This window comes from Maylandia zebra, linkage group LG13 (assembly GCF_041146795.1).
Source record: "Maylandia zebra isolate NMK-2024a linkage group LG13, Mzebra_GT3a, whole genome shotgun sequence".
Classification (NCBI taxonomy): Eukaryota; Metazoa; Chordata; class Actinopteri; order Cichliformes; family Cichlidae; genus Maylandia; species Maylandia zebra.
The window spans coordinates 21,188,451-21,259,049 of NC_135179.1; the positions used below are offsets into that span (position 1 = coordinate 21,188,451).

At 40.6% G+C, this 70,599-nt stretch overlaps 5 protein-coding genes across 11 annotated transcripts in view; 2 read left to right on the forward strand and 3 right to left on the reverse strand.

Annotated features, from left to right (window-relative positions):
* Positions 1-4,477: 4,477 nt before the first annotated feature.
* Positions 4,478-12,892, reverse strand: kcnk1b (potassium channel, subfamily K, member 1b). The gene is made up of 3 exons (XM_004556000.5): positions 12,174-12,892; positions 9,241-9,636; positions 4,478-7,218 (listed from the first exon to the last, which is right to left on the reverse strand). Exons 1-3 carry the CDS (start codon positions 12,526-12,528, stop codon positions 6,962-6,964), a joined length of 1,008 nt encoding a protein of 335 aa, XP_004556057.2. The 5' UTR covers positions 12,529-12,892; the 3' UTR covers positions 4,478-6,961.
* A 516-nt stretch (positions 12,893-13,408) lies between these two features.
* LOC143421699 (uncharacterized) lies at positions 13,409-15,859 on the forward strand. The gene is made up of 2 exons (XM_076891334.1): positions 13,409-14,623; positions 14,935-15,859. The coding sequence occupies exons 1-2, from the start codon at positions 14,232-14,234 to the stop codon at positions 14,972-14,974; spliced, it is 432 nt and encodes a 143-aa protein (XP_076747449.1). The 5' UTR covers positions 13,409-14,231; the 3' UTR covers positions 14,975-15,859.
* A 3,098-nt stretch (positions 15,860-18,957) lies between these two features.
* map3k4 (mitogen-activated protein kinase kinase kinase 4) lies at positions 18,958-41,285 on the forward strand. Of its 3 annotated transcripts, none has more exons than XM_004556001.6 (27): positions 18,958-19,219; positions 25,095-25,285; positions 25,392-26,797; positions 28,491-28,751; positions 28,918-29,070; positions 29,151-29,308; positions 29,446-29,562; positions 29,656-29,755; positions 29,922-30,005; positions 30,104-30,373; positions 30,473-30,622; positions 30,984-31,145; positions 32,491-32,624; positions 33,139-33,217; positions 33,308-33,386; positions 35,173-35,269; positions 35,567-35,689; positions 36,975-37,075; positions 37,168-37,248; positions 37,368-37,559; positions 37,647-37,717; positions 37,822-37,938; positions 38,017-38,176; positions 38,267-38,389; positions 38,768-38,874; positions 40,099-40,278; positions 40,370-41,285. In XM_004556001.6, the coding sequence occupies exons 1-27, from the start codon at positions 19,188-19,190 to the stop codon at positions 40,388-40,390; spliced, it is 4,749 nt and encodes a 1,582-aa protein (XP_004556058.3). In that variant the 5' UTR covers positions 18,958-19,187; the 3' UTR covers positions 40,391-41,285. The 3 variants fall into 3 exon arrangements, with proteins under 3 accessions (XP_004556058.3, XP_004556059.3, XP_076747868.1); XM_076891753.1 differs by lacking the exon at positions 18,958-19,219 and adding an exon at positions 19,471-19,492; XM_004556002.6 differs by lacking the exon at positions 35,567-35,689 and having other exon boundaries at positions 18,959-19,219.
* A 5,724-nt stretch (positions 41,286-47,009) lies between these two features.
* Positions 47,010-52,443, reverse strand: agpat4 (1-acylglycerol-3-phosphate O-acyltransferase 4 (lysophosphatidic acid acyltransferase, delta)). 3 transcript variants are annotated; one of them, XM_012920370.4, is made up of 10 exons: positions 52,121-52,443; positions 50,561-50,741; positions 50,149-50,318; positions 49,902-50,063; positions 49,631-49,784; positions 49,392-49,494; positions 49,238-49,313; positions 48,168-48,366; positions 48,041-48,062; positions 47,010-47,480 (listed from the first exon to the last, which is right to left on the reverse strand). In XM_012920370.4, exons 2-10 carry the CDS (start codon positions 50,736-50,738, stop codon positions 47,444-47,446), a joined length of 1,101 nt encoding a protein of 366 aa, XP_012775824.2. In that variant the 5' UTR covers positions 50,739-50,741; positions 52,121-52,443; the 3' UTR covers positions 47,010-47,443. The 3 variants fall into 3 exon arrangements, with proteins under 3 accessions (XP_012775824.2, XP_012775825.2, XP_004556061.2); XM_012920371.5 differs by having other exon boundaries at positions 48,041-48,059; positions 52,121-52,442; XM_004556004.6 differs by lacking the exon at positions 48,041-48,062 and having other exon boundaries at positions 52,121-52,436.
* Positions 52,444-69,354: 16,911 nt separating this feature from the next.
* Positions 69,355-70,599, reverse strand: part of thbs2a (thrombospondin 2a) — a 19,743-nt gene continuing 18,498 nt past the window's right edge. For all 3 annotated transcript variants that reach the window (XM_004556007.6, XM_012920431.5, XM_004556008.5), the window contains one exon: positions 69,355-70,599. This exon is cut by the window's right edge and continues 357 nt beyond it. The gene's annotated coding sequence lies outside the window, so the exon portion shown is untranslated.

Here is a 70,599-nt window from a genome sequence, read left to right on the forward strand (position 1 = left end):
AATTAGTCAGCTTTCTTTCTTCATCTTCTTATTTTTTGATGGCAGTTGTGTTGTTAAATGCATCATTTTGTAACTTTTGTCATCTAATTAATGTCCACAGCATCTTCTCTACATCAAATCTCAGCACACAAATCCCCGCTCTCTAATGACAACTGGCAGCCTTAAATATGTTCAGCTGTCACAGACTAACCCATTCTTCCACTCTCAGGTAAATTCTTAAATCCCAACCTTCCACCACAGTATACAATATATCAATTAGAATAAATAAATACATAAATATTCTAAATATTTCACACATTAATTTTACACCAAACCCAATATTATAAAAACCCAGAAACCCCGAGCACAAAAAGATTCACCACACTCTCTTCACCAATGGTCTCTCCCGGAACCTTTAAATGGTGTCTGGACCCCCGGGGAAACATCTTACGAACACTTATTTGCACCACTTTTATTCCTAGATTTCACACACACATTTGCATTAGTTTTCCTTACTGGTAAACCTTAATCACAATCTCAATCACCATTCTTCTCTCCTGACAGACAACCACCACATTCCTTGATGAGAAGCAGCTGTGCAGGATCTGAAATAAGGCTAACAACTGATTTTAAAATTCCCAATAAATAGGCAATAAATATTTAAACTTCTTGTGTGCAAATCCATGCTTAAAGTGCAATGCTAAATAAAGTGCTTGATAAGGTGTGTTTAATAAAGTGAAAGGTGTGCTTTAAAGTGCTATACAGATAATATAATATAAATAAATGTAGTAAGGGAGTCCTCCTCCTTACAGGGATATAAAGTAGGAAAACACAGAATAGGAGCCCTCTGCTGTTGCTTCCCCAAAAGATTCTTTGTATTCCCTGGGTATTCATATCTATTTAATCCGACTGCCAGTATATGTCATGGGGTTTTTTTTCATCTCCTATGAAAACCAGAGCAGATTACAAATAATTTCTCCCAGTGCCTGCACGAATCTTGATGTGAGCTCAGTCTTGATGTCCTCCAAAAATCACACTCCACAGAGATAGTTTTTCACTGCAGAATAGCTGTGAGAGAACAAACGCCTGTGGCTACATCATCCAATTAGCATCTTTCGTCTCTTCTCTCCTCCCTTCTGGTACTGTCAGTCTGCCTCCCCTCTTATTCATTCAACACATAGTTAACTGGAGCAATCTGCAAATGTCTTTACATATACACAGTAACTGCAACCTGAAAGACATTGCTTGGTGTGATTTTAATCAGTGGTATCAATCTTGAGTACCTTTTAAGTATAAATAACACCCACTGTATGTCAGTAAAATGAACATGTTGTGTTTGCTGTAGCAAATGAGAGCAGTTGCAGACTTAGCAGTGGGGAATAGTTGTGCTTGAGGCCTCTCGCGTTCACATTGTCCCAGTGTGTGTGTGTTTGTGTGCCTGAGCGTGTGTTTCAGGATATAAATAGAGTTGCTCCACCATCAGAAAGCGGTGCTATAGGGTAGATGCCAGTCGTCGCCTCAAACTAGCCCAACCCACCCCTGTCCTGCCTGACCCCTGAGTGCCGGCACTGTGAGCATATGAGGGCCAAAATTGTTCTAAAAGCAAACAAGATGAAATGTCAAGCAGTATGCAATATATGACTGGGTGCTACTACAACAAGTTTTACTTTTAAGTTATGTGAGAACGAGTGTTTAATTTAAGCTGGAATATATCAGTCTTAAATGACGTGCAATTAACACCAGATGAGGACTGTTTAGAAACAAACTTTACATGATAGGTAATACTGTCAGGATGAGACTTCATATCTGGTTGTTTGGATCTGGATCCCTCAGACAGCTTCCCATATGCTCATAAATCATGTTAAAAACAAAAAGGTCAAATGGCAATGTTAATGACAAGAAACTGCTGGTAAATTTCAGTCAAGTGTGTAGAGATGAACCTTCAGGGGATGCTTCTGTTCTGCCCCGTTACATTCTTGACTGACAGCCCGGCTGCGTCTTCTGATAATCATACGTATGTCAAAAGACGCAGCCAGCGTGGGTACAAATTAATAGCAATAAAAACCACACAAAAAAAACTGAAACAATGGATGAAGCATCTTAACTGGTAATAGGCAAATACAGAGGGGAAAGTGGAGCTTTAGCCAAAGATGGAAGCTATTTGGTCGGAGTATCTGGAGTCTGGAGTGACTCCAATCTCATTTTGCTGTAAGCACAGATGTTACTTGTGCATGCACAATGCTTCATTTTCAGTGAGGGGGCAATCTCGCTACTTTTTATTCAGCACTGTTTTCTCTGTGTTGGCAGTTAAATGTCATCCATAATTTACAGGCATTATTTAACAGCGGAGATGGAGAATTTGATTAAAATGAAGATGGACGGACGGACGGACGGATAGATAGATAGATAGATAGATAGATAGATAGATAGATAAGACACAGCTATTCCAGTTACAGTTTGAAGACAGATAATTGCACTCTCACAATTGGCTTCGAATAAATACTTGCTTCGAGCGTGTATTATATATTCATGGAGTTAATAACATGGATGTCAGCTCATTGGCTGCTGCAGTGAGAGGTGCCTGCATGTCAAAGTTGGTTACACTTCTCTTTGACATGAAGCTGTTTAATAAAACAGAAGCACTGCACAATTAAATTGACTTTCCTTAGATATGTGCCACCTGCAGCTAGGAAAAAAAACAGCAACAACAGCAATATAATATGTAGGTAGGATCGATTGTGAGGCTGGAGGGCATCACAAAATCACGGACAAACCAAGATGCAAAACAAATATTTCAAGAGTTTTGCTGTTTGCTTTATATATTTCATTGTATCTGATATTGTCTGGTCCTAAAGCCTCTATATGTTATGCAAATTCAAATCCTTTGCATGATATTGTGGGAAGATTTTGATTGCAATCTTGCATATTTCAACAGCTACTAATGTCCTTTCTCTCATAAAGTTTCCCAGGAGCCTAACTATTGTTTGTTTGCTGAAATGAGAAATAGTTTCAGATTAATCACTTCTTTCGGATCCTGCAGAGCCTCGTGTTCACCTCCAGCTTGAATGACTGGCAGAAACAAAGTGTGATGAACACCCATATCCATTTTTAAGGTCATAGTGGTGCATTCAAGCATATATATATATATTTAAAAAGCCTAGAAAAGACCCTGTGGTTATTTGTTCTGCTTTTACTTTCCAATTCCTCCTACACAAAACCAGCAGAGACTGACTGCAAATTTCCCCTTCATATAATCATGTGTTTCTACAAGAGAACACAGGTGTCGGGGCACATTTCCTATGAGCTAACACTTAATTTTCCTGTGTTCAAATTTTATAGCATTTTGCATGAAATGCCTCTCATGGTCCTGGGTCTTTGAACAAGTGTTTTTGAGTTTATTACAACTTTTGTTTATTTATATATTTTCTATTTGAGTTTGCTTGGTGGTTATATTTACAACTTTATTTATTTGCTTAGGGAATTTACTCGTAAGTTCTTACATCCTCTTTGCATAACAGTTTAATTGTTCCCGCAGTGCTTTTTGTTCCATCCACTTGTGTCACTTCCCCTATATTAAGTTCGCTTACATGTTTGTTTCCCTGTTTAGTTATCACTTCCATTCTCACTTCAGTCACTTGTGGCAGTTTTTTATTTCTAGGATCTTACGTTTAGTTTTACCTTCTCTCCTGTGTCGTTGTCTTTGATTACTATCACCTACATCTCGTTACCCAGCTGTGTTCACTTACCCCCTTAATTGCTGTCTTGTGTAAAGGGAGGTCAGTGTCCCCTTTAGTCTTTGTCACATCGTGTTCTCCCAGCTATCCAATCGCCTCTGCTTATCCATTTCAGGGTTGCGGGTAGGTGGCTGTAACCTATCCTGGCCGCCGTAGGCTGAGAGTTGCCAGCCTGTTTTGGGGCTAACACAAAGAGACAACCACTGATACTTGCATTCACACCAACATCCAATGTAGAATCACCACTTAAGCTAATCCCAATAACTGCAGCGGCATCCCGAGAGAACTCACACTGACATGGGGAGACAATAAACTAGAAAGGCTCCAGCCAGATGGTGTATTTGAACCAAGGACCTTCTTGCTGTGAGAAAACAGTACTAACCACTGTTCTCAACCAGCTGCTTTGTACTTTAGATTCAGTTAGCTTGCCCAACTTTGTGTTGGATTTTGTTATTAACTTTGTTGGCTTTGGAAATTGCAATTGCAAAAATAAAGGTTAGTGTTTTGTTACATTTTTTTTTTTGCACTTTTTAAAAACACAACTTTAAAGTGTTGTGTTGCATTTTTGTTGTGTTTAATTGTGCTTAGTGCCAACATGGACAGTTTCCAATTTCGTTGTACTATTGTACTAAGTATGACTGTGAAATGACAGCAAAGAGTTATCTTATCTTATGTTATCTTATCTCACTTGTGTCATCCTAATAGCCAGCATTTTGGGTCTGTGCTTTGCAATTCATGACACAAAACAAAACAAAGAAATCCAATTAATTAATAACAAACACTTTATTTAAGACACACTTTTACAGTTTATTTGTTTCTTATTCCTATGCTGAAATGAAGTTCATGTAAAACCTTGATACACAATGGTATTCATGACAATCGTAGTCTTGCAACACTAAAGTACTTAACAAGAAATGTAAATCTATAGCATCCACCACTGAAGAGATATGTACAAAAAACTCATGAATACAAATACTCCAAACATGCCATTTCTCAGCATGAATAAATAACGTCAGTGTACTTCCATTTGTAATCCTTCATACGATGTTTATTCCCGAATCAAAGCTAGAACTACCTCACCTGATAGCCTTTGCCTTTGATATAACATGTAGGATCAAAGCCTTAGCATCAATTAGCTTAATCTGTCTACAAAGCAATTTAAACATCTTACAGTAAAAATAAGGCGAGTAACCCCCAAGTTTCAAGTTCTCCTTCTTCTCCTGAAGAAATCTGAACAAGATCAGTGTTTCACAGTTCACATGAAGGACCAGACTGGCATAAAAATAGAAAGAGAGAAAACCACTGATCTACAGAACACACTGTTGCAGATCAGTGAACCAACTCGAGTGGTAATCTTTCAGGTCATGACACCTGTATGCACTGTTCCAAACAAATGAAACTGAATTTAAAGTCAGCAGAGGAGTCAGTTTTTCTGCACTCTCACAGGGCTTTAAATGTCATGTAGCAAAAAAAAAAGGCATTAAAAAAACATTACATTCAAAACCTGATGAAAAGCTGTAACCTGATGCGAAAGACGAGGTCAGAACTTTATCTCCATAAAACAGATTGTACCGGTGTCACCGTTCAGAGAACGAGGTTTTTCATTACAGCAGCATGCGTCACTGTTTGAGCGGTCGTCTGTTTGCACCAAACAGATTAGAGGACGGATGATGACCATGAAACTACTGTATCTGACATAACACTTTCCCTCAGTCCTAAAACTCGTTCATTTAAAGTCACTTAATTCGATTTAAATCTGAGACAATGGATAAAAACTGGGATTTAGCTGCGCTCCTACTCTGGAGTTCATAATTTCCTCTTTTCCTATTGCACCGTGTATAGAAATGAATTGCTTGAATTAATTACCGAGAATATTTTGTAAACCTTCCCCACTTAATATTCAAAAACGTACACTTCTTTATTCAAACTTTGTACATACGCTAAAAAATGTGCTGTTCAACACTGTTCTTTTCTAGCTTAGAGCAACTCTCAAGTTTTACGAAGTATCCATGAACAAAAAAAAAGTCTTTCCAATAAAAAAATTTTAAAAAATCTAAGGTTTTCAGGAATTCTTGTACTCGGGTCCTTGTGCAAACTGAGCTCTCTTTGTTGAAGGTAAAATGCCACGGGTCAGCCCTCTGCAGTTCTCTGTTCGAACCGGGCTAACGTCACATCCCTTTTCAGACACTTTAGCACATGTTAAGCCATTCAGATGAATCAATAAATTATAGTGCTTGACACAGTAACAACTCCCAAACAGAGCTGCAGCATGAGAAAATCCACAAATGTTTTTCCCGATGTAATATGACAATGTGGAGTGCGACCGGAATATTTAACACCTCTATGAAGATGACCCAAGCAGACTTAAAAAGAGAAACAACATGCTTGTAAAGTGTTTCTAATTGGAAGTCCGCTGTGGGGGAAAAAAAGCCTGTTTTTTTAAAAAGCTTTCTCAAAACGATCATGTTCTCAGGATGTATTCTGATGTCAACCTCATAAATCCATCGTGAAAAACATAATATGCAACGAAAACAGGAACCTGAAACTCAGCAGGAGCCAATTCAACAGCGAGGAGCGCCACAAACTGTGCCGAGCAATAATCTAATTTGACTTTTAAAAAAAACAACTTTTAAATAAAAATCTGATGACACGTTTCAAGTAAACAGCTTAAAATAATTAGTTTCCTTTTAGATGTATCAACATCACTTTGAAGCATCTTCACGGCGTGGAATAATTGGAGGTGTCACATTTACATTTTCAAACATTAACCTGATTATGTACATTCCACATATCTGTCAAGCATCTCTATTTACAAGATGCACACATGTTTATGTACTATTTTAAGACAGACAACAGAGATTTGTCCTGCATTTTAGCTAAATTCAAAAAAGCCTAACTTTGAAAGTATTCCTAAATATGCAATAAATAATGCAGCTTTCAATGGTGCCGAGCGTCTGTAGGACAGAAATACAGCAGAAGGTTTTTTTTCTCTTTTATCACTGCCTCTGTATTTATAGCCACTGTTACAATATTCATTTTCTGCCTTATTAATATACATAATTTTAATCTCTGCTGCGTAACACTATTGTCAGTATTGTGGTTCACTAAAGGAAAACGTTTGCTTGATCTCTCTTTTTTTCTTTTACGACTAAAATTTGCAGGGCTGAGTGTTAAACAAAGCCTACAGCTAAGATCTACTCATTCTCTCTGTCTCACTTCTACATTTTTAATCCCTTAATAAGTGAATTTTACTGGATCATAGGATCGTCGTTGGGAGAGGCCAGAGTCGGGACGCTAACAAACATCTGGGATTTGTCCTGGCTCTGGGTTGTGCCGCTGTTGGACACCGTAGTGAAGGAGAGTTGATCGTGTTCCAAAATGGCGAGGCGGTCGACCGGCTTCTCCTTCTTCAGGTAGAACATTTTCCTGAGCTGCTTCAGTTGTTGCAGCTCACAGAAGGTCTCCAGCACCACTAGCATGACTATGAGGCCCAAGATCAGGTAGACTGATGAGACAAAAAAAATAAGGATTAGGAGGCATATGAGTAATGATCTGCAGTGCTTAGTGTAATTAACACCATATTAAAAGCATTTTCTTTAATCCTGATGTGAAATCACTTCCCCTGGATTTAAATAGAGGTTTAAAGCCTGACTTAATCTCATACCTGCAGCATATTTATCATTTATAATGCAGCATATTTTTTCAGCATGGTAGCTGCAGATGATGTTTTGCTACTTGATACAAACCCAGTGGATTTACTCATAAACACTGTTGTTTTATGGATCAACACAAGAGGGCAGTGCAAACCATCCATGTTAACAAAAACATGGAGCATGCTTTAGAATGAAACAAAGAGAAAATGGAAAGGATAGTGTAACACTGATAGTTGGTGGTTTTTTCCATATCAAAACAGAGCCTGGCATTTGTAGGAAATGCTATTCTTTACTGTTTTTATCAGTTTAAATGCACACATACAGAATGCACTGAATAGTGCAAATCCCGAGTGCAACTCACAGAAGGAGTGGCTGCTTAACCCCAAAGGCAAGACTGAAGAGATTTTAGCAAATGAGGTAGTTTGTTCAGTATATACTAAACAAAACGCCTGCTGTTTTTTAGTTGTTCTACTTACATCACAATGGTAACACAGTTATGGTCATATCACTTCCGATGCATGTAATTCTTCACAGAGGAAGTTGTACGAATGTGTCTGGAGCCATTCATGCAAACAGACACGTTCTGTTCCTGCCTCGTCTCCTCCTACAGACTGGCACATTGTGCCTACAAATTGACGTCTATTTCTCTCTCTCTCTGGCTCTCTGACCACACACCCACATCACAAATGCTGGAGACAGTCGAGTGGAATAACATTTGACTCCCTGATGAGACTATGGGTTTAAACTGAGTTTCACTTTTTTGCACTCTTAACTTTAACGGTGCTGCTAAGAATATGCTGCACAAGACAACCAGAAAATGCAGGCAAGACCTTCCTGCTGTCTCCAGTAGGTTATCGTCCAGATTTAAAACTGCTCTAACCTTGTTTATTAGAATAACTAATATGGCTTTAAACACATAAAAAACATGCATATAACTGGCAATTTTAACTGAAGGTTTTAAGAAATTGAATGTGCAGACTCAAGTAGAAGGCAGTGATTACTTCTACTTTACTGTAGAAAAAGCTATATCCTAGACACCACGTGTATATGGCCCTTCTTTGATGATGACATAAAACCTACCTGCCTGTAATTCTGATGCATCCACTCACAACACGGCGCATGGTGTAATTTTCACAAACAGGTCAAAGATAGACCCAGCTAACTGTGTCACAAAGAGGCAGATCAAAGTTGGCCATATTAAAACCCGCTAAAAGTGATTTTTCTCACATCGGAAAAATAACAGCATTCGTTCTGACACATTTGCAATTTAAATGAAGTGAAGCCTGTGAGCTAATTTGGGCAGGCAACTGGCTCACCCACACATAACACTGCTCTGCTTTCATCGTACCAAACACGCCCTCCTGATCTGCTGGTCTATTTAAACAGCATAAGTTCCTGTCTCACCCTCTGACGTGTTAGTCCTGTTGCTGCCCTGCATTATCTGCTGTTTTATCCCTTACACCACCCTCAATTTAATCCATCCGTGATAATGAGCTCAAACTCTGGCCGTATTCTACAGCTGTTATTTCCAAATGAGAGTTGAACAAATAAAGACAATCTCTTTAGCATATGTTACACATTCTGACACTATGTGTGACTTGTTGAGGCTCTTTCCTCACTTTATAGCTTAATTAGGAAGCGAGTGCTGTTTTTAAGTGCAAACAAAGCAGGTCCTAGTTTATGAAGGATGTTGTAATTTTGAGAATCAGAGGCACTAAGAACGATACCGTAATCCAAAAATGTATTTTCTTAATAGTGATTAGACCAAAATAATAGATCTACAGAATAATTTAGTTATATAATATCACTAAAAAACCTCTGATAAGAATCAAAGTGGACAGTTAGCTACTAACACTCTCAAAAGCGACACTCACCAGTGATGCCCACTTTGTAGAGCTCCCTGAACTTCTGATTGGCAGCCTCTCCGGGCACGTAGTCTCCGAGGCCAATGGTGCTGAGCGAAATGAAGCAGAAGTAGAAGGACTCTAGGAAGTTCCAGTTTTCTTCCAGCACCGAGAAGATGGCAGCAGGGATAAGGAAGAAGCAAGAGACGGCCAACATGGCGAGCACAGTGGCATGAACAATGGCCACCAGTGGCTTGGACAGGCCCCAGTGTGTGTGGATGTACGTGATCGGCCTCCGTGTGCTAAATACCATGATCCGTTGCACCACAGCAGTGAGGAATAGAAGGGTGAAGGGGATGCCGATCATGGAGTAAATAATGCAGAAGGCCTTCCCGCCGTCTGAGAGTGGTGCTGTGTGCCCATATCCTGCAGAGGAAAAACATTAAGACCATCAAAAGCTGCAGAATAATGTAGGATTGCAACGCTTCTGTAATCACTGCTATAAATCATAGTCTGTTGTTCTTTCTCCTGCCACGTCAGGTGTGACTGCAGGAAAGAACCACGCAAATATTTACCATGAAAGGCGATCTGTAAATGCACTGTAAGATTGTAGCTTGTTTGCATTTCATGGGAAGAGAGCTCAATTTAACTAACAGCAACATCCTGCATCACAGTTACTGAGTAAAACAAACATTTGGAGGATATAAAAGTTACGACTTCTTTTTTTAGTATTTTGTGGCACGCAACAAGTTTCCTTTATTTTTTTAATGCAGTTTGTCTTGGACTTCAATCTAAATTTAAGATAACTGAACTTTTTTTTTTTAAATTTCATTTAAAAAAGTATATATATGAGCTAATTTTGACTTTTACAGCAGCAACAGATCTCAAAAGTCTGAAAAGTGAGTAGTATTTTATTCCAACTAATTACATTATTTGGCAACAGGTAGGTAACATGCTTGGGTATAAAAAGAGCATCTTATAGCGGCACAGTTTCTCAGAAGTAAAGATGCAAGAAACTGCATCTGTAATCTGTGGAACAATCTTAGAATAATGTTCCTAAACGTAAGACTGTGACGACTGTAAACATCTCATTATCTACACAGTACATAGTGTCATCAAAAGAGTCTGAAGAAGTCTCTGTGTGCAAGAGACAAGGCTACAAATCAGTAGCAGACTTCTATAATCTTCAAGCACTCAGGTGAAACTGCAATAAAAACAGGAATGATTTTGTTGTCACAATCACTGAATCTGCTCAGGAACACTTCCAGAAATCATTGTCTGCGAGCACAGTTTTCAGGTTAAAGTAGGTCCTGTCTGAGCCAAATCTCATTTTGTAAGTTCGTAACAAACGTAACAAAAAAATGTTATGTTTAAAAACAAAAACAAAAGAAAAAACATGGATACTGGATCCTCTGGATTACAGAGGAGAGGGACCATCTGGCTTGCGATCAGTTCAAAAACCTGCATCTCTGATGGTATGGGGGTGCGAACCCGTGACTATGGAACTGACATTGTGCACATCTGGGAAAGCACCACAAATGCCAAAAAAGTATGTCTCTGCAGCTGGTCTCCTCCAGATGTTTAGACTTCTATTAAAAGAAGAGGGGAGGCTAAACAGTGGAAAACATGGAACCTTTGCGACTTTTTGCAGACATGTTGCTGCAACCAAATTCAAAATGAGCAAACATTTTTCCTAAAATGATGCATTTTTAAACATTTTATTTTTTCTGTGTTTTATTGTGAATTGAGATTTGCAAATTCCAGTTCCAGCATTTATATTTTAATTGCACTTTATATTAGTATGCATACAGTCATTCCTACACCTTCTCTGCAGCCATGTTTCTGTCTGCTTAAGCTTTATCAGTATCTGTGGTCTAGTTTAAGTCATGCTGAACAACTTTGTGCTCACTTTTCTAAACTTGCATTGGTGTGAAAACATACCAGACCTAAAAAAGAGGCTGAAAACACAGGACTACCGCCTCACAACATGCAAGTGATAAAACTGTTTCCTTGTGACAAAAATCCCAAATAGTTCACCTCCACTTGTTAGTTAGCAGCTACAGTGTAACTACATCACTTCAGAATAAGACCTGCCCTAGGTAATACCATAATTGTCACTGCACATCTATTGAGTAATGTGTTTTTGTAAGGTAACAAAGGCAACAGAAAATATCCAACAATAACAGGGAGTGTCTGAGACTGAATGGTAAAATGACACGCAGGCAAAAACGCAGACCTCAGTCAGGTCCTGTTTACAGTCATCAGTTCTGTTGAGACTTAAAACAAGATAATGCGATCATTTTTCCCCATTTAGGAAGCAACTGGGGCACAGGGTCCCTTTACTACCGTGTATGTTGTAACCTCACTGCTGCCAATCTGTCAGGCTAAAGTTCTTCCTGTGCGCTGACTGATCAGCAAGGCAGGCGTGCCCTTTGTGAAGTTATCCGGGAAAAGAAATACATAACTTCTAACTTAACAAAGCTATTTCTTACACCTTGGAAAAAGTGACAGAAAACCACGTGTGTGATGCACTTGCCTAAAGCAGAATATGTGTGGCTGTCTGGGAGGGTTAAGGCCTGCTTCTCCAGCTATAGCTGTTAGAAGAAGATATTTAAATTTCTATCGCTAGCTGTAAATATATATATATATTAATAATAATAATGGATTGGATTTATATGGTGTGTGTGTGTGTGTGTGTGTGTGTGTGTGTGTGTGTGTGTGTGTGTGTGTGTGTGTGTGTGTGTGTGTGTGTGTTGCAGCAAGGGTTGCTCTTTTAGAGTGGGTTAATGTGTGTAAACGGGGTTTCCGGTGTCAACATAAACGCAAAACACAAAGATTATATATTTCAAAATATAAAGTCCCGTTTGTACTAAGACCCGTTTGTGTGGCCTTGTCAGGCGCCTTTTCTGCGCTATTCTGCGCCATGCTCGGCTGCAGCATCACCCGGCCTGCCCAGGACCTACCTGTGGTGGACAGCACCGTGCTGGCGAAAAACAGCGCTGAGGTGAAGTCCCAGTTCCAGTTGGCCGATGCGTTATTCAGGATGGATACCCCGTAATTGCTCGCCTCCAGCGCCTTCCTAAGAAACTGCTCCAGCCGCTCCTCGGAGAGGCAGTCATTTTCCTGGAGGAACTGCTTCTTAATGGTCCTCAGATCCTGCCGCAGGAGGTCTTCGTAGGGCAGCTCGACCGATGAGAAAACAACTGCGCCGAATATGAGATAGAGGAGGTAGCCCACCACCAGGGAGACGAAATACCACGTCGATTTGTGAGTCTGTATCAAACGCACACAGGAATTGCTGGCTAAAGACTGGAGCATTTTTAAGAGGTGTATCACACCGGTGTGATACTAAGCTACGTTTGTCTACGGTGTTAATTTGACCGTCTAACGTCCTAAATTGACAGCATATATCCTACACGCAGGGATGTAATAGAGACAAAGAGCAAAACGAGGAACCGCTTTCCCCTGACTGAAACCTGCCACTTGGTGCTTTCAAGTGCAGTCGGTAATCTCGACGTAATATCTTTACAAAAAGAGTGTTTATACTACAAACGCGTATCGAGTTGGTACGCTGTCGTCACTGGAGATCCTTTGGATAGATAAACCCCCCCAAAAGGCACATTTCTAAGAGGCTGACTCCTAATCTAAGTGTTTAGCTTTTACTCAGTGGGGGAAAATCCGAGCTTCAAGCGCTTCTGAAGGCATCAAATGATGTGGCGACGACAAAGGGCGTGTGACGCAAGAACTTCCCCTTTCTCCCCCCGCAGGTAGCCGAGCCTGTCTTTCGATTTCTAGTCAAAACAATCGAGAGACGTCAGAAAAGACCACAGATGGCTGTCATGTTGGGTAGATGAAGAAACGCCCCAGTGTACCCACAGGGGGGCCTGGGGTTAACTGAGGCGTGGAGACTCAGGTCCCAAATGGCTAAATTATTATTGGCCCAGTTCTGTGACAGCCAACACTTACTTCTGTCCTACATACAGAATGACAGAATGACGGCCCATTGCTGGTCCACTCCTGGCTGCCAGATCTCAATCACATGAACTGAGGTTTGTGGTGACACAATACCTAAAATATCAAAGTTAAAGCTAATGCAGGTAGAATGGGTGTTACATCATTGTTATTAAAAATGAAACAAGAATATTTTGGAAGACATAACAACTAAATATGTCAGATAGAAGTGATATATCCAATATGTTCCATTGTAAATATATATATATATATCACCATCAGACAACATACAGTCGAAATACGCAAGGGCGACTACATCACAGTTGTACTTACTGAAGAGTGTTCTTTGCATTGATGACATAGAAAGGAAAAATACTGAGTCAAAGGTGTGGTATGGTTTACAACGATGCATCAACAGTCATTATGCATGGATTACCCCTGTCAAACTTCTGCTTTTGTTTCTTTAAAGTTACCTGCCCTTCGAAAATATGTTTTGCGTTACTCGAAGTGTTTTCCTGTCACACAGCATTTTTTTTTTAAAGTTTTTCAAGTGTTTAAAAGTTTTTGCGGGATTGCTTGTACAATACACCGAATAAAATCAGATTATATAAAACTCTTCACTTTGTTTCCAACGCCTGAGCAATGAGTAGCTAAATCTTTAATTGCTTCTCTTTTTCCACAGAACAGGGGAGATCCTGGTCACGTAACTGAGACCGATGGGAGAGGAATGACAATAAATTATTTATTAAAAGACTATGCAATTAACCTAGGTTAACACAAATTCAAATAAGAGCGCCACCTATCCAAATAAGACCGGTAGAGCACCCAGATTCCATTTAATTTAACGTTTTCCATTGTAACAATGGAAAAAAATTACTAAATTTACATGTACTTAAATTGCATGAAATCATTATTTTGGGCATAAATAGTTAGTTTTGAGTGTATAAATACTGAGAACTGTGCACCCAGTTAAAAATTGGCATTTCTGATAGTCACTCAATGTTATTCCTGCATGAGGGCTCAGATTTTGCATCATACACACTTTGTAACAAGTGCAGGAATTACATTATATGATAGTGGACACGAGGAAGAAGAGGAGGCCTCATCAGCCGCTGTTAATCCAGGGCCTTGAAGTGGAGAGGGTGATCAGCTTTAGGTACCTGGGTGTCTACATCTCTGAGGACCTCACCTGGTCACTGAACACCACACAGCTGATCAAGAAGGCTCAGCAGCGGCTGTATTTCCTAGGGAGGCTGAGGAAATTTGGTATGTCGGCCAAGATCCTCAGCAGGTTCTACAGCTGCATTGTGGAGAGCACCCTGACCAGCTGCATCACTGCATGGTACGGCAGCACTACTGCTATGAACCGCAAACACCTGCAGAGAGTGATAACAACTGCGGAGAAGATCATCAAGACTCCACTGCCCTCTCTGCAGAGCATCTACCATCGCAGAGTCCAGAGGTGAGCTGCCTCCATCCTCAAAGACCCCACACACCCCCAACACGGACTGTTCACACTTCTGCCCTCGGGGCGGAGGTTCAGAAGTGTGAAATCCACAACATCCAGACTCACTAACTCCTTCTTCCCCACTGCCATCAGACTCTTGAACAGCTGACCTTTTTTTGAACAGTAATAATAAAAATCTTTTGCACATCAAGTCATCCTGCAAATTAAGCCAGCATATTAAGCTAAAGCTCTTTTGCACACATCTCTGTTTCACATCTCCATATTTTGTCTGCTTTTCTGTCTTCATTCTGCAACATCGGCTGCAGACTACAGCTACAGGTACCTTGGTGTTCATCTGAACAATAGACTGGACTGGACTCATAACTCAGACGCCCTCTACAGGAAAGGGCAGAGCAGGCTGTACCTGCTGCGGAGACTCAGGTCGTTTGGAGTGGAGGGCCCACTCCTGAAGAAATTCTATGACTCTGTTGTGGCTTCTGCTATCTTTTATGGCGTGGTCTGCTGGGGTGGCAGCATCTCTGCTGGGGACAGGAAGAGACTGAACAGGGTGATCCGAAGGGCCAGCTCTGTTCTAGGATGCCCTCTGGACCCAGTGGAGGTGGTGAGTGACAGGAGAACGGCGGCTAAGCTGTCATCCCTGATGGACAACATCTCCCACCCCATGCAGCAGACTGTGACAGCACTGAGCAGCTCCTTCAGTGGGAGACTGCGGCACCCACGGTGTGGGACGGAGAGATTTCGCAGGTCTTTCCTCCCCACTGCTGTCAGACTCCATAATAAAGACTTTAACTGATCAAGCACACACATCCATACATATGCAATAATACTAAGTGCAATAATCCTTTCTGTCATCATTGTATTTTTACTCAGTTGTATATAGTATTTGTATTCTATTTTTATCTTATTGTATATTTATTTTTATTTTATTCTACTGTATATAGTATTTTATTTTATTCTATTCTGTACAGTTGTGTACTGTATTTATTCTTATTGTATTCTAATTTTTGCCTCATAACTTTTGCACTGTCCACTTCCTGCTGTGACAAAACAAATTTCCCACGTGTGGGACTAATAAAGGTTATCTTATCTTATCTTTATTTATTTGTACTATTTGTATTTATATGTTCTATTTCTATTGTGTATGTTAATCGGCATCTGTGGATGGACAGCAAAGAAAGAATTTCATTGCACAGAGAAATGCCTTTTTGCTTGTGACACATGACAATAAACACTTTGAATCTTGAATACAGTTGCATACATCCAATCTCCTAATAAAGCATTAATTTAAAAGATGAATTTATATCTTGAGGCTCCATGTTGTGTTTGCAAAATAAAAATATTTAACTACAATCTGAAATACAGCAGGGTGTTGATGCCTTGAGTTAGCAATATGTAGATAACATAATTATATCAGCTAGAAAGTAAACCGAGTGACAACCTTTGTACTCAGTTTGAGCACTCAAACCACTTTCTATTTGCAAGTCTCATTCACACAATCCTTTTCCTTTACATCTAAGCACTTTTTCTTACATTCACACACAAACTCACTCTTTGATGGATGCAGTGGGGGTAACTTGGGGTTCAGTATCTTACCTGAGGATATATGGACTAGAGATCAAACCATCAGTCTGATTGGTAGACAACCTGCTCTACTACCTGAGCCACAGGCGCCTGATGAAGGATATTGAAGATGCTGCTGGGTTTGATATGAAACAGTAATAACTCTATTAGATGACATACCAGGTAATACTGGAACAGCAGAGCGAACAGTGGGCTACCAAGGTACACGGCTGCAAAAACTGAACGCAGAGAGCACAAATCTATTGTCACTGAGAGGCGAGGCATACCAGCAAGAGACCTGCAGGTGGCAGGCAAGAGTCAACAATTAGAAGGGCTTTCTTCAGTTCTATACAACCAAAACTGTTGCTGTCATTAGATTAAAACTGAGAAAGTAAAAATAATGACAGATCATTAGATCTTCTGCAAAATTAGCATTTTTTTTTTAAATTTTTGTCTAACATATGGATCTCATTACATGAAATGTTTTCTTTAACCATATCAGCACCAACAGCTTCTGGGTGTTTTTGTTTGTTTGGGTGGGTTTTTTTTGTTCCTGTTACACTTTTGCTCACAGAAGGTTTTTGTTTTTTTTGGTTTGTTTGTTTTTTTCTTACACCCCTAGAGACAGTTTACTTTACAAAAACTTCCTTAATCTTAACCTAACCTATTTTTACATGCAACATTTACTGGGAGTTTTTGTCACAAAATTAAAGATACTTAGTGTACATGAATGTACCGTTTTTTAGATGTTACCTTTATTTCTTCAAAAAAAACAAGACGATTGATATGTGTAATCCTAATCATTTCAGGTACACACAGTCTCTTGTTCAACCTACTCCTTTACAGTATAATTGCTAACTGGGAGAATATGATGGGATTGTCCTGGATCACATTTTCTGCTAAAATTCTGCAGTTGCCGGTAATTATTTTAATTTAATTTAATTCCAGGATATTCTGTCTTATTTTAAAGGTAAAGAAAAAAAAAACCATTGTGGATAAAAGCTTAAGGAAACTGTCCTCATAAATATTGTGTTTACAGTTCAGTTGCTCAGGTCAGATGATTTATTTTCCTGCATCAGCAAATCCGTGACACCATGAGTAAGGCCAGTTCCTAATTTCACAAGGAACAGATGATCTCATGTTCTCATGCAAGTCAAAAGTAATAAGTTGCAAAAAAAAGCAGGATATCACTTTAAGTAATATAAAAAAGTTAGATATATTAAACACTCCAGTACAAAGACCAGAGAAAAAAGTAGAACTGAGCTGACTTTACTTTCATTTATTTTTTTTTACATATAAAGAAAACTTTTATACAAAGACTATAGATTAAGATCTACATAATAATCCTATGCAAAAATAAACACTACATTTTATTTAAGTTGGTCAGCAAGGAAGTTTTCTATCAATGTGAATAAGAACATAACGATGTGCTCAGTGGATTCTAATTTTGACAACTCCAGGTTTCTAACTCGTGTTTTAATGTATTCTGACAGCAGACGTTTTTGTGTGTCAGCAGTTCACACTGAAGTGATTTCCTACTAAACTTCCAGCTAATAAAGCTGTGGTAACAATCCGGGATAAGCCTTATAACTTTATCATATGCTCTTGTACTCTCACAGATGGACAAGTACTGATGCAGACGGAGTTTGGGTTTGAGATTGGTTGGAATGATTTTTCTTAATTACATTATCTATAGCCATGCATGTTCTCTTGATGAGGCAAGAGATTCATCTTCTTATCTCAAGAAAACACAGATAAGAAGGTGATTAATCAAAGGAAAACAACTTTTGTTTTCATTACACAACATGATTATGGAGACCTTGGTAGCCACGAAGATGGCCTAGTCCCCTTATCTGGTTACAGATGAAGTTAATAATCACTGAAGAAGGAGACTAACACTTCATTCATGAAACTGTGCCCATTTTCTTCTTTAATGAGGACTAATCTGATTGTTATCTTGCCTTAAAACGTGTTTCCCTGTGCCATTCCTTAATTCAAAAGGCACTTGATTTGACTTGTGCTTATTCTTATTCCTACTTTTAAAAATATCAATGTTAAAAAATTAAAAGTTTTTACAGAGCAAAAGTGAAGCGTCTCCACATGAACACACACACACACACACACACACACACACACACACACACACACACACACACACACACACACACACACACACACACACACACACACACACAGAAGTAATCACTGCAGTCTTCTCTGGAAAATGGGAGGGCTGTTTATCTCAGCAGTAATGTCAGCAGTTCACTTTCCTGCTTAAAGAGAAAGAACCTATGGTACTGATCCAGTCATTCTCAGTGTTGTGATTCATACATTAGTACATTACATTTTATACATTCTACAAAGGATAAAGAAAGGAAGCCATGTATTTTTATATTGTCTTTATTTAGGTAAATTCTCGCATTAGTCCACAAATTACATATGAATGTTCACCAGATTTTACACAGGATCCATGACAATGAAGATGAAATTTATTAATAATAATTCATTTATTTATTTTTTTCTCTATCCTGTCGCAAACACACCCACTCGTGAACTTTTAATTAAAAATAACCAAACGCAACCACAGTCTTTTCACGCAATGAACACTTTTTTTCACAGCTCTGTATAACAAGTGGTTTCGAGTGTAATTCATCATATCAGTCAAGTGGTGACAATGTGATGACTGTTGTAAGTGCGACAACTGCGATTGCTCTCTGAGGATAAAAACGAGCACTCCGACCCTGCACTGATGGCCGAAGATGATCCCTCCGAGTTGCCGTAGCGCTGCAAGGCTGTGGCACTCCTCCTTCAATGAACGGTGGAAAGATGGCGACAGCATACGCACAAGCGAGAGTCGACTGTACCGGCGGATAAAAAGTGCTGTAAAGAGACAAAATCCACCTCCTTTGCAGAGATTTAGCGGTGCAAAGTGTGTTTGATATAGCTAAGACATGGTATAGCCCATGCACAGCTTGAAATAAGGAGCCACCGCTTTGTTATGGAGCCGCCGGATCGGAACAAGCCCAGCAGGTAAGCGATTTCGTTGAACAGACACTTTATCGCCAGGATTTCGCAGTTGCCGAATAGTGAGCTAGCCATGACACTGCAGTCGGAGCGCTTGCGCATCCAGCAGAAATCGACTTCCTGTCAAATAGTGATACCCGTGCAGTTAATGCATTTGCAGAACACTAGTTGTAAACTTTTTGGAGAAACACTTTCCGGGGGAGCTTGCTGCATATAATTTATTCCCAAGCAGTGCTCGGTTGGCCGTGAGAGAGCCAAAAATGCTCACCAAATACTGAGGTAGCGTTATTAACAATTACCAACCGCTATAACAGTGCAACAGTCCCAGCTAGCTAACATCCACATTAGCCGCCGCTAGTCAGTTTATTGTTCAGGCGCAAGTTTGTTGACAGAAACTGAGGAGGCTGAAACTGCGTTAGTTTTGCACTGCAGGGCTCTAAATGGGGACTTGAATATATATTTTTTTATTATTTTGTCTCGCCGAGCTGTGCATTTCCCTTCCAGTAACAGAAAAGCAAAAACTTCGCTACTGTAGCTAGCATGTTGCTTCACTGTTATTGTTAACTCCGTGGGTACATTCGGCGCCGGTGCTGGACGTTGAATCTGCGCTTTCAGACTTGGTGCATTTCATGTTGGCTCACTATTACTGCAGGAATAAGAGTGTGGTTGATAACATGTCGCAAACGTGCCGCGCTGCGGATGTTTGGGCGTACTGTATGCACTCAAGTGCAAAGTTAGTGCGCGATATATTTTGTGCAATCGCGCAGAAGACCGCGTTTTAACCAGAGTCTCAGGAGATTTCGATATGGGCGCATCTGGTAATCGAAATGCCGCAGTGTTTGCCCCTGACCGCTGGCGACAGACCCTCAGGAATCTGCTGTTGTGTCTTCCCCTCTCCTCCTCCTCCTCCTCCTCCTTCTCTCATGCAGTTTTTTGGGAGGGGGCTGGGGGGGCAGAGCGAGAAGCATTTTTCATGTTGGATCAGCTCTTGTCATCTGCCATAATCACATTTTTTGAGTAAATAGCCAGTCTTTTCCTTTTTGGTGGCTATTTCGGTAATGATTGCGTAGCAGCCACTTGTTATTACCTTGCGCTTTTGTGGTCACTCAGTCGAAGTGGATACACAAACAGCTCGCGTGATTGTGCAACATTGGCCCTGAGTTAGTATATTGCTGTCCGACATGACTGCATGAAGAAAATTGATGAGCCAGTGGCCACATTATTGCTGAGAGTATGTTGGTTATGTTGATGTTACTTACATGCTTATTAGACCACGTTTAGTTTGTGCACCAGCAGATGAAAAGGTAACCGTTGCTCTATGGGAGCTCACGCAAACGCTCAGCGGTGTTTTACTAGTTAACAAATGTTTTAAGTGAGTCTAAATCTGTCTCTCCTGCAGGGGTTGCTTTCCTGCTGTTTCTATAGTAATGGGACTACTATGAACTGCCAGCAAAACTTGTAAACAGCAGAGTTTACATGTTCCAGGCTGCAAGGTTTGCACAGAAGCGACATTAGTTCAGCGTCTAGCGTGCTCCATGATGCATGGCTCTGCATATACATTTAAACTGCAGACTGAAAAGACAACAACAAATAAGTTTGCTTTTAGTCTTCTCGGCTATCTACCTCTTTGAGCTTATATAAGATTGTTTCGCACCAACAGCTATTTTAAGAAACATCAGTTATGTGCTCGCTCTGCAGTTGAAGGCTATCCCTATCTTTGCAAGTACAGAGGTCCTTTGTCAATAATGTCTCGTTCTCAAAGTCAGTCTGAAGACACTGTGGCTCACAAGCATTCCAGAGATTTCAGGATGTGGTGTGCTATGTGCAGTAGATAGCTGCCTGGAGCCCCGTAGGCGCACATTGGGCAGAACTCATTAATGCTTCGCTTTTGCCAGGAGCACAGGCTGTAGAATACAGATGGATCATCCTCTAGCATTTCCTATCTGCATCCTGTCTTTGCCCACACCTGCTTTAGAGAAAGAAACTAACACTCTCACAGGCTGCCACTCTCATCTGTCATTTCCTTTTAAACAATAGCACTTTTGTAACTGCTGAACTGTGGCAACTGATGTTGCTAATGCAGGAGAGCGACCGTGTAATAAAAATGATTAAGCACCGCTGAATACCATGTTTGTCTATTTTGAATACATGCTTTATAATGTGCACAGCTGCAGAACAGGGTGCAAGTTTGAAACTAAAAGAGGTGTTGCTTATTTCTCTCTGCAGTTTCAGATTACGTTTCAAAGGTGGAGCAGACTGCTGCTTTCACCGCATTTATAATGCATGCGTCATAAGGTGAAAAACATGTCATTACACCATTTAGCATTTAACTCGCGCTCCAGCCGACAGTGTGCAAACAGCGTCTGCTTTAGCTGCCGCTGGTGCAGTCTTTTCTTAGACCAAGACTGTTCCCTGTGGTGAGCAAAGTACAAGTCCAGATATTAATCAAAGCAGTGTTTTAGAAATAAGTTCACTTTTTTTTCTGGAGCTATGAATCAGAGTGCGTTTAGTGACAAAATCAAACTTCTTAGCTGTGCATTAACAGTGTGCTTTGCATAGTTAGTGCATGCAGGAGAAGTTGGGAGGTCACGCTGTTCCAGCAAAGGGTGTGGTGAAGTACATCTTGTTCATTGTTTCTGAATTCTGTCAGCTTACGATGCAAAAACTGATTGCTGCTTCAGCTCTGCCAGTTTATCAGGCGTTAACAGCACGTCAGGAATGCTTAATGTTGCACACACGTGTGCTGCATTTCCACGGAGCCCACCAATTGCTTTTTAATCTTACGCGCTCAGCAGTGAACGATGGTTTGAAATTAGTACCCCGCAGATGCATGCTTTTTACAGTGGGGGGGGGGGGGGGGGGGGGTAATTCAAAACTGTATTTAGCCTACCAGTTAGGCATCAGTTATGGCAGCATGACCTAATTAAAGCAAAGTGTGCTCTTACAAAAACCCGACCACCTTCTCCTCCTTTTCCTTTCTGTGGAAAAAAAACAAAAACAAAAGTCCCCTTTAGTTTGGGCATTGTGAGCAAGTGTGCTCACTAACCAGCTGTGTGGTATTCAGCCGTGGGCCTCACGGGCCACGTGTCAGCGTTATACAATAGAGAGCCCCTTGCTGGTACAATAGTGTGGATGGTTTGTGTCAAAGGTCAGCCCCCCCGCGACTCTGGCAGCCCTTGGTATCTCTGCTTCAGTCGCTATACAGAAAAGACTCTCGATTTTTGTGCCGTTTATTATTCACTTAGTGTTCTGCCTGGGGCTTTAGCATTCCACTGGCCTTTATGGGAGCCCCAATGAGCCATCAGATGAGCCATTGAGAGCAGCCAGACACCATCTGCAGTGATTATTCACTATCAGCAGCCAGGCAGGGACAGCTTGAAGACCACAGTGCTGCTATGGTTAACTGCAGGACACACATGCTGGTAACTTTGTGCAGCCTGTAAGTAGGTTAAGAAATTCACAAGACAAATTTGCGTATCCCTTCCTGCAACGGCACAGCCTGTGCTCGAAGCGTGTCATGGCAACCTAACAAACAACCGGCCCCAGTGGCGTCATTGGTTCCGCTCTCATTCCTGAATGATTGAATCACAATGTTCTGCGTAGAGGAGTACGTTTTTAAAACTTGGTCTCATTCCCTCGCTCACATGTATGTACTATTTCTGTCCTTTTTCTCACATGGACACACACACACATCCAGGCTTTCGAATGTTTATAAATGCGCACACAATGTGATCACTTGTGACACACGCACGCACGCACATGCCGTAGGAGTTTTTGAAGCATAACAGGTTTTTAAATGCGTTCTCGTACTAATGCAGGAGTACGGTGTGTATTTCAGCGTTCAGCAGTTTTTGTAAATCTGCTTTCTTCTTGCAGCTTCCTGATACCTGTCTCAATTATCGCATAACAAAAACCAAACTCATTTGTCTGTTGTTGTGATTAATGCCTTTATTGTAAGGAACACAGTTGCCTACTGTGCATGCACACTGGAAAGTACTGCACGGCGTTTTGTCCGTCTCTTGCAGAACAAGTTCCCTCACAGTACACTCATAGAGTACATTCATAATGAAGTCAGTGTGCTTTCATTTAAGGGTTGATCTGCGATTTGTTCTGTGACTGTTCTGGGTAAACTGGTTGTGCTGTCACGGAGATTAAGATAAGATAAGATAACCTTTATTAGTCCCACACGTGGGAAATAATAATAATAATGATAATAATGGATACTTTATTGATCCCCATGGGGAAATTACTTGTTTTTCTCTGCATTTGACCCATTCACTCAGTGAAGCAGTGGGCAGCCCACTAAGCAGGCGCCCGGGGAGCAGTGTGTAGGGACGGTACCTTGCTCAGGGGTACCTCAGGGTAGCCGTTAAGTGGATTCGAACCGCCGACCTTCCGATCATGGGGCGACCACTGAGCTATCCCTGCCCCCAAATTTGTTGGTTGTTAGAGGTATTGACAAAAAATGTCAAATATTTTAAAACAAAAGGGCTTATTTCCAGTGAAGTTACGAGAACATATCTAAAGCATTCAAGTCGGTAGGTCCAACAAGTTAACATCTGAGTTTATAGGCTGTTTCACAAGATGGGAGCTTCTAAGTGCTTAAATAATTCGAGACATTTTCCATGAACAGAAACTTGCTGTTCACTTTGCAGTGACCCTGAGAATGACGGTTGTTTTGTGAGAACAGGTATTCGTGATTGCAGCTAATCTTGCACATGCAGCATTTTCAGCAGGTGTTCTGACCTGTGTCTGCCTGCATGTAGCTCCACAGCTGCTCCCACACACTCTCTCTCTCTGCATGTGTATGTGTGGAGAGTCACATAGGCATTCTGCCGGGGGGGGGGCAGATGGGTGAAAGAACTGCAGCCCCGTCCACTCACACTCCCCAGGTGACAGCGACACACCCATCCCCCGGTTTGAAGCTGCCAGCACACAGGCTAACAGGCACGTGTAGGGGAATGCCTTTGAGTCAGATGATCAGCAGAGGCACACATGGTGACTTGCATAAATATAATAGATGTCACCCGTTTTCATTTGCCTCCCCTTCTTCCCCATTGTTTTATTTTGGCTGGGTCAGCCCTTGTAACCTTTCTCTCTAATCCTATTAAAAAAAACCTCTCAGAAAGGCCTTAGGGCACAGAGCTTTGACATTGTAATCTGGAAAGGCGTGGTGCTCTTCCACATTACTACCCCTCCCCTTTTCCCCTTTTTTCCCACAAGGAAGTGTTTCGAGTGTTTGTAATCTTTCCTTTCTGCAGAATTAGCTGCTACAGCCTTTCAGAATTCTGGTAAGCGCCTGTGGTATCCAATATTTATTGTTTCCTCAAGATTTACTGGAATCTCCTGGGGGTGTTATGCTGTTTTGCATAAGAACCATATTTGCATGCAACTGTGCAGTATGACTTAGACAGATTTAATGATGGGTTACTATAACTCCCTTTTTGGTCAAGCTATATGTTTACCAAGACACACACAAACAGTTTGATATCCTGCACCTGGATGCCTGTGGTCATGCACAGACTATTGCAGCCAGAGAGATTCCCCCCTCCAGGGCAGACAAGTCGTCACACTGCTGTGGGTAGCAGCAGACGTTCAGTCTAGCTGCAGTTTAGCAGCCTGTCTCCTGTGGCATTCAGGATTTGCTGCACAGTCTGTTATTGGTGCAAACAGACGAGCACTATTTGACCTTGTGCACACATTTCTTAGGTCGTGCTTGTGATATGAATGAAATGGTTTCATAATGCCAAGTCGTTGTGTCTCCAAATCTAGTTTCTGTTCCAGGTAACAGTTCTTATGCATATAGGCCAGTCTAATTTAAATATGCAGATCTTGCTCAGACCAATGGGTTGTCTTTTCTGTTGTCATTCATGCCTGACAGGCAGGCCAAGCCAGTGGAAGATGCATCCCTACGGAGCCAAGAAGTGGCTGAATCCTGTGACTCTCCCAGTGAGGAAGAGGAAGCTCTGTATGGGACATCACCTCCATATAACGCCCGTCAGGTGAAACACATGTCTAGCAAACACCTGAGGAACAGTCAGGGGAGGAGCGCTGGGGGGTCTCCAAACAAATGTAAGTTAGTAAATCGATTTTACAGATAAATGTGTACTTAGAAACCCCACATTACATGCAGGTTTTACACACAGTGTTCTGACTGGAAGTCTGTTTCTTTTCCCAGCTGACGCCAGCTCATCTGCCCTGAAGGACAGTCCCAAGGCAGTGGAGACATCTAAGGAGCACAGCTACAAACAGGGCAAGAAGCTGAGGTCTGCACAGCGCTCCACAGAGAGAGACCACAAGAAGACATTTGAAGGCTCATTTATGCTGGATCCCCTCTCAAAGCCCCTCATGGAAACCAGAAAACATTACTTGAGTTTAGGCTGCAGTCGCAGTCTTCCTGTGTCTATGCCCCATATGTCCCGCACCCACCGGCAGACCTCAAGGACAGATTGTCCTGCTGATCGCCTCAAATTCTTTGAAACTCTGCGGCTGCTGCTCAAGCTCACATCTATGTCCTCCAAGAGGAAAGAGAAGGAGCAGAGAGGCCTGGAGAACATGCCTTACTTGGGTCACAATAATGAGGTTATTTGGCTGGAGCTGCAGGCATGGCACGCACGGCGTTCCACCGGTGACCAAGACCTTTTCCTTTTCACTGCCCGCCAAGCTATCCCTGACATCATTAACGAGGTTCTGCACTTTAAAGTCAACTATGACAGCCTGATAGGGGCTCAGTGTTCAGAGTCTCAAGCAATTCAGGGGGACTATCAGAGAGTCCCTGATCTAGTTTGTGAAGAGAAGAGGGAGCTTACTGTAGCAGAGAGCAACCACTGTGGAGTAGATCCCTGGGGCTTTAGGGCCTGCCCCTCATCAACAATGAATGCAGCAGAGCCTCTTGGCTCTGGCGCTGATTGCAGGGAGCATCTTCAACGTCAGCGGCTGGCATTTGAGCAGGTCAAGCGAGTTATGGAACTGCTGGAGTCTGTGGAAGCTTTGTACCCCTCTTTGCAGGCCTTACAAAGGGACTACGAAAAGTATGCAGCACGAGACTTTCAAGGCAGGGTGCAGGCGCTCTGTCTGTGGCTCAATATCACCCAGGACCTAAACCAGAAGCTGCGCGTTATGGCCACAGTGTTGGGCATCCATGACTTATCCCGTATCGGGTGGCCCGTCTTTGAGATCCCTTCACCTCGCTGTTCTCGCGGAAACGAAGATGAAGAGAATGACGACGACGACGAGAACGACTCGATAACCACTTTTACCACAGAAAGTGACGTCGAGGACAGATATGGCGAGGACAATGGAGAAGCGAGTCCTGTCACAGAGGGAGAGTTGTCTCCCACCCTGACTCCTAAATTTGCCCGTTTGTTGTCCGAAGATGAATTTCTTCCAAATGCTACTTCAGGAAATGCAGAAGCATCCGTGGGAGGAGGGGTGTTCTGCCCAACATCCATCTACAGACCATTTGTGGATAAAGCTCTAAAACAGATGGGACTACGTAAACTGATCCTCAGACTGCACAAACTGATGGATCGCTCTCTTCAGAGGTCCAGAGCAGCACTGCTCCGCCACACTCTTGCACTAGAGGTGAGGCTGTTATTCTAAGAAATCTGGTAATAAAAAGGAGTCACATTAGTAAAGCTACATCTGGGTGTGTCATATATCCAGGCCCTGCTGGTTAATGACTTAGTTACTTTTCTATAAATCAATTAACAGCCATATGATGTTTTGTTTTGTTTTTTTTTTGTTTTTTTACAGATCGAGCTTTTTCTTGTTTACAAAATATTTATAAACAAAATAAAAATAGAACCAAGTTATAGAAATGATTAAACAAATTAAAGCCAAATTAATTTTACCACAAGCTCTGCAACAGAATTATTTGAAGTGTGATCGTCATTGTATGTTAAATATAATTGGTTAATTAAGCTGCTGTGACTGTTTTGGTCATTTGAATCTTTAATATAAAAGAAGAAAAGATTAAAAAGATATAAAAGATTTATCAGTATTATTCTACTGATAGATACTGATACATTGATTTCTAAAATTGGATTGGTAGTTTAAGTTGTCATTGAGAACAGTAATGGCTTGTAAGCACCAAATACTCAAAAGGGGTTCACAAGTCGGCCCAGGTAAAACCCCCTGCTCACGCCAAGTCATAAACAATTGGGCTGACTTGTCTTATCTGCATTACCTGGCACGTCGTTAGCATATGTATAGAGTTTTAAGTAGGGGGGTTATGTTTGCGCTGCCCTTAAGGAATGTAGTCTGTGAGATGTGGTTAGCTGCACATCTGCTTGCCAACTTTTTTTCAGATGCTGATGAAAGGCTAATTATTTCCTTTGTTTAATTTATTTAAAGTAAAATACTTTGAGGTTCTGCCAATTAATATAATGGTATATATTACGCATTGTTTGCATGCTGTGGATTGTAACAGACTGTTTCCCAAACATCTGTTCAATCGTAATTTATTGTAAACAGTGAAACAAGATAATCAAATGCATTTTTCAGTAACAACATTCTTTGTAGAAAAAAAGGAAACACTAGGAAATGAAAATTTTGTTTTTAATCAATTATTTACAAGAATTAATTTCAAGGAATCAAAGTTTAATTCATTGCACTCTAGAGCTGAATTGCAACGTGACAACTGAGTGGCCTCATAATTCATGCAAAAATGTATTTGTTATTAAGTATGTGTGGTTTTTCTAAGCGGATCTATACCCAGAAAGTTGATTCTGTTCAGTGGGTGAAATATTTTGTCATTCAGCTGAGAAACAGTGAAGTTTCTCCCACTAAAAATGTAACATTCAGATAAACAGAATCAACTTTCTGGGATTTCCTTGCGAGGATGATTAAGCATGCATCAAGACAAATGGGTACGTAGTATAGAGCTTTGCACTAGCAAAAGATCCCTGATTTGACCCCACGCGGAGAAACAATTCCTTTTAGGGTTTCCATCAGTGAGAAAAAAATCAAACATGCAGAGCTGCCTGCTGTTGCAACCCATTGTGAATAACAGAGCAGACAAAAGTAGAATTCAGTGTGTGTGTGTTTTTTTCCCCAGTTAAAGCAATGATACAGTAAATTAGTTCTAAACAGCTGAATAGCATTTTTGTCCACAGAAGCAGTGTAGCAACTTGTTATATTGTTTGTATGTTAATATAATTTAATTAGTCACTTGAGGAAACCTCATTTCGAGAAGTTCTTACAGGTAGAAGCTTACAAGAAGTCCCCTTCCTCCGAGACTTTCTTAATTAAGTTCACACTCCTCTTCCACTTGTAGTTTGCAGACTTTCCAGACCCAATGCTGTACAGCGATTACCTGCCTGAGCTGTCACGACACGGTCAGTTCAGCGGTCCTGCTGACCCTGAGCTCGGAGCGGACCAGGTGTCCTGGGCAGATCTGCTGGACATGGATCTTCCATCCTTCCGGCCAGCGTTCCTCGTACTGTGTAGAGTCCTCCTCAACGTCATTCATGAATGCCTTAAACTGCGACTTGAACAGAGGCCCGCTGGAGAGCCCTCGCTGCTCAGTATCAAACAGGCAAGCAGCTGTCCAAGTCCTTGCTTTTTTCTCCTCAGTTTTAGTTTATAACTTCTCAACAGTCCTGTGATGCCTGCAAACATGCAGTTTAAACTTTTGGTGAACAATTAGCCTTAACATTTGTTGTACACAAGTGTTCTTACATGCGTTTGCTTGTGCTCTGCAGTTGGTGCGCGAGTGTAAAGAGGTCCTTAAAGGAGGTCTTCTGATGAAGCAGTATTATCAGTTCATGCTGCATGGTGTGGTGACTGACGCTCAGGGCTTGCAAATAAACGCCAATATTGATGAATTTGAAGAAGATCTTCACAAGATGTTGGTGGTAAGTTTCCCAGCCATTTTCCCGCCTCTATTTTCAAACTGTAGTTGGTGATTATTCACCGTGTACTGCTTTTTGTGCAGGTTTACTTTGACTACATGCACAGCTGGATCCAGATGTTGCAGCAGCTGCCTCAGGCCTCTCATAGCTTGAAGAACCTGTTGGAAGAGGAGTGGCACTTCACCAAGGTCATCACTCCTTACATCCGTGGAGGAGAGGCCCAGTCTGGGAAGCTTTTTTGGTGAGTGAACCCGCAGTCGGTCAGAAATGTGCCATTTTTAAAACCGAGTGACCGCATTCTTGTTTTAGTCACGGCGCCTGCTTGCAGAAGTTTATTAATCATTTATATAAAACTGAGCAGTGTTCCGCTCTCTGCAGTGACATTGCTGGGATGCTGCTCAAATCCACTGGAGAGTTCCTTGATGCTGGTCTGAAAAAGAGTGATAATGAATTCTGGGAAAGTGCGGATGACAGCACCGCCTCAGATGAGATCAGGTGAGGATGATTTCAAGATTTCATCAAGTTTTTATTGATGTTTTTGTCCCACTGCATTTTGATTTTAAACTCTGAAGCTTTTAATTTTTGCAGGCGGTCCGTTGTTGAGACTAGTCGATCTCTTAAAGAGCTGTTCCACGAGGCCAGGGAGCGAGCATCTAAGGCCCTGGGCTTTGCCAAAATGCTTCGTAAGGTGAGAAACTGACATAGGAAAGACTATTCACTTCCTTGACTTAAAAAGAAAAAAAGAAGATGCAACAGTACTGGCTTTGCAGTTTGTCTGTCACCCTGTTTTCTCTGTTTGCCGAAGCACCGGGATTGTGTTTTGACACGTAGTTTGTGTGCACCCTTCTCTGCAGGACTTGGAGGTTGCTGCAGATTTCACTATCACTAACGGTGTTACTTGTCTCCTCGAGGCACTGAAGAAAAGAAACTATGTCAAGGTGTTTATTTTGTTTTGCTTTTATTATATTTTATTTTGCCAGTTTCTGATCTTCCTTCTGCCCTGGGGTTATTTATGTAACTGTTTAACCCCCCCCAGGTTCAGATTCCGGGCTTGGAAGAGCTTCAGGTTTTTGTCCCCTGTGGCTTGATGAATCAGCGACCCGTCATCCTGCAGCTTCTTAATGCTGCAGCTGGCAAAGACTGTTCTAAAGAGCCAGATGAAATCGCTGAGGACGAGGCCTACCTGCTCATGAGCAAACACAAAGCTGGGGATTCCACCACTGATTCTGACTGGGCTCAGTGGGATGGACAGCTTCTCAAGCTGGTCCCACAGATGGAAACTGTTGACACTTTAAGGGCCATGAAGGTTTGTGGCATTTCTAAATTCAGTCTGTGTGCAAGTGTGTGCGTCTGCCTGTTTGTACCTGACGTTTATGTGTCTCACAATGGTTCGATATGCTTTCAGGTAGAGAACATGCTGTTGATAGTGATGCAGTCAGCTCACCTGGTGGTTCAGAGAAAGGTTTTTCAGCAGTCCATGGAGGATGTGCTTACTCCTAACCGAGAGCAAACATCGAGTCAGCCCCTCATCGCAGGCGCTCTGGAAGAGCTCAAGGTGCTTATATAACCACATGCTTGACATCTAACCCCTGGTTTATTCTGTGTTGTTGTGCAGACAGGTGCATGTCGGTGTCCTACTTTCAAATCAGTTTTTATAGCAACTGCTATCAGCTACCCTGAATTTCTGCCCTATTAACATTAGATAAAAAGAAGAAACAGAATCATTTTCAGGTCATATTTTAGAAGTGCTTCCTAAATGGAAGCCACTAAACTTTCAGCAACTTTATCTGTTACTTTCAAAATAAAAATCTCACGTGGCTGCACTTGATAATAAATACATGCATTAATAATAATTTTTATGAAAAAGGTTTTAAACATGTCTCTTTCTTTTCTCGTGTTTCTCTCTCCTTTCACAGAATGAGGCACTGCAGCTATGCATTAAGATAAGGGATGCCATTGACTGCGTAGATAACATGTTTACCACAGAGTTTAAGGCCGAGATCGACGAGTCCGAGTCAGCCACTCTGAATCATTACTACAGGGAGGCGATGACACAAGGCTACAACTTTGCCTTCGAGGTAAAAGACTGGAAAAGTGTGGGCAGATGCTGTGTCTCAATTCCTGTTGCTGCACGCTTGCTATTTTAAGTACATAAATGCACTCAAACTGAGAAGTACAGCTACATACAGTACTGTGCAAAGGCTTTGAGCAGAAGCAGTGATTTATTGAAACATACATGGAAATCCAGCATGTAAGGTAGGGCTGGTATTAAGTTTAACATCCAGGCATCCATGAAAACAGAAGTTATTAAATTTAACGGAGTTAGAAGTTAACAGGAAGTTAGCTCGCTAGTTTACACCTAAACATTTCATACCATGTTCTGACTGAGATTTTTGAAACGAATTAAAGCGTACAGCTCTGCTACCACTTCTGACATAAATGAAGACAGAAAACTAAACAGCAGTGGCGTTTGAGGGGTTACTGAAGTTGGACTACCTGGTATATAATGTTGGGCTACATGATTGCTAGCGACACAGCTATGTTAGCACAACATTAGCACAGTGAAGCTGGAGGATGAACGCCAACTTTTCTTCCACTCGATAAAAGTTAACGTGAGGGATTCTGGTAGTCAGGGACAAATGCAATCGCATAGCAGGATGCTATACACGGGCCAAACTTCAGTCAGGAGAACAACTGAGATTTTTCATCCACAATACAAGGTTAGTTATTAATATACTGCAACAACATGGGAACAGAACAGCTGCGAGAGAATTCAACATTATTGAATCAATGTTATGGAAGTGGAGGAAGCACAGTTCTTGGCTTTCCCCATATTTCAAAAGTGCTTCATCTCTTTGCTATGACTGTCGCCCGGCATAATTTGCAGATGATAATGGTTGTAGCCGCTGCAATGCTTTCGACCAAAACAGGTGCAGCTTGATGACATCATCAACATGCGCTATCGCGATAGAGCGGTATAGTCAAAATCCCTAACGTTGGCCAAATTTATATCGTTTCTATCGTATATCGTTTATATCGCCCACCCCTAATGTAAGGCATAGGAATAGTTTTTCAGGCTTTTTGAAGGGCATTCTTTGGATGTTGGCTGCCTTTGTTCCATTCTCAATCAACTTGACTGTACTTTGATAATCTTTCAGTTTTTTATGACTTATTTTATAAATATAACAAAACAAATTTCCTCTGAAAACGGTCAGGCATAAAGACTGGACTGAAAATGGATGAAAAAATGAGCCAGGGCCCAAAGAAAAACTTTGAAAGACCTTCAAAAAGCCAGGAGAACCACTGTAATGTAACTGTAATGTAGTCTGGCTCCCTAGAAGCAAAATACAAAGAAATGAAGGAATGACTCAGGACTTTTGCACAGTTGTTTAGCATCTTATCAGTCTCTTTTTTTGCTTCCAGTATCACAAGGAGGTGGTGCGTCTGATGTCAGGAGAGTTCAGACAGAGGATCGGGGACCGTTACATAGCTTTTGCCCGCAAATGGATGACCTATGTCCTGACCAAATGTGAGAGTGGCAGGGGCACCAAACCCAGGTAAGATGTTCCTATCAGCTGAACACTTATTGTTCACTGTGCTCCTTCCTGAGTATCTGCTCTGCTTGGTAGTCTTCTGGTTTGCAATATGCTACTCAGGGATGCTTTTTGTAGCTAAAGCCAGGCCTACTGGTTGAGTATTAAGCTATAAGATTTTTATTCTGCTGCTGCCATATTTATTCACTGTGGAAAACTCACAATGTTCATTAAAGATGAGCTCTTTGTCAAGAGCTTTTCCTTTGAGCCATGACTCGTTACTATGGCAACCTTGCACTCTTAATGCAGTGAAGAATTTGACAGAAGCATGACATTTTGGATAGTGTCTAATAATAGTGTGAGAAATACTCAAACAAAAACAGTCCCGGTTAACTCTGGGTATGAGTCAGTTGTCATATTAGTGCTTCCTGTCTTAAATGCTTAAAAAAACCAAACCACCCCCCCATAAATCATTAACTAAACATTCTGTTGTGGTTTGTTTTTGCATGCACGGATTAACAATGTTTCGCTTCCACAGGTGGGCGACTCAGGGTTTTGACTTTCTTCAAGCTATTGAGCCTGCCTTTATATCAGAATTACCAGAGGATGACTTCCTGGTAAGTATAGTTTCCTACGACATAAACAATAGGCATGCTTGGAATACAATATTTTTATACTAACTGAAAATTTATGTTGTGTTTCTTCAGAACTTACAAGCCTTGATGAATGAATGTATTGGACATGTGATTGGAAAACCCCATAGCCCTGTTACTGGCCTGTACTTTGGTAAGAAGCTTTTCCACGATAGCATCTTCCATATCAGGATTGATTTCAGGTTATACGCTGCAAGTTTACAATCTGGATGCCATGGAGAGGACACTGCTACACAAAGCAGACACAGCAGCAATGACATTACAGTTCAGTTCACATAGAATATTAAAAAAGTGTGTGTGTGTCTTGAAGTTGACTTTAACTTCTTTAACCTCCTAAGTCCTGAACTCTTCCACTACATGCATTTTTAATTTCTCTTTGATATTTGAGCATATTGGGACCCGATGAATGTAAAAACAAAGAATTACCAGATTTCTTTTTTTCTTGTACCTAATTTTTGTTTTTAGGAAAAATAAGAGCCACATATGAGGATATTCATTTAAAATTTTGATAGAACAGTAGCTGCATAATGTCCTCGTAAGTGGATATCAGGCCCTTGTAGAGCAAAATTGAGTATTTTGGTCTAAATAACCCAAAATGTGATGTCCACATATGTGGGCGCCAGGTCCTAGGAGATTAAAGTAAATGAGTAAAAATATGAAAATCTGAGGAGTCCTGTTATGACATTACTTGTTACATAATGCACGTTAAGTGTTTATGGAAAAATAATTCTACCACCAAATAATGTTTTTATGGAAAAGGTGTTATGTTATTGGAAAATTAGATATGAAGTTGGCAAACTAGTACCAGAATAAAGCAAAATGTTGCTACATCTATGTCTTTGATGGAGTAAAGTAGTTCAGCACAGTGGTATATGATTATAGACCATCAATTAAAGTTGGGATGTTGTGTAAAATGTAAAGAAAACCTCTCATAAACCCAGATTTTATTTACAATCAAGCGTAGAAAAAAAGCTAATTTGATGAAATTGATTAACTGACTTTGATGACAGCAACATGAATCAAAAAAGTGGGGACAGGCATAACATCCCCTCTTCCTGTACAAATGCTCCATAAATGTCTGAACTCAGGAGACCGGTTTCTGTACTTTTGGGAGAGACGTGTTGTCCCATTCTTGTCTGATATTGTCCTGTCTGGATTCTAGCTGCTCCTGGGTCTTATTTGTCATATTTTTTGTTTCATGCTGTGCCAAATGCTTTATGCTGGAGAAAGGTCCGGGCAGCAGGGAGGCCAGTTCAGCACCTAGATTCTTCTTTTAGAAAGCTACGCTGTTGTAATACCTCCAGTATGCGGTTGCTTCAATTCATTTAAAAAGATTTCTGGCCCAAAGAAGACGACAGCATCTCCAGATCACACGTCGATGTTCACGTCTTCATGTTTGCATGTTAGAGCTTTAACCTGCTTTTGTGACTCCTACAGTAAACTGTGTTCACAGCCAGACAGGATCATGTCTGTTTTTGGGCCTCAGGGCCCAAAGTTTACCGGTATCCAGTTGATTTTCAGCTTTGCTCTTTGTGTCCTTCGAATCCTTTGATGATATTATGAACTGCAGATAATGAGATATTCAAAGTTTACATTAAATTACATCATCAGTTAAATTACTTCCAATACATTAACTTAGATTTTTGCTCTGTAATTTGTAGACAGTCTTTTGCAGATTGGTGAACCTCTTTCTGTGTTTTATTGAGGATAAAATATGGCTTTATGAGATTAGTAAATCATTGCAATTTAATACAGTGTTCCAACTTTTTTCGCACTGGAGTCATAAAAACATGACTTAGATATCTTGTTACTGCTAACTAATTTCTCATTCCCATGATTTAAACCCAGTGATGATCTGTTTTTTGGGGGGAGGGTTTGGACAATTGAATAAATTTAGCATTTGTTGTTTTTCTTTTCAGGTCCCAGAAATAGTCCTCGTCCTGTAAAGTTGGTGGGTCGTTGCCATAGTGATCCACCAAACCCCCCTCTGATCATCCCTAACGCTGAAGGGTTCAGGTGGGTGACTGCAGTTTTAAGTTTTTCAACACTTTTTCTTTTAATGTTTAAACTCTGTCCTGCATGGCTTTGCTTTTTTACCTTCTAATGTTTTTTCTGGCTAGTTAAGCTTGTGAAACATTTGAGCTTCTTTGTTTGTGCGTGTGTGTGGTGTGCTCTGTGTGTGTGAGAGTGAGTGTGCATATCTGTCCGTGAACCAGCCACCCAGTCACACACCTACATATAACTTCACACATCCCATGCAAGCCACCTTACCTCCCAAGGCAGCGCTCCTCAGTTTGTTTTTTCACCACACAGCTCTCGAAGTCTCCCCTGTGATCTCCGGAACCAGCTGTTCCCAAACGGCCCTCGCCCTGTCCCTCAGGGACCGGGGGAACAGAGCCACACCAAAGCACCCGGCAGCACCCCCAATGACGTCAGGTAGCTTTGCCCCCCTCCCAAAGAAGAAACTGTTGTCAGAGTTCAGCTCGGTCAAAAAAAGGGGGAAAAAACCCAAAAGCTGTCAGAAATGTTTTTGTAAGGCTTCTGTAAATGGAGGAAGAAATGCTTCATGTTATTTATTAACTGCAAGATCCAGGACATTTCGTTCTGTACTGAAGAGTTTAAAGCCAAAAAGTATTTTACCTAATTATCAAATCTGGGATGTCCTGCCAGTGTATATCCTTAACGGTAAATTAAAAAAACGTAAAGAATGAAACACTTCTAAGCTTCTGATTGCATATAAACCAACAATATTTGGGAAATTTTGGGAAATATTCGATTGACTGTTGTACAATGAAAGTCACACACAGGCTCCACATCAGGGCATCACAGATGCAGATGATCAGTCTGTTTGATTTAGTTTAATTGCTTACGTTTTTAAGCTATTTGACTTTAGATCAAATGAAATAACAAGGCATTTCCATTTTACCTTAAATGTATGTGTAATTAATTCATAGCATGCCTGTAAGATTACAATTATTCTAGTCTCGAGGCTTGATACACAGTGATTTGCATGGCTATAAAAAAACACAGATTTAAAATGTAGCCTCCTAAAATGTAGTCCTGCAAAAATGTCAACAACTCCAAAAAAAGAAGACTTCCACAGGTCTACTGATTAAGGGAAGAGGCTGTGATTGTTGTGCATGGTGTGAAAACGAACACTACTTCACTGAAGGAGTTGGCTATGAATTCTGCTTTTTAGTGTTATCCACATCTGTCTTGCTTTGATGCTGGTGACTGACTGCTTTTAGAATTCCTGGTGCATTAGTACAGAAATCCGAGCATGCATACTAAAGGTCTTATCTTCAAGTGTGAATGCCACTGATGAATGCTGAGCTGTTAATGGCTTTCATAAGGCCCTCTCTAATTAATCTATATCTTCAACATCTCCTGAATTCAGATTCTTTCCCTCTGAATTTGTAGTAATCTGTTAAATCATGTAATTTACAGTATTAAGTTTCATTATGAACACAAGTCTGGGGAAAAAAGCTTTAATTAAGATGCCTTTAGAAAAAAATGTTACATTTTCCTCCGTTTATTTAAAGATAAAGAAAACATTCAGTGCAAAATGTATCTAGAGTGTACTGTTAAAAAGCTTATAAAGTAAAGTTCCTTCTTGGTAGATGAGATTGCACTAACTTGCGCCAGACCGAAACACTCCATCTGAATAAGTAGTTTTTGATTGAATCACAGCATTGCATCAGTTTCTTCTTTGTCTTTGCAGAGGATCCAGTTTCCATGAGAATGACCGGCTGTCATCAGTTGCAGCAGAGTTGAATTTCAGGTCTCTGAGCCGCCACTCCAGCCCTACAGAGGACAGAGAAGGTGGGAGCTTTCAGCGATCTATGGTGTTTGATCTGCTTTGCATATTAGCCTTCCTTGTCTGAATCTTCTTTTCTTTTCCTTTCTTACTTTAGAACCTTCGTATCCTAAGGGAGACCCTAACAGTTCTTCACGCAGAAGCTGGGAGCTCCGCACCTTCATCAGCCAGTCCAAGGGTGAGATTATTTAGGGATAGGTACCAAAATCTGGTGCTACAAGTCACAGAACTACTATTAACTAAATCACAGCAGAAATGTTTCCAGAGTTTAAATATTAATCCTGTCTCCTTTCTCAGACACAGCAGCGCGGCAAAGCCCCATGGAGGCCGTCCGTCTCTCCATTCGCAAATTCGAAGAGAAACGCTACGCCGTGATGAAGCAACGCAACATCATCGGCCAGGTGTGCCACACACCCAAGTCGTACGACAACGTCATGCAAGTTGGGCTCAGGAAAGTGACCTTCAAGTGGCAGAGGGGCAATAAGATAGGTACGACTTTGGTGTGACTGTTTTTGATTATGATGCAGTTTAACACTCTTGCAAACACAAATGTGATGCCTTTGTGCTTGATCACAGGTGAGGGCCAGTATGGGAAGGTGTATACCTGTATCAATGTTGACACCGGCGAGCTGATGGCTATGAAGGAGGTATGCGCTTCATCTAGTTGGAATTCAATAGTATTAACAGATCATAGTGACTGTTGATGTTAACAGACATTTCTCATTCTCTTTTTTTTTTTGCCTCCACTAAGATCCGATTCCAACCAAACGATCACAAAACAATCAAGGAGACTGCAGACGAGCTGAAAATATTTGAAGGCATTAAACACCCGAATCTTGTGCGCTACTTCGGAGTCGAGCTTCACCGGGTAAGAAGCATCAATTCAGGAAGCCACCTGTGGCACGTGGAAGTGGTGTGGTATTAATACTTGTGTGCTCACCTGTAGGAGGAGATGTACATCTTCATGGAGTACTGTGACGAGGGCACTCTGGAGGAGGTATCCCGGCTGGGGCTGCAGGAGCACGTCATCAGGCTTTACAGCAAACAGATCACTATAGCCATCAACGTCCTGCATGAACACGGCATTGTCCACCGGGATATTAAGGGTCAGCGCCATGCACTTATTCTATCTCACTGTTACTTTATTTGATCAGCAACCGTTTCCTCATCCTCCTGTTTGTTTTCGTCCCCATCAGGAGCCAACATCTTTCTGACATCATCAGGCCTGATTAAGCTGGGTGACTTTGGCTGCTCAGTAAAGTTGAGAAACAACACTCACACAATGCCAGGAGAGGTGAACAGCACTCTGGGAACAGCAGGTAACACATTAAATAAACCTGCAGTGTCAAAATATGATAATCGGCCCACCACAGACTTCAGTCTGGCTCACTGGACGGCTTTGAAAAATGTGAAAGAGCACTGTTTTCATTCATTTTGTGGCTTTTGCTTCTGATAAAGACCTCCCCCATGACCATCAATACAACACCAAAGTAAAAAAGTAATAGATAAACAATCAAATAACAGAAAGTTCTTGTTTTTTCGCAGTCTCCTGTAGAAATGTGTGATTTTTACAGTTTTGCATAATTTTCACATTTTCATGTGCTGCATTAATATTTCTGTAAAATCATTATTGCATTGTTATTATGCATTATATCATACTATTGCTATTAATATCAGATGTGTTGATATTCTTTCAGCATACATGGCACCTGAAGTTATCACCAGAGCGAAGGGAGAAGGTCACGGGCGGGCAGCAGACATTTGGAGTTTGGGTTGCGTCCTTATTGAGATGGTGACTGGAAAGGTAACAAGCTAAAGAGAGGGTTTTCCTTTTCGCACATTCAAAGCTTCACTCTGGTATTTTTCCAAGTTTTAGTAAGCTACTTCAATAGAAAGGAAATTAAATTTAATGTTGAGCTTGCCCGCAGGGGTCATTTTGAGCCATGCTGGTGGCAGTGACCACCACTGCTGTTGTTTTCTAATTTTAACTTTTCTAATTTTAGCTTCGATTTTACAAAATGAGTGTTTTACGTTTCAATTTTTAGAGGTTTTATTAGTTTTATCAATGTTTTAGATCATTGATTGCAACGTTAAAATACACCTTAGAATAAACTAATAAACAAAGCATATAACATATAACACAACAGCTAACACATCTAAACAAATACATTATTACAGTGGAAAAAATGAAAAGTAAAAAAAAACAAAAATCAGAGTTTATCATCTTGTCCACATCCACCACATCTGCCACCAAACATGCAACCTCATGCAGCCTCCACACTGCTCCACCTTTCCCCTGCTCTGTGGATTTTACTCTTTATTTGCTCAGATTTGTTCTCCACACTGTGGACTCAGCTACGGTTCCCCCGCTGTTCAGAAAAGCCAGCAACTCGCCCGGTTCTCCACATGTTGAGTCACACACTCCTCCGCTTTGACCTGCTCTGCTCTGGCTCAAAATCCCATCCTCAGCCTGGCAGCAATTATTCATCTTTTATCTAACTACAGTCCTCTCCATATTTATTTATCAATCACATGTAGCTGTAGCTCATGTTATGGCAGCACATCATGTCTGTAAACAGTCTGTAAACCTGCATGCCGCAGTAGTGGTTTTACATTATTTTCTACGGCATCCATGGTTTGAGGTAAAGGTCATAATTTCTTATTTTTTTAAGTCTAAAGTCTAAAATTCAGTATTTGATGAATAATCCTATTTTAGGAAAAGTTACACAATTTTTAAACTGCGTAAGGGGGTCAAAATGACCCCCTTTGGCAGCTCTAGTGTTTAGCTATAGGGTGCTGTTTCAGTCTGAGCTGTGACCACTTGTGCAAAAACCACTTCCAGAGTGAAGGGAGCATGGTTACTGTTGCTAATGACATGTTTGTCCCCAAACTGCAAAACATATTGCTTGTTAAGCATGATTTAACCTTTTTTTTTTTTTTTTTGTAAACCACTTCAGGAAACTCACTTAACAAAATTCAAAACCACAAGTAAAAAAAGCAACTCGTATTCGTACGTTTCTATCTGCAGAGGCCCTGGCATGAGTACGAGCACAACTTTCAGATCATGTACAAAGTGGGCATGGGCCACAAACCTCCCATCCCCGAGAAGCTGAGCACAGAAGGGAAGGACTTCCTCGGTCACTGTCTGGAGAGTGAACCCAAACGACGCTGGACAGCTAGCATGCTGCTTGACCACCCATTTGTTAAGGTGAGATGCTGGGAAGGTTAAACATTTCTAAGTTGTAATTGAATATTTCCATGGAATTCACATTATATCCCCGACCTCGCATCTGTTTCAGGTCTGCACGGATGAAGAATAAACGAAACCTCCTGTGTGGCTTTAAAGTTTACAAGTTAAAGCACTACTGTACATGTTCAAATAAGAAAAGAGAACTGTGGACACGGAGAAGCAGGAGGTTACTGCTGAAGGCACATGGATTTAAACTGAGGAAGTAATACAGTATCATTTCAGAGGACAACTGGATCTATATAGTATTGATTTGTTGTGTCTTTATCTATGGACTGAGAGAGGACGGGTGGGACTGTATATACTGTAAAAACAGAAAAAAGAATTAGTTTTAATTCCTGTATAAACAATATTGTAAAGTTAAATACCTATTGCCACATTTGTTTGGTCTCACTGGTGAAGAGATCTCTGAAAAGGCATTGAAGAATACTTGTTTTTTTCCTTTCATTTTTTTTATCAAAGGGGAATGGACAGGTGGTTGGGGGTGGGGCAAAACCTATAGCACTTTTAAACTGTTTACCCATGGGGACAGTGGAGTTACTGCTTGTCTGTCCCTCTGAGACTGAAAAGGTGTGGTAGGCCTCAAAATGGAAGGAGAGGCTGCTTTACCTTTATGAAATGAACCATCCAAATGTAATCAACAAATCGTATTGCTTGCTATTTGGCAAGCGTGGGCACTGGGAAGGATGTTTTTTTTTTTTTTTGTTATTCTATTTTTCTTTGCCTTTGCTGAGGAGAAAATTTCAAGTTGGAGCAATGTTCAAGTCTACTGGCCGCCAGTGAAGAGCTGTTCATGTGACTAAGGCGTTACAAAGAAAAGGAGAAACAGGGCCTGCTCTTCCTCCCTGCTGCTGAACATAAAACATTCTCACGGCCGAACACAGACACTGACACACAACTTCTGGTTCTCTGCTGCTCTCACAGTGTTTGCCATGTACAAACAATATTAATAAATGAACTCTTTTTTTAAAGAATGTGTTCTGTCTGTCTCTCGCCGTGAAATTTTAACTTATTATGTGTTATCCACTCACCAGTAACTATTACTGGGTCAGACCCACTTAGTCTTCAGAAATACCTCAATTCTTTGTGGCCTAGATTCAACAAGGTGATGGAAACTTTCCTCAGACATTTTGGCTCTATAACCATGACATGACTCTCCCCTCCTACCACACCCAAATGTGCGCTATTGGATTGAGATCTGACTACAGTGAACTCTTTGTCATGTTCAAAGGAAACAGACATAATTTAGGCTTTGTGACGTGTTTGAAGTAGCCATAAGAAGATTGATGCGCTTTCATTATAAGGATAGAAATGGGGAACGACAATACTCAGGTAGGCTGTGTGCTTAGAAAATATCCCCCACCTTATGTTGTTTAGGACTAATTCTGGGCCTACCATCTGAATGTCGCAGCAGATATTGAGACTCATTAAACCAGGCAATATTTTCCGAACTTTTGTTGTCTAGATTTGGTGAGCCCATGTGAATTAGAGCCTCAGTTTCCTGCTCTTAGCTGACAGGAGTGGTTGGGGTGTGGTCTTCTGCTGCTGTTGTAAATGGCCTGTATTTATATAGCGCTTTACTAGTCCCTAAGGATCCCAAAGCGCTTTACATATCCAGTCATCCACCCATTCACACACTGGGTTGTAGCCCATCTGCTTCAAGGTTTGATGTGTTGTGCATTCAGAGATACTTTACCTCATACCTTGTTTGCAACAAGGGGTTGTTAGAGTTGCTGTTGCCTTTCTATCAACTATAAACCCTAGAGATGGCTGGGCAGGAAAATCCTAGTAGATGAGCTGTTTCTGAAATACTCAGACCAGCAAATCTGTCACCAACAACCAACCGTGCCACATTAAAAGTCACTGAAATCACCTTTCTTGCTTATTGTGATGTTCGGTCATCTTGACCTGCATGGCAAATTGCACTGAGCTGTTACCATGTGACTGGTGAACAAGCACTGGAACCGTGAGTGTATTTCATAATGCAATCTTTGATCCATAGCAAAACAGCTCTGTGCTTTTTCTTCTTCTTACATTTTCAACATCTGAAGACCAGTGCCAAGAAAAACACAAGTGGTGAAACTGGTAGCTGTTAATGTAAAATCATCTGAGTTGGAGGAAAGTGTTGAACTTTGTATTACCAAAGCGTCTCTGCCAGTCTCAGTCAAACTTCCAGGGGAGCTGAGAGTATATTTAGAATTTCACATGCGCAAATCAGAATGAAGGGAGGACAGTTTTGCGCGGGACGTTTCCCACAGTAAATTTCTTTTATGTGAATTTTTCCTTCAATACATGAAGAAAATATAGCGTCAAGACCCCGGTTATGTCTGTGCCTGTATCAACTCTTAATAATCCATCAGTTTAATGTGTCCTTGACCTTGCATTTACAATAAATACTCTGTTTCCTCAAGCTAATGACATTAGAAAACTACATTTCACGTGAATAAATAAGATAAACAGATAAGAATAGACCTTAATTCGCTAGTCTTATTTTCTGTATGATAGTGTTTGCTGTATTTTACCCCAATAAGCCATCTTTTGATCCAGAAGTTTAGCACGCAATTGCAAACAGCTGTAGCCACACAAGCGAAGACAGCAGCAGGTACAGAAGTGGTCAGAAGTTTACATATACTCATCATGGGAATGTCGTAATTTTGGATTTTTAATGGTTTCTTTGAACTGTTCTTTTCCAGGGTGGAATGATAGATCTTTAATGACTTTAGAAAATGAGAATTGCGTGCATTATTTTAGGTTGGCCATAATCTACACAGGGTCAAATATATACATAGACCCGCACAGAAGTGTGGTTAAAATGTCCCATACTAAGTTGGATCTCAACCAACTTAGTATGGCTTTTGGGAAGCAATCAACAAGCTTCTAACATGATTTTGGTTGCATATTTGACCACTCCTTTTGGCAGAATCCCTAAATTTTATTTAAACTTGTTGGTTTCCTGGCACGGGCCCAACTTTGAAGTTAGTTCATAGTCAAAAGAATTTTCAATAGGATTTTAGGGCTTTGGGAGTCCACTCCTGAAGCTTAATGTTAGCATGCTTTCTCCACTCCAAAACCAGTTTTGATGTGTGTTTGGGATAATTGCCCAGCTGGAACACTCAACTGTGTCCCAGTTTTAGTTATCTGGCTGTTGATTTGAGGTGAAATTGGAGGCACTCCTCTTTCTTTATTATTTCATCCACTTCACCAGTACCAGCAAAACAGTCCCGGAGCATGATGCTACCACCACCATGCTTGACATCTGGCACATTGTTCTTAGGTTTGATAGCCTCACTCCAAACATGCCTCATCATTGTGGCCAAACAGCTCAATCTTTGTCTCATCTCACCATAAAACGGTTCTCCAGCAAACATTTGGTTTGTCCATGTGGGTAGCTGCAAATTTCAGTTGCGCTTGAATCTGTCTATTTTGGAGCAGGGGTTTCTATCTTGAAACACCCTCTCAGACCACAGTTATGTAAAACTTGCTTCATTTTGGACAGTGACTGCTGCCATTCTACACGTTTCTATTTCATGGCGCGCTTCTCTAAGGGTAACAGTTTCTTCCAGACCATGACAAAGTTGTGACACATCTGTATAACTTTTACTTATGCAGGATTATTTGAACTGATAATTTTGGAATCTGCAGTTGTTTAGAAATGTCTCTGAAAGAGCTTCCTGACTTCTGGAAACATAAAAGTTCAACGAAATCATTAAAACCCCCAAATTACCATGACATTCATGCCCATGACAAGTGCACATAAATTCCTGACCACAACTGGAAGTACCATTTGTTAAATTAATTTGATTTACATATACAGCTAGCATTTTCTGCTCAAAGGCCTGTGACCATATTCACAGGAATTTCCATAAACAATCTGGGAATAGTGAACATTCTGAAATGAACCACCACTAACCCTGCTATCACTTTAAAGGTTTTATTTTAGAGTACTGCTGTTAAAGTCGTTTAACTGTTAACTGTTATGCAAACTGATGTCTTTGGATGCAAAACTGTTTTTGAACGTGTTTACTGCAACAAGGTAAAATTACACAAGTCTTCCTTTAAGCAACAACACCTAACATCCAAGTGTGATCTGTGTAGCTGAGAATGGCATTAGTGTACACAGCTTGTGATGCAATAGGCCATTCTGATGCTGATTATACTGCACAGGAAGAGGGATTTTAGCAGCTGCAGTAGGTCTATTGTGCTGTACTGCACGAATCAAAGCTGTAAAACACAGCCACGTCTTCATGTCACACGCCTGAATTGATGGGCGAGGCACAGCATTATCAGCTCAAGGCTAGTGCTTTCATAAGGTGTGACAGCACCTCAGGCCACTATGACATAAAGATACAGATTAAACTCGAAGAAAGGACAAATGTGACACCATTTGTTGTGAGTCACTACTCATTTCTTTTTGTTTTGGTTGCAAGAAGCCAGGCTTTCTTTTTTTTCCCAAAGTGGTTTTGAGCAATAGTTCTCCAGGTTTCCAAATGTCCAAAGTTTCTCTTCGGACATTGGCTTCTTTTTCACTCATTTTCAGTCCAGTTCCTGGTCCTGACCATTTCCACAAGAATGCTTTTGTTTGCTTGCTTGTTTATTAAGCCATTTCACACTGGCATATCATGCACTGGGAATTGGAGAACAAAAGAAGACATTATAGTTCTGAAATAAATTATCTGCTGCAGATGGACAGTTTCTGATAGTCATGTCCTTTAAAATGAGACAGAAATTCAATAATTTACAATTTACGGTTTCTCAAAAGAAAAAATTAATATGGTTGTTGTGTCAAGTTACACAACAGCAGTTCTTGTGTAATACTGTAATTGTGAAAGTCAGTGGTGAACGGACCGTAGTATTAATGAACCGGTGTGCGATGGTCTTAACACATAACTGAACAAAAGGCAGAAACATCCAAAGATGAACTTCAAGAAACCTGGAGAACTATTCCTGAAGACTGCTAAAGAAATGAGAAGAAAGCTTGCATAAGACAGTTCAGGCCGTGTTTAAGAATAAAGGCAGTAATGCCGAATATTGACTTTCCTGCTTGCTGGAATTGTACAAACTCTGTTTTTGCCTTTTATACTGTGTTTCCACAAATGTTGGAAAATGATTCAGTACAGTGCTGCACACAGTCCTAATGTTTTTTAGTTAAATATACAGAAATGAGGAGTTCTCTAAGGCTTTTAACTTTGTGTGAGAGACTTCTGTTTTATGCACTTGACCAGGGTTTCATATCTTATCTTTTGATTAAGAGTTAATCAGAAAACAACCTATATCTATGCTGTGAAATTTTCTGAGAATTTCCTCCAGGTTAAGGTAAGATTTTAATAGTTTAACTACATGGTTTATATTGTGTAAATGGAAAATGGGTTTACATTATGATGACTCACTACTGGACTGTGGGCACGTTTGTTTGCATTGGAAAATGTTCTATAAACACTTGAGAGGCCTGACCTGCAAATGTGTGAACTTTAAGAGACCTGTGATGCATACAGAGCTCATGTGTTAATGTGCTTCAAGTGGCTCAAATTTAGTAATTTTTTTAGAGATTTTTTACTCATCTTTTGTTTTGATTTTTAGTCACCATTTCCTGTGTAAAATTATTCATACTGATTTATTAATTTAACCATTGCCTACACATGTAGGTCACTTTTCCCAAAATAAAGTTGATGGAGCTGTGCAGAGATGTGCTGTGCATCTTTCATAACATCAGCTAATATGAGGCTTGAGCTTTGAGTTTGTATCCAAACTTATTGATCCAATTCTTTCTCATATATGTCTAAATCGAGGCGTTCAGCATCAGCCTCCCTATTAATATTTTTAATTCTGTTATTGAAGATATTGATTCACTGTTTACTTATTTACTAATGTAAACCAGCACCTGAGGACATCAGGATCAGCAGGTAAGAAATTTTAGCTTGTGTCCTGCTGGCGTGTTACCACCAGGTGTCTCTGTGGTTTGGCATTTTCTCTTTTTCCTTCTTGTTGCATGATTACTTTTCCTCACTGGATGCTTGCATCACTGTTTAACAGTTTATTTTTTTTACCATTTTCTCATTCTTTATCAGCATACGCGGAACGAAAGGTTGATGGTCGTGGGCAAACAGGAGACACATGGAGTTTGAGCTTTGTCCTCTCAGACCATGCAAATCGCACCAACTTCAATTACTTTGTCACACAGCCGTAGATGGAAAGACTGCAACAGTGAATGTCAACAAAAAGTTACTGGAACTTTTGTTTTTACTGCCAACATATAAACGGACGGACTATATTTATGGAACCATGCGGCACATCGGTTCACTTACTGATTTATTTAGAAAAAAAAGAAAGCCACACGTGTAGATTAGATGTAATTTAGCTGGTCAATCTTCCTTATTACCTGAAGAATATAAACTGACTACGAGTTTCTACATTACGCCCAGTGTAGTCGCAGTTGAGACGCTGCTTTAGCATCTATTCAATGTCTTAATGCTCCAAAATATTCTCATACTGGGAGTTAAGTCATCCTTGCCTTAGCAGACGAGGAAATATCAACTGGAAGGCTCAGGTTTTTTTTTTTTTTTAACAATAAACTATTTGCTGGTGAAGTCCTGTTCTTTTGTCTGGATTGTAGCCAAATTTGAGCAGAAAAAAAGGCCCTGATCTTCGTCATACCATTCATTCACTACTTCTTTTTTTTTTTTTTTTTTTTTAAGTACAAACAACAACAAAGGCCACTTTTTTTGTGCAAAATTTTTATTTTCTCTCACCTCCTAAATGTCATCTGTGCATTACAGTGCAATCATTGAGGTAGTCCACTTGCCTTTTGGTTGAATTAAATTTGTTTCTATAGCAAATGTTGGTCTTGGCTGTTCTCAAACATACTCTGATTTTAATCCTGTGTTTAACCTGCTTACCAAGTCCCCAGTCTTCTGCAGCATAGCGTTAGTGTAAAACTATCCTGTCTGCGCTTGCTTTGAAGCAGGTCTGCACTTGCAAATGGCAGTCTGGCAGGACTGTTTTGGCACAAGTTTTCCTGACGGCAGTTTGCAGATTAGTAGCTCTGCAATAAAAAGACGCCGTTTCCAGAATACACTAGTTGTTGTTTAGAGAAACCTCCTTATTCCCATAGTTTGAGGCTCTTTTTATCTCAGTCTGGCCAATCATCCAGCGAACTCCCAGTGAAGCTGTGGGAAGAAAAGACAAAAAAAAAAAAATCACCACAGGATTCAGAGAAGCTACAGCATTGTTTGAGTGAGTCACAAAGAAGTGCTGACAGGCTTTGAAATGGGACATTTTTATTTCCACAGTAAATTTGACTTTGAATGTGGTGCATATGCCCTTTAATTATCAAGCGTTTTTATTATGACAATTTAGTGACGTGGCTGAATACGTCACTTTGAAATGAGAAGCAATGTTGCACATTAACTGGCTCTTTTAAATAACTGATAACACCTAAGCCATCTCCTCCAAGTCTGTATCAAGGCCTCTTATTTATTGTGGAAACTGCAACATGCTCTTGAAAAACCCGTGCTGTTAGAGTGATTAATTCCATTTAACAGTGAAACCAGTGAGATAATAATAATAATAATAATAATAATAATAAAAATAATAATAATAATAATAATAAAAAGAATCAGGTGGATGACTTGATATCTAACTTTGATATTTTAAGCACATGCCTGAATGCTGTTATGGACATGCTCCCAATACTGATGAATTAATAAAATAAAAGAGGGAGACTTACATTTGAGGTGTCAAATCTGCTGCTTTATGTAACATTTGGACAAAAAGGAGCTGGTTAAAGTGAGGGATGGGCCGTATTAAACCATATTATGGTGGCTTGACCTTGCCTGTGAATGGATGACACAAACCTGCAGAGCAGACAGCCACGGAAGCTACGATGGTAAATACTGATCCAGAGCTGATCAGCTGAGTGAGCAGCAGGCCTAGAGGGTACAGGAGCAGGCAGGACCAGAATAGCCAGTTGATCAAGGACCATGGTCGACGAGGAGGACTCATTATGGGGCCCGGGAAGCGCCCAGTCTTTGCGTAGTGCTCTTGAAAGCTATCCTGTTAACAAATTAATGCAACGGCAGCTTAACACCAAAACCCACAACAGGGAAGCACGGCTAAAGTTGGTTCTTTTAAAGCCACGTGGCTGCTGTGTGTCTAAAAAAAAAAAACCCCAGTAAGAGCTAAAATGGAACCAAGTGTGTACAAAGTTTAACATTCCCAAGTTCAGATTCAAGAGTTCAGTTATAAAGTGCATGGATTGAAAAGTAATTAAAAAGGTGGCATGGCAGTCAGCCAAAACCACAGATAAGCTCACCACACCTTCAAAACTGTGTATATAATAGGTCAATTTGTTAAATGACATTGACTCTATCTCTATAAAAAGGTCCGCGAGCCAAACTGTTCCTACCCTCAAAGTTAATTTTTACCACTAATGCCATTTGTGGTGAGCAATAAATATTTCCTCACACTAATCTTCCACTCAAGTGCAAAAGCTTCCAGCTTTTTAATATTGTTTGTGTTCTCTGCTGGAGCTGCTTTCTTTAAATTACACCAAAATCTTTATGTTTTCATGTGGAATTCAAATCCGAGATGATTCCAGATCCAGGTTTTGGCTGTCTGGGCACATCTGTAAGATCAGTGGCTGGATCAAAAAATTTCAAAGACACTGTTTACCAGTTCCTGTAGCACCAAAAATACCCCTACAAGAGGATGGAGCCACCCATTTATTTATAGTACTACTATTCAGTGTGAAACAGTGCATCAGCCTTCAGGGGGAAAAAAAGAAAAGAAGAGGCACTTATTTTAGGCTACATATCTAATCAGTATGGCTTCTATTTCAGTAATAAGAAACTGGGTGATTTAGTACCTCTACCTAATGCGTCTCTTTTGAAAATCATGCATCCATCAGAATATTTAAGACTCTCACCTTCTCCTGGTAAAGTTTGTGGAGCCACTCAGCACATTCCTTCTCATCTTCTGGGATCAACTCTAGAGGAATTCTCCTGCATGTCACAGAGATGAAGGTTACACCAGCACACAGGAAATGAAAAGCAACAAGTGTGTGAAACATCAGTTCCTACCTCACATATAAGTCTGCGTGATATTTTTTCCCGTTAAGAAGCCCCAGCAAAGTCGGCATTTCATTGTTTCTGAAGTTCAGCGTGGAATCGTAAACAGCCGCAGCTGCACAACACGGAACATGCGGCGGTTAGTCAGCGCCACCTTTCATTTGATTTGCAAATCCACCCCCTCGCCCCATAAAACTGATCGGGTACTTTCTGGTGGCCACATTTAAATACATAGACAAAGACAAACTCACCCGTCCCTCTGAGGCTCTGAACTGTTACCCAGAATCCTTTGGTTCTGGGCAAAAGATGATACTTTAGTTTGGACAACCCTTTGCTTTCAGCCACCTGCATGCTGACCTGGTGCTTCTTTGGTGTGAAGCGTGTCCCTTCGCAATGAAGCAAGAACTTTTGCCAAAAAAGAAAAAAAAAAGTTGGGTGTTATATAATTATATTATAATTATGGCCACAAAAATATCACTCTCACTTCTCTTGATTCTAAAATTACCACAGACTGAAACCCACCCAGAAGTTTTCTGGGTAATCCCGCAGTTTCTCAAGACTCTCATTCACCGTCCTTCGATCTTCCTCCCATTTCCTTTTGCAGAAAACTATCTCCAAGAAGTACCACATCCAGCCGATGATCGGTACATAAGCCAGCTGTTTTTTGGCTAACACTTTTGAGCTCTGGAAGTTGAGAACACATTGAAAGAACTGGAGGGAAGCATTGAATTGAGGGGTGGGTGAAGTTTTCTGGCTTACTTTCACTTACCCCAAGAACTCCAAATCTCTCACAGAAGGTCCAACCACACAGGAAGTCTATCTCAAAAGCGTGGTTGAGGACCACAATGGCATTCTCTTTTCCATACAGTGGATAACTCTTTGGGTCAGTGTAGAGTGTGCACTCTGTCCCAGACCACCACTCCAAGATAGCAACCATCTCTAAGGACAAAGACGCAAACAGGTACATGTGAGTAAAGGACACCTGGATTGCTTTTGTGAAATGATGCCATGCAGTACAGAGTTCTGGGAACTCGTGCAGCAGAGGGTTGTCATAACATCACACCAACAGCACCACTGAAACCACTGAAACTAAAGGTTTCTTCTCCCAGAAGCAGAAGAAAAAACTTTTCTGCTTCTGGGAAACAGCCAGGTTGTAATGGTACAGCTAAGGTTATACATACGGCTGGAGATGCAGTAGGCCAGTCTGATGTTGATTCTGCGGGCCAGCTGCTTACTGACCAGCCACACAGGTAAAGTACAAAGCTGCAACAGGTTGATAATAAGGCCGCTGACCAGGAAGACATAGCAGATGATCAGGTGGCACAAGAACTGGGATTTTAGCAGCTGAAGAAGCCCCATGTTCTGTAAAAGTTCATAAGAAGACATTTAATTACATCAGGTAACAACAATAAAATAAAATCGTCTCATTTTTTGTTGGCTTCTGATTGCTTGTGACTCAAAGGTAGAGAAACTATGTCCAGTACTGTACTGTCCTAAAGTCTGGAACAACCTCATTTTTTTTTTTTAATACTTTGCAAGTAGCCCGACCTTTTTATATTTGAAAAAGAAGCTTTGAGCAACAATTCACCAGGCTTTTCAGTCCTTGTACATGACCACTTTAAAAGAAGTGTTTTTGTTTTTCATTTTTTTGCTTGTCAAGCCACTAAAAAAAGGATCCAACTCTAGAACCAGTGCCGTGTCTCTCTGATTCAAGCAGCCTGTTGCAAACACACATAATTATAATTGTTCCCATTTCTATTGTTGAGACTATGAAACATGTCAAATATAACACTGTTTGACAGGGATAAAAACAGTATCTTTGCACCATCAAGGAGGGGAAAAAAAGAATCAACAAACAAATGAGGAAACTGGACGAGTGTAGGACAAAAGAAGTAATGACAGGACTAAAAAACTATTTATAGCAAACAGTGACAGTACTTGAAAATTGTGTCTCTGAGAAATATTTAAAAAACAAAAGATAAATGACCAGACACAGGACCTGAGAGATGCATGTGGGCCTTCCTCAACTGACAACGATTTGAACCAAAAATGTCAAATCTGGTTTCATCACTCCATCAGGCCAGTTGCCATATTTCTTTCAGTCCAATCCACATTATAGTCCTTTTCTTCTCTCTTTTTGTCTCATATACTGTCATCCCATACATAGACACAAGATTCAGTATATTAGCCTATTTCCCAACTGTTTCTTTCTAATAGTTCCTGTTTTTAAACGTTTGAAAAACAATAATAAAGAAAATAATATATACATTCTCCACCTTTGAGGCACAAGCAACCAGGATATAAAATACAAAGAAGCAAAATATGTTATATACTATTATTAATTTGTTCCACGCAAAGCCAGGCTGTGATCAAAACTGTTCTCAGAGTTTCTAAAACATGAATCGAGTCTGACATAAAGGATTTCTTTGAACGTTTTTACTCCCCCCCCCCCCCCTCTGAATAGTGTCTTTGAGATGCATTCCAGAGCCAAACAGCCAATCAGAGGGCAATTGTTTGCTGTTTGCTCCTAACAACACATGACCTTTTCAGGAACAGGGAAAACCATATCACCAATTATTCATAGTCAATCCCACAACGGCCTTCTCTGTGTTTACTGAGTTTTCCTTACGCAAACTGTTAGGTTAGCAGCTGTTTCAGAGCACAGAGAAACACGACTGGAAAATGACCAAACTGCTTAAACACAAAACCCATGTACACACCTGCAAACACGTGACACTTACCTTGATTCTGTATTAGTGCCCAGTGTTCCTGCCTCAGACACCTTTCTACCTTTCCAAACAGTGTAAATGAACAAATTTAAAAGACAACCAAACACCACTATCCCACTACACGTCCATGCCACCTCCAGTTCGCGATGTCCCTCGTCCTTCAGCTGTTAGTGCGCAGGCCTAGAACTATGCACCACCCGGCCATCTGGTGAAACGTCCTTCAGCATGAGGAACCACACCCATCCGCCTGCCAAACCTGGATCGCGGGATGAAGACATGTGTGAACCTGCGCCACCTTCGAGAAACTCTGCAGACAGCCTCGCGCGAAGATCGTCTACTCTTTGTTGGCCCAATCAAAACACAGGATTTTCTCTACATAATGAAGTGGAACATATGACTAATACAACGACAACAAATATGACGTTGTAATAATAGACTTTTTCTTCTCATATAGTTATTATGTCCGATATAATCTTTAAAAAACAAAATGTTTTTAACAGAAAGTTATACTATATCCCAACATTTCCTGGTGCGGTTACACTCTTTTTTGTTGTTGGTCTCACAAACTCGGGCTGAGTGAGACCTCTTCTTTTCCCTTCCAGCTCCGATGCCAAATTTGGTCACAGGAAAAGCGGGAAGCGCGTGGGAGGCATGGGCGGCGCAACGTTTTCGTCATACACGTGATAAATTCTTCTGAAACCCAAGAAACGTCGTAAGTCGCTTCCTTGTTTCGATTTGAGTGGGTAAGAGTAGTAACGACGGCCTCGTGTCTTTTAATGTAGCATTTAGCAGCACACAGAGTGGGCGTCCCTTGAATGTAATTGGCTGAAATCACTTTCGTTGCCACTAGCTAATGGAGTGCATGCGGCCAGCTCCCCCTGCTGGTGATGTAGTGTATGTACGTAGAAGAAAAATGTTTAAAGGAGCAATCGATCTCAAAATAAATGCAGTGAATACAAATCTGGACTCATTAACTGTTAAATTTAAGGGATTCCATTAGTTTTAGAAATTATTTATATCATTTAATTACAGGTCACAAAGGTAAAATATATATTTTTATGAACAAAACAAAACAACTGTTTAGAATGTATGTCAACAATGATGACAACATAATAAATACATTTTAATGACTTTAATTAAATATTATATTTTAGTAAATTTATTATCGTAAAGTAGCACATGTGGTTCTGGGTTTGCATTCAACTTTAACAGTTATTAAACTATATTGCAATTTATCTCCTTTTTTATACTGCAAGTTATATCTGCAAAGTTAGACTTTGTCAGTGTCTGTTTTATCCAGTAAGATAAAGTTATCTCACTTTATTTTTCTGTTGCAAAATGAGACTGTCAGGCATACCAACATTGTACTTAAAACCTGCCATAAATTTTTCCTATCAGACGAAGTAAGTCTGCGATCAATCTGATATACATAGGCAGTTTAAGCTCAGGTTGGCTGCGACGGATTGGAGACCTGTCCATGGTGAACCTTGCCCTGTCACCTGTGGCAGCAGGGCTCCAGCCCCCTTACAAAACTGAATTTGAGTAGAAGAAGAAAGTTTAACATCTTGTCCACACCTGCCTCAACTCCACCAGTCCACCCAACCACTACTGCTGCTCTGTCTCAGCTCTGCTCCTCTGCCTTAAACCAATTTGATTCAGCTGATATACTTTAGATTTCACTCTTTCACTCTGCTTCTATTAGTTCTCCAAACTCTGGACTCTCTGCTCAGTTCACCTACAGTTCCCCTGTTGCTCTGCACAGCACATAAATTTTTAGATTAAACTCAAAGCACTATTTGAGAATAAAGTCAAAATGTAGCAATTAAAGTTGTCGTTTTAAGTGAAACAACTGCCTCCAACAACTGCCACAGCTCCTGCACCCTCTACAAAATCCTTTGTGTAGATGAGTTAGTGAAACATCTTGTGATACAGTGTACATCCTCCTTAAATGGGTGTAACCATCAGTATCCTTGCATCTGTTGATTAGCTGGAATGTGGAAACGGCAAAAAGAATACGTCATACACGTACATACGTAATACCACTTGCTGACACCAGAGGGTAATAAAGATTCACTAAACACGACTCCATTAGAAAAGAAAAGTGTCTCAGGATAGATAGTCCTGTCATTCCCTATGGTATAAATACCAAATCTGTGTTCTATTTAATCTGCAAAAGTGTGATATGCCATCCTTAATGGACCCATCAAGCCAACAAACATATATTTCTTTTTTCTACTTTTTCTTTTGTAACCCAAAGCTTTGGTAAGAAGACTGATGGTGTTTTATGACAGTCCAATCTAGTGGGTTGATGAGGTGTTTCTGGCTCTCATTTTAAGGTCGTATAAGTTTAAACAAATATTAAAGTGGCTCAGGTAGTCCCTTATCGTCAAATGCTAAACACAAGCAGAGCAAAGGGGCTGTAGGGAAGTCTAGGATACGCAGGCCACTTTGTAACCACAGAAATTACGAGGCAAAGCATCTCAGAATCTTTGTCTGCACTACTACATATTTAAAATACTCCTAGGCAACAATTTTGAGAGATTTTTCCCACTTTCTTGAAATGCTTTTCTCAGGTTTCAACATAAGCAGCACATTGGACTAATTTCCAGTCATTTTGTGTTTCCATAAAAATCCTTCTTCCATATGTGTGTTAAACTCGGGTTTAAGCTCTGCAGAGAGAGTTTGAGAAAAAATCATTATGTTCGGTGAAGGTGAAACATGGCAGCGAAGTAAAAATAAACAAAACATATTTCTGAGTTTATGGGGACTTAATAACAGCACACTTCAACTAGTTATTTCACAGTGACAGACATTTTGGATGCCTCGGTCGAATCAAAATAAACTAAAATAACGGTTCACCCGTCTTAGCAGAAACACTGCAGGATAAAGCCAAATCAGCTTGCAAGAGGCGAATACATGAGAATCACTCTGCATTGGGGTGAAAACGTGCCTTGAAATTTGCTGCTAAACCAAAAAACGCTATCTATCAGAGTGCATCTCATCCAAAGTAGGCAGCCAGGAAGTGTGTATCTGTGTGAGAGTGTTGGTGTGTGTGTCTTCCCATTTCTCAGAAGAAAAGTGAACTGATATGTGGTTACTGGTTTTGAAGAAGTGATGCGGGGCTACCGAACCACAACAAGTTTGCCCATTCCAAGAGATGTCAGCTTTCATTCACTGAGTTATATGTTGCTGTAAAACGTTGCCCTCCTTTGGCCCCTTCTTGGTACATCAGGCAACTGGAGACCATACAAGAGCAATGTTGTGAGTTTGAGCGCAGCTCTTGACGTTTTTTGCATGACATCTCCTTTCTCTTATTTATTGCCCACTGTTAAATCAAGCAGAGAGGCTATAAAAATAATTTTTTAGGGGGAAAAAAAGCTTCCCTACAAGATTAAACCAAAGAGCAGATGTAATGAAGCTGGACTACATGCGTCTTTGACATGTGAGAAAGCTGGCCAACTTACCACAACACATCTACTTTAATCTTGAAAATCTCTGTTGTCACCCTATTAGGAATGCGGAATAATTTTTAAATAGCCTGCAACTTTATTTCCCCTTTTTATGTTTATTTGGGGAAACTAATTGATTACTCTCGAAAAAATCAGACGCAGCTGAAATATTTCAGTCAAGAGTGAATCAGGTTGATGCAGCTGGCCAAAGCCAAAAGTTTTTAGCCAGGACGATCTTTACTTTTGGCAGCGTGGGGCGATTTGGATGCTGTATGCTGTATGAAGAATGCAGCGAGGATTAGGTGAAATCGCTGCGATTGTGTGATTTATGAACCGTTTTGCGTCAACAGGCTGTGACTGGCTTCGACAAATTGACGCTCATTCAACCACTTTGCGTAACTCTTTAAGGTAATAGTTCTATCAGCATATGTTTCTCATTCGTCCAGGGGTGTTGGGTCTTGGTATGAGAAACCGCTTCCTCCTTTTAATGCAGTGAATTTATTTATGATTGTGCGATGCGTGGCTTGGTAACTTGATGTGCACGTGATGGTACAAACTGCTTTGAAAGTCGAAGGAAAACAGTGTAGCGCTTTTCCGAGCACAGTAAACAGCTGCGTGACGAGTCAAAAGAGTTGCCCCGGCAAAACAATCATGAAAAACCTTGACTTGGAAAAAGCTGCGGACATTTAGTAAATAAGGTGCTAAATTTGATGAGCAGCTGTGGATGTCTACATGTTGGAATCTCATGAAAAAAGATAATGGGATCAGGTTTTCTAAATGAATGTTTTAAGCTCTTGAATATATAGAGGGGAAAAAATACAGTTCAGATAAAGTGACAACATAGCCTGAGGTCTAAGCCCTATTTGACACAGCGTATATGCACAGTAAGCCAGTAATGAGATCCTGATGCATGCAGTGTCAGTTTCTCAAGGGGCTTGGCTTCTAGCATGGGTCAAAGTAACTGTGGGCCCCACCTGACACATCCACACATCTGACTGTCAGTGAAACACTGGGAGGTTTTCTGGAGTAGGGCTGAACGATATATCGCATTTGCGATAATATCGCGACATGATCAAGTGCAATTTTCTAACCGCAAAGGCTGCGATTATACTCTGGACATGTCCAAATTCATGGGCTGCATCCTCCTGAGGCCGCATTTGTAGACCGATTACGTCACAGCGACGCGCCGAAGGCTGTCCAAATTACTACCATATCCCAGAATTCATAGCGCGGCCCAGCCAAACTCCAGTTTCCAACAATGGCGGCCGCTACTAAGTTTTAAAATTACTCATACTAATCTTTCTGGGTCACAAAATAAACTTTTAAAATATTTTCAGGCGAGAAAGTAGTTGTGTAAACATCAAATATCTGCTCGGTTTATCAAGATATCGCATATTTGCAAAAGTGCTTCGACGTTTTCAGAGGCGTCTGCTACCCACCAGCTCGACAGCTAGCCGGGAGCTCGAGGGTTACTGATGCGGCCGAGAACGGCACAACTCCCGGCACATCATTTTCAGATCACCGCGGAGTTTCGCTGCTCGGGTTAAACGTAATATATAAGTCACTTAGACAACCTAAAAATGTTATTGTTGGGCTTTTTTCAGTGTTTTGTTTGTTCGTGAGTAAATCGGTTTGGCTGAGATTAAAGTTATTAGATTAGATAAAATAAAACTTTATTAATCCCCCGGGTGGGTTCCTCCTTGGTTTTCACACAGCTGACTAAACGTCAAACAGAAAACTTATTAAACAGAAGTATGAGACAGTCGAGAATTTACGCCAGTGTCTGGTTATATTTTAGATAGCAAGAAGCAGACGGCCGAGTTTATTAAGCTCCACCGAGACAGCGGTGACGCTAATCAGAACTAGCCTTCTGATTCAGAAGGCTAGACCGTCCAATTTCACGCCTTTAAATTTTAAAGGCGTGTTTGTGTGTGTGTTTATACAATTGCTATTATGTTTGCACTTTATGTGTAATGTTACTGACTGCAGAGATCAGTAAGATGTGTGTATTTTTTATTTATTAGTTTTATTTATTTAATATTATTTTTTAATTGAATGACTGTCTAGTAGTTCACAGATGTCGAAAAACTGAGTGTGGTAAAGCCACTGATTTTGTTTATGTATATTTCTGCAATCTGCACATTGTACTGACTTTCATTTTAATGTTTACACCAGGGTTCCTTGTCAGCACTTTATGCTCAGATGTTTGTAAGCTAAAAATAAACTATTGTGTATGTTCAAATATACTGTTGTGATTGAAGAAGTTAAATAAAAATGTCAGTCATCAATTCATGCATCACCTCATGTCATCATAACAGAGGTCTGTCTTCCAGGAAAGAACAGTTTAAAATTAATGTAATATAGTATTGGCCATACTATATGATGTATTGCTTGTCTTTGTTTAATAATACAGAAGACAAAGACCTTAAAAAATAATCGCATATCGCATCGCAATCGCAATATTGGGGCAAAAAATCGCAATTAGATTATTTTCCATAATCGTTCAGCCCTATTCTGGAGACACCTGTTCTGGTTCTCTCAGGGGTCCTGAAAAGAGTGCCAAAAAGATCGGTCGGAGGGAAGTTATTTGATGTAACGCCACTGAAGAGGGCTAAAATGCTGCGTAGTTATACAATTACATATCCTCTTTTTCAACTTCTACTCTTGCTTCCTCTGGCAGATTTGGGATTTGAATGTGCAGGAATGAGAAAGTGATTGAACACAAAATCACACGTGCAGAACTCTGGATGCTGGTTGGAGCACATGTGCGAGAGCAACAGTAATGCGCCCAAATGGAAATATGTGTTTCTGCTTCAGTAAGCAGTCAAGGATTTCTCTTTGTTGAAGGGATCAATATTGTGCAGGAAAAAAAAGAGACAACATGGAGATGCAGTATGTGCTTGTGGAATAAAATGGATGTTTCCAGGATTTTCCTGTCTCCAGCTTCCGATGGGTTTGAAACTAGTTTGCTCCAGTTACATTCAGTGGAAAGAGAAGTGTAGAGCTCGTGCTGCACTTTCTAAATATCATCTGCCTTTAAAGTGACACGAGGTGCTGTTTCATTTTTCTTTACTAAATTGTGTATCCACTGTTAATGCTTACTTTGCAGAATCAACATTTATACAGCATTTTATCCATCTTACTTGCAAATATGAATTTTTATAGATGAAACTAAAACGGAGCATTACACTGCTGCCTACGTATGGATAATTTTATAAACAGATATAAGAATACAGACTGTATTTAAAAGCCAATTTGGCCACCATGAAGCTAAGTGAAGTCTTATCTGGAACCCCAAGCTGACCATACCCATCTTTATTGTTCTTTTGTTTACTGTAAAGGGAGCATAACTTAAAAATGAACATGGTCTACTCAGTAAGACATGAAAATATTGATTTATGCCATGAATTTAGTAAGAAAGTGCTAAATGAAGTCATAGATCAGGGCATCTGCAAGATTGTTCACCTATAGACCTTTATACAGTCACACTGCTTTTTGCAACCAGAGGAGTTCACCTTTGCAACATAAAAGCTATGCTCACAGTTTGATGATATGAAAATGGGATGGGACCGTGGTGCAGTGATTAGTGCTTATTAGAGGGCTCTGGGTTTGACTCCACCATCTGGGACCTTTCTTTCTGTAGTGCACATGTTCTACCTGTGCTTGCATGTATGCATGTTAGATTAAATGGGAATTCTAAACTGGCCATAGTTGTGATTTGTGAACTTCTCTGTTGGCTCCATGACAGGCTTGTGTACCCTACCTCTTGGTTCTATGATGATATGACAGCTGGGATAGGCTCCAGCCTCCTCCCAGTAGGACATGCCCATAACATCTCACCTGGGAGGAGATACCCAGGAGCCACCCTAATTAAATGCCCCAACAATTTCAGTTTACTTCTTGGTGGAGGAGCTGCGGCAGTCCCTCCAAAATTGAGCTTCTCACCGAGTTTCTAAAGCTGAGTCCAGACACCTTTGTTTCTTTTTGGATATAGGGGTTTATCCAAAATCTAATTCGTTTGGTCATTACCCAAAGCTTGTGACTTTAGATGTTTTTATTCTCAGCTCTCTCTTCACCACATCAGAGTGGTAGAGTGTCAACATCAGATGCTGCACCAGTCTGTTGATCTAATCTCCCGCTCCCCTATACCCTCACTTGTGAACAAGTCCCCAAGGTACCTAAACTGCTCCACTTGACTCAAAGTGGGCATTCCACCCTTTTACTGCGGAGAACTTTGCCCTCTGACTTGAAGGCGCTAATACTCATTCTCACCAATTCTCACTTGGCTGCAAAACCCTGCAGTGCTGGAGGCCACCAGCTGATGAAGCCAATAGAACCACATTATCTGTAAAAGGCAGATATGAGATTCTGAGGCCACCAAAGTGGAAGCCTGGCAACAGAGGGCATTGCTGTCAAACATTGCTGTCAAACACAGAAACCGGGTATGAGTCCGACTTATTGCCAGCAATGCAGACAAAGCTGTTGTTGTGGTTGTACAGAGACCCAATGGCACATGACAACAACACACCCTGAGAGGCCAAATGCTTTTTTTAGTCCACAAAACATAAAAAAAAAAAAACATCTATTGTCCTCTCATATTATTAAAGTATTTTTTCACTTTATTCTTTGATGCCTTGTTATTGCAAAAATATCAGGATACACTATAAAGGGCACACTTCATAAAGGGCCTTTTCAAATAAGGGAACTACACTCAACAAAAATATAAACGCAACACCGTTGTTACTGCTCCCATTCCCCATGGGATGGACGTAGAAACCTAAAATTCATTCCAGATACACAATATAACCATCCCTCCCAAACAGTGGTCACAAATCAGTCCAAATGTGTGGTAGTGGGCACATCTGCTATATTGAGATAATCCATCCCACCTCACAGGTGTGCCAAATCAGGATGCTGATCTGACATCATGAGTAGTGCACAGGTGTACATCAGACTGCCCACAACAAAAGGCCACCGTGGAATGTGCAGTTTTTTGCGCTATTGGGGGTCTGGGGACCCAGAACCGGTCAGTATCTGGTGTGACCACCATTTGCCTCATGCAGTGCAACACATCGTTGCATGGAGTCTATCAGATTGTCAATTGTGGCCTGTGGAATGTTGGTCCACTCCACTTCAATGGCTGTGCGAGGTTGTTGGATATTCGTGGGAACTGGTACACGCTGTCGTATACGCCGGTCAAGCACATCCCGAACATGCTCAATGGGTGACATGTCCGGTGAGTATGCTGGCCATGCAAGAACTGGGACATTCTCAGCTGCCATCTGCCCTGAACAATGTGAACCATGATTCATCCGTGAAGCGCACACCTCTCCAACGTGCCAGACGCCATCGAATGTGAGCATTTGCCCACACAAGTCTGTTACGGCGACGAGCTGGAGTCAGGTCAAGACCCCGATGAGGACGACGGGCATGCAGTTGAGCGTCCCTGAGACGGTTTCTGACAGTTTGTGCAGAAATTGTTTGGTTGTGCAAACCAATTGTTCCAGCAGCTATCTGGGTGGCTGGTCTCAGACGATCTTGGAGGTGAACCTGCTGGATGTGGAGGTCCTGGGCTGGTGTGGTTACACGAGGTCTGCGGTTGTGAGGCCGGTTGGATGTGCTGCCATATTCTCTGAAACGCCTGTGGAGACGGCTCATGGTTGAGAAATGAACATTCAATGCACGGGCGACAGATCTGGTTGACATTCCTGCTGTCAGCATGCCAATTGCACGCTCCCTCATTGCTTGTGGCATCTGTGGCATTTTGCTGTGAGACAAAACTGCACATTCCAGGGTGGCCTTTTGTTGTGGGCAGTCTGAGGTACACCTGTGCACTACTCATGATGTCAGATCAGCATCCTGATGTGGCACACCTGTGAGGTGGGATGGATTATCTCAATATAGCAGATGTGCCCACTACCACACATTTGGACTGATTTGTGACCACTGTTTGGGAGGGATGGTTATATTGTGTATCTGGAATGAATTCTAGGTCTCTACGTCCATCCCATGGGGAATGGGAGCAGTAACAACGGTGTTGCGTTTATATTTTTGTTGAGTGTATTTGGCAAAATCCACACATGCCAACAGTGTGAAGAAGTAAATATTTGTGAAGCACATAATTTTCCCCCTTCGAAATGCCTATAATATGATAAGAATTTATAATCCATCCATCAATTTTCTTAACAGCTTATCCAATTCAGGGTTGCAAAGGGGCTGGAGCCTCTCCCAGCTGTCAATTTGTATTCCATCTTGTGTATTTAATTGACACAATGCACTTTAAAAACTGAATTGTTTGCCGAGACAATAATAAGATGTGCCACTTGCATAATTAAACATTCCACACATGTTAGCATAATCGCTACGTGTGAGCTCATGTCTAGAAGTGAAACACAGAAGAAGAAATCTAACGAAGCAAAAGTTATCATACCTAAATAAACATGATGTGCGTTACAATGATGATAAGTTTACGAGGCAAAATCAAATAAAAAAAAAAAAATTAATAATAATAAATTTTACGTCTGCAGACACATGGGTGAGTTCACATATTTGTGTGTCAGCATTCTTACAAATGACTGAAGTTATCAGGAACATTTTTACTGCTCCAACAAGCATGAAAAGGCCATCATTTTTTCCAAACAGCTCGTGGATACTTTTCCAACTCTTCGGGAGAGAAAGGATTGCCTAGAAAGATTTTCATCTTACACACTCGCAGACGTTCTGACACCGCTTTCAGACAATGTCAGCAAAATCTGCTTCTCAATGTGTGGAGCCAGCCAGAAGGCAGTTAACATATAAAAACTTGACTCTGCTTTCCAGCCGCTCTATTCAGACTACATAGCAGAACCAGCTAAATCAGGAGCAACGGAGGTTGGACTTTTCCTAAGTATAGTTTTTTTTAAAAAGTTTGTTATAGTAGGTAATTAAAACACATGGAACATGTTATTAATACAAATTAAATCTGTCTGTGTGTCAGAATTAATATCTCAGTATAAGCTGTTTTCTTTAAAGGGGTTGCAAAATAAGGGTTTGGCAAATCTTTTTAGTTTAAAAGTCCCCAGTTTGGTGAAAATGTGTCATACCTTCAAATATTATTAAAGTTGTTTGGTGTCGAGAGTGGAAAACTGACACTTTCAAGCAGTTGTGCAACAAGAACGTGACTTAACAAAAGAAAAAAAAGAAGATAGGAAGGAGAGAAGCGAGAACGGCTGATATCTTTAAACAGCTCGCCATGTGTATTTTCGCGAGTGGATGTTCCATTACAGCAGCACACAACATGGCTGAAAAAGCCATCAGAGATGTAAGAGGATATGGTGTGATCGCTTGTTTCCACTGCTGAAAAAGGGAGGGGAACTTGCAGCATTGTAGTGCTGTTAATAAAGAGCAGGCGAGGAATTGCTGTCGTCTCCTTCTGTGTTGAAGCATCGGTCTATGGGGCCTCTTCTCTCTGCGCACTTAACAGACAGCACAGTTGCCTCCGCACATGCAAAAAGGAAATGCAACTTTTTTTTTTAACTCTTGAAGCGTTAATGAGTTTTCCTTGTATTTTATTATTGTGTGAATTTTTCAGAGACAGAAAAACTCAAATTTGCAAGAAATATGATAAAATAAATACTAAGCATCCATAACTGGGGTAGGAACAGATAACCCTTGCGTGTCTAAACGATTATGGTTGTGCTTGAAACTTTGAGCAGTAAAAAAAGTCTCCGGACAAACAGACTTATTTGGCCTCACTGTTATTTCCTGTGCAGTGTGAGCGTAACATAATGTCTGGACTGGGTACACATGAACAATGTGTACTAAAATCTTTGACACCCCACTTCCACATGTCTCAAATGGACAGAGCTCTAATCATTCATATTTCCAGCTCAGGGTTTAAGCAGCGCTAGGACTACTCTAAAAAGTTATAGTTCATGTCATTCATCCGAGAGTGAAGTTCCTCTGGTGACAATGGCCACGATGGTGTGGATCTAGCAATTTCACGGATATTTGCGCTTTTGGATAGTACCAATTGCAGAAAGATGATTTCTCTCAAAGCAAAGGAAGGGGATATCCAGACTGCCTGTTTTCCAAAAGATATGAGGCCTGTGTTTGATCAGAGTTTATTTGTGTAAGTCAGATAAATCAGACTTCAGAGGGCCTCCAGCTATCAGCACTGTCTGGTTTTGTTGTGCGTGAGATTACAGGCAGGCCAAGACTTCACAACGTGATTAAATTAGACCCAGTGCATCTGCTTTTGGTTTCACACCAGTGCCATCAAGAAACGAGTTAAAGGACATCTTGTTTGTCATCTTGGATGCTTGTTTGTTGATTTTGGGGCTCATCCATACTTTTTTTCAGCCTGGATTTGAGCAAATGTCCAAATATGTACTTAGACTTAAATGGAAAAAAGATCATTAATTTACCCATTTAAAAAAAAGATGGTGTCTATCATTTCAAATACCTATAGTGAAGCATCCTAGACCCACCACATGTATCAAAGAGCAGGGTTCAGGCAGACAGCTCGGAGCCCTTTGCTGCAGGACTTCAGCTTGCAGCCCAACACGTCTGGCACCTCTGTTTTCTGGGAGCAATGAGTGTGCGCCCCCATGCTTGGCAAAGAAAAGGAGTATGGATATTTTCCCAATGACGAGAGGAACTCGTGCCCTGAAATAAATGACTTACTTTATTTCAAGTGACAGACCCACTTCTTTGCTAGAACACTTGCCCTTGGCAAACCCTTAGTCACTTTGCTCAGCAACAACATAGGTTCACTCTTTAGACGAGCCAGTGGGAAAACTAAATGCTGACTTAACTTGGATTCTGGGGAATGGAAACAAATGCATGCTTCCCAGGAGTTAAATCGATTATTGCCCTTTGATGTTAAATGTGTTTTTATGGAGCACTGGACCGGAGGGTTGGGGTTAAAGTATAAGATGAGGTGAAAGGTTGAGGTGGGGTTTTTTTCCCTGATGAGAAAGTGACATATCAAAGTTAATTTATTTGTCTCAAGTAGTACTACGCTTGTAAAAGCAGTTGCAGCTGATATTATAGTGAAGATTCTTAGAAATGTTTCTACCTTCTTTAAAAGAATGCAAATCCGGAATAAATTCTCTGCTCTCTCAGTGAAGGTCTTAGGAAAGATATTACTAAGTTGCTATTAAGTATTTCAGGAAGTTCCACATTTGCTTCCTTGCTTAGATCAAAGCTAATGGGATAACCCTCCCATATCGGCTAAAGATTAGCATTTAGATTAAGGCAAGGTTTTTCCAAAGAGGTAAATAGCCCTGATAATTTTATTGCCATTGGATCTGTCCAGTGCTGACAAAATCTGCCTAGACATCTTGGTATCGTGTTTTGCACATCATTTAACGCCACAATCTGACACGCTAACAGCATGAAGTACGTATGAATGACACTGAAGTGATGTGCTATTCATGCCCAGTCTTATGACATGTTGTTGTACCCACTGTTTTTATTCGGTTTGTCAACTTTGAGCTATAACAGAGTGCAAAAAATAAATATGTAATGGTAATAAAATAAATTATGATGATGCTTTTCGGTGCTATATAGTGGAGTTAGCTTTGGACAAAGCAAAAGTCTCGCTGTACTAAGCTTTCCAATTTCTGTCTCTAGCTTCTTAGAGACATGAGTTACTCTTCTCATCTAATCATTAATTTAATACAGTGACTGTTTTCCATCCATCCATCCATTTTCTTTCCACTTATCCAATTCAGGTCGCTGAGGGGCTGGATCCTGTCCCAGCTGTCATGGGGCAAAAAGCAGGCTGCACCCCGGACAGGTCACCAGTGTACAGCATGGCTAACACATAACGACAGACAATCATTCACGCACATGTTCACACCTACAGCCAATTTAACATCACCAATTAACTTAACATGTATGTCTTTGGAGTGTGGGAGGAAGCCAGATTACCTGGAGAGAACTCACGCAAAGACAGGGAGAACAAGCAAACTCTACACAGAAAGAATAAACAATCTAACAAACAATAAATCTGCAGAAAAAGACATCTGTTTGCAATACAGATTTGCACAAGAAAACAGACAAAACTAGGACACTTGGAAAGTTCATCCTCTGCTAGTGCCAATGCTCACACAGACATTAGTGCCCTATTTTGAAATGTTAAAGAAAGGGATCCAGACGTGTGCCAGAAAAGTAATGCTCCTTTTCTCTGCCATGGTTCATGATATTTTTGTGTAATCTTACTAACAGACTGAGACAGGTCTTTGAAGAAAAGAAAAAAGAGAATATTTCTATCTGTCAGCAGTGAATGTTATCTATGAGTTCTCTGTTTGACTTAGACATGATTGTGTTCTAATTTCTTAAATTGCCGTAAGTTTCCAGGCCGGTCTCACTGAGAGTGGGAGGCAAGTAGAGCCAGCAGATTATGGAAAAATTCACTGAGATGAATGTTGTCTATATTTGCAGTAGCCAAGCATCAGACAGGGTGGTATTTAACACCAAAGTGACTGAAGTGGAGCATCACACGCAGAGAAGAGTTCTTCTTTTCATCCTGTGTTTGAATAAGAGGCTTCTCTCCCTCTTACTGTTAAAACTGGTAATCTGGTGATGAGCTGCACACCAACGCATCGATTATAAATACACATCAACACCAAACTGTCCAATGTCTAAATCACTCAGCAGTGACGGGATTACAAGCTCAGCATTTGAGACTCCTAATGGCCAGTGAAAGTGAACTTTCCTTGATGTTCTTTCAGTTAATTGCTAGCATTTATTCATCCTTTTAAAATGCCTGCTGGTTGCTAACTACTTGCCTCTGCAGAAACTGCTGGTTTACTGTGTCACACATTGACATCCTCTGGCAAAACTTTAAGAACCACCCTGGAACGTGCTCTGGACTTGAAACCAGCCACCAGTGCCAGACCCATATAGCAGTCTTTGGTGTGTGCCACGTGGACTATTCCAAGAACCTCAACCCAAATACCTCTGACACAGAGCTACAAGAGCAAGGTTTTGACTTCCCTATTTTCCCTAATAGCGCATTTCTTTCCTGGCCTCGCCATCATTTACTTAACCCCTTCCCTTCCTGGTTTCTGCACTGATAGACAGAGTTTTGGTGCAAAACCACATAAAAAAAACCCCTTCAATCGTGCTAACCAAAGGATTTTGCAAAGTCTGTGACTTTGCCTTTTCATTTTAAAGCACTATTAAACATTTGAAGCAGTGACAGTTAGGGATGGGTATCGTTTAGGTTTTATCCGATACCGGTGCCAAATCGGTACTTTTGAAACGGTGCCGGTGCTCAAACCGGTGCTTAAAGAATGGAGAACACAAAATTGGTCCAAAAACCTCTCATGTTCAGCTGGTTTTTGTAAAAAGATAACAATGTTAGCCTTTTCTGCAGCTATGGGGCATATATGGTATCACTCTTGGCTGGAAGCAGTGCTTAAACAATGGAAAAAACACAAACTTTGTCCTAAACCTCTCATGTTTAACTGTTTTCCACTTTTTCTTTGGTCATTTTAGCCTTTTTAGCCAGGGTGAAGGGAGTATCTGCCATCAAACAAGAGGACAGCCGCATGTAGCTATGATGATGTTTGCTAGTTCACCTTACATGCATTAATGTAATAACGTGGTTAGCCTACTCAACGTAAATTACACACGAACAACATGAAGCTACTCATGCAGAGAAGAACGGCTGCTGCTGCCATCATCATCCGTCATCATTTCTGCTACACTGGCAGGGCTAGGGGCCAGGACTCTCCTCTTCGTGTTTTTGGGGGATGTTGCATAACAGGCAACCCACCCGCAGTAGATGTGCTCGGTGTGAGGTCTCGCGGCAAGCTATCAAATACGGCGCATTTCTCGGCTTTTAAAAAAAACGCTATGCGTCGCCAGGTGTTTCATCGGATTTCAGGTGTTACCTCCTTTGACAGTATCACAGTATCAGCTTAAAGCACTTGTTGCAGGCTGCTGAGTTTGCATATTTTGCTATGAAGTACAGCCAGACTTTTGACCGCTTCGCCTTGGACATTTTTAATCTGTAGCTCTGCTCTAACTGAACGTACGTACCTGGCCCCGCCTACTATCCTCGGAAACGTAAAATGATTGGCTAGAATCTAAAGTGTATCACAGCTCAGGAAAAAAAAGCACCGAAATAAAGCACCGAAATGTGCGCTGCTTTTCGGTCTGGTTACTACCGTTTATGTCAGAACCGGTGCCATCATGGCACCGGACACCGGTACCCATCCCTAGTGACAGTAGACCATACTTTGTAACTGACACTCTAAATAGCACATGAATGTTGGAAACAGTGCCCATCCCACACACGTAACATACAGTTCTGGTATCTGTGATGGGCCCTTTTATATAACATACTAACAGAAGGCCTGTTTTTTTTCTTACAAATAATTTAGCGCTAAGATGAACAAAACAATGGACTTCAAAATTATGTCTTATGTGAGTTAATAAATCTGGTGATGTGTTTTATTTTTCCTGTTGTCAATAAGTTACATGAAAACACTAAAACTAGCCATGAATTCACTGTATTTACACCGTTTTACGCCTATCCAAGGATTGATATATTTTGGGGCAAAACTGGACAGGTAGCCAGGCTCGAGCTGATACCATCGTGTTGATGTTGTTACTGGATGAACAAAACTAATTTTTGTCCAGGTAAAGGCCTTAACCCTAACTATAGCCCCATAACCCTAACCCTGACCATAATCACATCCTAACCTCCAATCCTAACCGCCCACTTTTTTCCAGAGTGGACATTGACAGGTTTTTTTTCCAAGTTACCAAGCTATGACATCATAACAACGTGATTGGTCAAATGCAATGTTGATCCGAGAACAACACCAATACAAGGATATTAGATAGACCAGGTACCAGGTTTTCCCATAAACAAATCCCATGTTTAAGAGCAAAAAAGGAGACAGGTAAAAATTTGAATTGACAATAATTCAAATGGATGTTTCTTTCTTTCTATTTTTATTTAGAAATAAAAATAGAAAGAAAGAAAAATCAATTTGAATCATTTTTATTATTTATTTATTTATTGCTAATATTATTACATGCTATTATTATTACATTATATATAATTACATTCATGTATGTTATTATTATTATATTTTTATTCTTTATTTTTATTTAATTAGAAATAAAAATACAGTTCTGGAGAAAAAAACTCAACAGATCTCTCCCACAGGGTCTTGTTGTGGTCCTGGTATTCTGTTGGTTTTGTTGTGTCACTTTGACTTTTAGTTTCTTTATGTTTAGTGTTAGTTCTCATGTTTCAGTTTTACTTTGACGGTTTGTTTTTCTGGATTCCTGTTTGGTTTTTCCTTTTGGAAGAGCAAGGCTCACTTTTCATTATTTCATCTGCCTCCATTTACTACATTGGGGTCGTCCTCTCCCCACGACCCTAATACAGCTTTATAAACTGTTTTTTGCTTAGACTTCTTCTTGCAATAGGAAGAAAAAGTTCTTTCCTAACTACACTTATAGATACATGGTCAAAACGAGTTGGCATGACAACCGTGCCCTGCTCGGCCAGCTTCCAGATGTATTTCTTTCTGATTCTGATATTTTTCTTTGGTATGATTCAAAACCACATGAATAAACCACACTGTTGTACTGGGTAATATGTTTCTTCATTAACACACACACAGGCATCGGCAATGTCACAAACACCTGCTGCCATGAATTTCCACTAGAGCAACAAACGTCTTATTCTGTTGCACAAAAATAATTCCCAAGAAATGACCAATTCCTCACAACAATGCCCAGCTATGACAGTATTTCTAATCCTGTCAATTGTCATGATAAACAACATGGTGTAAAAGTGTTTTATTAAGAAACAGAACAATCTTACACTATTGTTTGTAGAAAACGTATATCTAACAACACAAGTATACAAAAAAAAACACATTTACAGTTTGTGCATTGCAAATAAAAAAAATGAACAGGATGGAAACCAAACATGGAGAACATGAATGCTGTTCAGACTGACGACAGCGAAGTTGTATGCAAACACATCCTTAATCCACACAATCACGCAGTCACACTTTTAGAGACCTTCATCTGGATTCCTTTTCAATCAACACTATGATGTTTCACAAGATCCATAAGCGATATTTATGACTAATGTAGAAATGAAAATGTAGTTTGTACAAAATGCTTTCACTGTAGTTGATCTTCACGAATCAACCGTTCAAAGTGGCTTATTTCCAGATCTCCAACTCTCAAATGTTAATGTTACACATTTGATTTAATATCAGTCATTTCATTACAATATTTTTGAGCAATGTCACTATTTCAGTCTACTTTCTTTGCTTTGTGTTGCGCATAAAAGTTTCCAAATCGAGTCAGAAAGGCGTTTCTGCGATGGTGCCAGTAGCCTAATTAGCAGCTGCTTTTTGGTGAGAGACTATTTAAAAGATAAAAAATTTGCAGTAATGTGTTAAATCCATTTGAGGACAGCGAGGCTGTCTGGACAGCTAAGTAAATAAACTACCAGAATTAACTCTCTTTGGCAGCTACCGTGACCTACATAAACATCTGCTTCGTGTTTATTTTCGTGATTATTGAAAAGCAGCTGGTGTTTATCTTTATGCTACAGTTACTTAACTGACACACTTGAAAAAAAAAAAATCAATGACTGACAAATTTGAAAAACTAACAAGTACAGGAAGTGCATGAAGACACTAAAAAAATCTGGCAACGCTAATATGTTTTATCTTGACGTCTGTGGTATTCAATTATACGTTTTGTCAGTGTAAACAAATAAATAATTATTTACAAAACTAGGAAAAAAAATGCCAACGAACAAAACAAGCAGAGCATAAATAATTTACAAAAGGAATTATAGTACAGACTTAGTATAAACATCTTTGGCACTTACTCGTCGTTCACTCAAGTTGTACATGAAAAGCACATTTAGGATGAAAAGAATAAGGAGAAGCTATAATGGAGTTAAGGCGGGTAAATGATTATGATTTGATTACAGTTTATGTTTGTCAAACACTGTATGATCAGTTCAGCAAAAAAAAAAGAAGAATAAAGGCAGAGAACAGCCGA

Excerpts from the sequence above, each read along its gene's own strand:
- kcnk1b (XM_004556000.5), bottom strand. The coding sequence starts at position 12,528 with ATGCTCCAGTCTTTAGCCAGCAATTCCTGTGTGCGTTTGATACAGACT. Across the intron at positions 9,637-12,173 it reads CACGGTGCTGTCCACCACAG|GATATGGGCACACAGCACCA; the intron begins GTAGGTCCTGGG and ends TTTCCTCTGCAG. Across the intron at positions 7,219-9,240 it reads CTACAAAGTGGGCATCACTG|TCTACCTGATCTTGGGCCTC; the intron begins GTGAGTGTCGCT and ends TTGTCTCATCAG.
- LOC143421699 (XM_076891334.1), top strand. The coding sequence starts at position 14,232 with ATGATAGTGGACACGAGGAAGAAGAGGAGGCCTCATCAGCCGCTGTTA. Across the intron at positions 14,624-14,934 it reads TACCATCGCAGAGTCCAGAG|ACTACAGCTACAGGTACCTT; the intron begins GTGAGCTGCCTC and ends CATCGGCTGCAG.
- map3k4 (XM_004556001.6), top strand. The coding sequence starts at position 19,188 with ATGGAGCCGCCGGATCGGAACAAGCCCAGCAG. Across the intron at positions 29,071-29,150 it reads ATCTTCACAAGATGTTGGTG|GTTTACTTTGACTACATGCA; the intron begins GTAAGTTTCCCA and ends CTTTTTGTGCAG. Across the intron at positions 30,006-30,103 it reads AGAAAAGAAACTATGTCAAG|GTTCAGATTCCGGGCTTGGA; the intron begins GTGTTTATTTTG and ends AACCCCCCCCAG.
- agpat4 (XM_004556004.6), bottom strand. The coding sequence starts at position 50,738 with ATGGGGCTTCTTCAGCTGCTAAAATCCCAGTTCTTGTGCCACCTGATC. Across the intron at positions 49,785-49,901 it reads ATTACCCAGAAAACTTCTGG|TTCTTGCTTCATTGCGAAGG; the intron begins GTGGGTTTCAGT and ends TTTTGGCAAAAG. Across the intron at positions 48,367-49,237 it reads ACAAACTTTACCAGGAGAAG|GATAGCTTTCAAGAGCACTA; the intron begins GTGAGAGTCTTA and ends ATTTGTTAACAG.